The following is a 69,986-nucleotide window of genomic DNA, read 5'->3' on the forward strand; positions in this document are numbered from 1 at the left end:
CCCTACCATTCATCCAGAGCATTCCAGTGTACGAAGTGCTGTCACAGCCGATACCGAACCCGGGCCACACAACTGCCAGGAGGTGGGCAGAGCGAGCACCGGGGTCCCCATTATACCGATGACAGCTCTGAGGTTAAGTGTCTGGCCCACGGCTGCACAAGAAGTGGCCAAGCCGGGCCCTGAGCCAGGCGTCCCCACACGGCACCGGAGCTGTATCCTGCCCAGAGTGATCTTTATCAAGTGAAAGTTCTACAGCAGGTGGACATATTTCGACCCTCCGAATAAACTACTGAGTAAAAAAAAAACCCCACAAATCATTTATTCTTTGGTTGTCTACACAGACACTTAAATACCGTAGTGCTGTCATGTGGCTGCCTGTGCAGGCCTCCAGGGGCGGCTCGGGGCCTGCGACCCGAGCCCACAGCCGGGTCCGGAGGAGAGAGGACCGTCCTGCCATGTCCACTTCGGGGAGCAGTAGCACCGTGCGGACGGCCGTGAGCAGGGTCCCGTTGGCCAGGCAGCAGACGGAACCTTCTCACTGCTCCGCAGCCCCCAGGGGCCGGCCGGTCCAGGGTGCAGGACGTTTACTCCAGGTGGGTCTGGCCACCCACCCACAGTGAGCCGGACGCCGTCAGAGCTCATCCCTGCGCCCCGCCTCACCACCAGAGAGAGACTCCTCGACGGGCTGGGGGGGCCCCTCCTGGGGGAGGACCATCTCTTCGGGGTTGAAGAGCATCTTCACCAGGTCATCCGCCTGCACCCTGTCCTACAAGGACAGACCCGCCTATTCAGAGAGGCCTCGGGACCAGGCACTCCCCTCTCTCAGGCGCTACTCGCCCGAGAACAAGAAAGTCTTCCTCCCTGGCTTCTGAGCTCCCCTCCTTCCCAACAGCTCCTCCTCTCTGGGCGGACAGCTGGGGTGCTGCCCAGCCAGGGAGTCAAGCACCACGATCGTCCCCGATCCTGGCATCCCTGACCTACAGCCCCGTTTACAAGTAAGGAAGAAGGGCCGGGGAGGACAAGGAGACATGGCCACGGTGACACATTGCTGGAGGGAGGGGCCTTTGTGGACTCAAGGCCTGGGACTCTTGTCATGTCTAAGCCACTGGCAATGAGACGGGAAGGTGGGAGCAGAACCCGAGCCCTTCCAGGAACAGACCACAGCGGTACCAAGTGCTCTCACCCGCTCGCTGTGCCGGGCGTCCAACGTGAACCACAGGGCGATGGCACAGCGCTGGCCTCTGGTGACAGCCCTCACTCCGTGCGGGTTTTCGGTGCCTGAAGAGAACCCCACAGCCCTTCCACACTGGGGCTGTACTTCTGCCTGAAGGAGACACAAAGTGTGGGGTGGTGGGGTGGTACATGGGATGGAGACTGTAACCTGTCTTCAGAAGGGACACGGGATCTTCAGGGTCCGGGATCAAGGGTGGTTCCTCAGCCTGGTTTCCCAAAGACCAGAGCTGGAGAGGTGGCCATTCAGAGGAGTAGGTGACACATCTCAAAGCCCCCCCCCCCCCCGCGTCCCCCCTCGCCCCCCCCACCCCCCCTCGGCTTGAGGAGGGGAGCCCTGGCCGCTGGGCCCATGGCGCTTTGGGCGTTTCTGTCTCCCAGGGATGGGGACAAGGGCATACTCACTGTCACAGTCTTGGCGTCTAGTTCAGTGAAATAGAAGGTTCCTCCATCGAAGTCTCCATTTAGATAAAGAATAGCACTGGGAACAACAGACAGTGTCTTGCCAAGGGCCTCTTCCTCCTCCCCGCCTCCCTTCCCCTCCCTTCCCTTCACTTCCCCTCCCTCAACAACCCACAGCTCCAGTTCCTTCATCTCCAGGTGCTCTCAACCAGCAGCTGGAGGATGGCTTCATGGAAAGAGAGCCTTCTAGACCCTTCTCTGAAGCCTCAAACATGACCCCAGCCTTGCCACCCCTCTACCCTCACTCCAGAGAATCCGCTGTCCTTCTCATGACACCACACTGGAATGACTCCCTAACTGACCTCCTAGCCAGAGGGCGTGGGGATAGGGACTGCATTCTGGGGACAGCTGGGCCCACAGCTCCGTGTGTGTGTGTTGGGGAGGGGCACAGCTGTCACCTGTAGTCCCGGAAGGTGTAGGCGGGGGGCTCCTTGATGCATACGAGGGCCTCGGCGTTCAGGATGCAGTTGTCCACGTGGACTGGGTGGCTGCTGTCCTTCCTCTCAGCCTGTGCCTCTGGGGCCGGGGTAACGCACATTAACGCGGGGACACCTCAGGAGACACTGCAGCTCTCCTGTTGGCATGGGGGGGGTACTTCCCCAAATGTGTCTGGGTCTATGGAAATGGCCAATGAACTAGGGGGGTCTCTGGCTCAGCCACCAGCCCAGAGGCCAGGACAAATCTGCAGGTTTCCCAGGAAGGTTCTTGGTGGGGCAAACAGGTGCAGCAAGTAGGGTCAGGAGGCTCTAACCAAGGGGCAGGTTCTGGGCTGAGCTGCACGACCCCAGCTTTCTGGCTACAATACAAAACAGGAACCCCCAGGTAAGTAAAAATGAGGAGTCAGGAGGGTGGTAGCATGCAGGCAGGGTACGGTGAGACTCCATATGCAGTGGGAGACAAGGTGAGGACGGCATGGAGGGGGAACAGATAGGAGCAAAGGTAAAGAGTTAGCAGGGTGCCTGGGTGGCTCAGTCAGTTAAGTGTCTGACTTTGGCTCAGGTCATGATCTCACGGTTAGTGGGTTCGAGGCCTGCGTGGGGCTCTGTGTTGACAACTCAGAGCCTGGAGCTTGCTTCAGATTCTATGTCTCCCTCTCCCTCTCTCTCTCAATCAATCAATCAATCAATCAATCAATCAAAAGGTAAAGAGGTAGTCTCAGTAGGGCTTTGCAGGTGGAGGAGCCATGCAGGAGGAAGGTCGTGAAAGAGAGCAGACGGCACGTACTCTAGGACGCCAGGCAAGCACGCACATCACACGGAGCCATTGCCCCCAGCGCAAATGTCTGGCATGCCCTGAGCAGGCTGGTGGCCCTGTCAGGTCACCATAGATTCCTCCTACTTGTCCCCACCTGTGCAGCCAGTCATCAGGCCCTGTCCCTCCACCTCCTACACCCCCCTCGTGTCTTCCCTTCTCTTTACTCCCAACACCACCTGCCAGCTCTAGGCCTTTGTCTTCACCCACCCAGGTCACGGCTGACCGGCTTTCCTCCCTCTGGCTTGATCCATGCCCTCCGAATCTCTCAACACAAAGCAGCAAAACTAACCTTGTAAAAAAGAGGTCTCACTGAGTCCTTCCTGCTTGATGACTCTTCCCAGCTTCCCACTGCCCATGCCCCCAGCTTGGGATGCCGTGACACATATAGTTGTGTATCTGACACATTCCTTTGGGTGTGTCCAGATTTTGATAGAAATCCAAACCTTCCGGGGGAGAGTAAAGCTCTCTAATCCCTACCACCTAGCCACAGTGCATCAGTGCGGAGAGCCTCTGAAGGCTGTGGCACGACAGATCTAGCTGTAGGCCACGTGTGACCCCCGGCCCCCTCCACGGGCACTGGCCATCCCTCACCCCTCCTCAGGACAGCAAAAGGGATAGAAGAGAGGGTGAGTGGGCAAGGAATGACCTTGAATGTGCTCTGACTTGGTTTTTGTTTTGTTTTAAAGATTTTAAGTAATCTCTACACCCACTGTGGGGCTTGAACTTACAATCAAGAGCTGCATGCTTGGGGTTCCTGGGAGGCTCAGTCAGTTAAGCATCTGACTTTGGCTTAGGTCATGATCTCATGGTTTGTGAGTTCAAGCCCCGCATTGGGTGAGCTTGAGTTTTGGGCTCTGCGCTGACAGTGCGGAGTGTGTGTGGGATTTTCTCTCCCTCTGGGATTCTCCTCTCTCCCTCTCTCTGCCCCTCCCTCACTTGTGCACTCTTTCTTTCTCTCAAAAAAAAAAAAGAGTTGTACGCTCTGACTGAGCCAGCTGGGTGCTCCTTAATCTTCCTTGATTTATAAAATTAGATCTCTCACAGATTTGGTATTTAACAGGTGGTGACGGAGAACTTGCAACTTAGCTCATGATTGATCTACACACCTGTACGTCCAACACCACTGCTGAGAACCAATGGCCTATAGGATGAAAACCAAGTCCTGAATGTAGTTCTCCATAATCTGGCTTCTGAAGGCCTCCCCAGTCTTATCTGACTACCCCAACTTCACCCCCACTCCCCGGAAACGGCCACTTTCTTAGCCCCATCACCAGGTTGTCCAATGCCTGCCCTCGTTTGCACATGCTGTTCTCTCTGGCTTAAACAACCTCTCATCACCTGCGCACTCCACAGCTCCTATTCATCCTGCACAACTGTCATCACCTCCTCTGGGAAGCCCTCCTGTCCTCCCAGTTGACTGTAACTTCCTGGGCTGCACTGATCGCACTGGGCTGCCACTTTCTGGTTCCCCAACTAGGATGAAAAGGACCTTGTCCTGTTCCTCCCCACGTCCTCGGCACCAATGCCAGGGCACAGAGCGTGTGCAGTGAGAGCAGCAGGGATGGAGAAGGCCCACCTTCGATGGCGGTGCGGCACACCAGGTGGGAGTAGGAGAAGTAGAGGGGGGTGTCCAGGCGGAAGTAGGACTCCATGACGCGCCGCACCTTCTCGGTCACGTTGTAGTACAGGTGGGCGCTCTGCAGGGGAACCTTCCCTTCCTGTCCCAGCTGCCAAGGAGACCAGTGGTCGGCTGCCCTGAACGCCCGTCTGTGGGCTGACGGGACCCACCGAGGCAACAGGCCCCCCTCCCTGTCCCTCGCCCAAAGTGCCAACGCTGCACCCATGCACAACGGCCCCCCAGTGTTACACCCGCCCCTCCTCCACCCTTCTCTTTATGAACAGTTTGTGCAGCCCTTCAGAAAGCACTCTCCCGGCTCTGGACACCGGTCAGTCTTGCTGCCTCGCTCTGATCACACTGAGTTTACTAGCCAGGACTCAACAGTCCACCTCCCTCAACTTAATTCATCCTGTGACAGGCAGACACCTTCACCTTTCCTGCCTCCACCCCCAACTCTCCCCTCTCCCAAAGCCTGAGCGTCCCCTCTCCCCATCCCCCACACTCTAGAACACTGAGTATTGGTTTTACCTTGAGGGCCTTGAAGACAGTGACTCCATAGAACTTTTCACTGGGGGTGTGTGGGGAGGTCTGACCCCGGTAGCCATCTCCTGAGGTCGCTGCTGCCTACAAGGCCCAAAACACAGGACGTAGACAGGGCAGCTGGGGTGGTTAAGGGTGAGCAGTGAGGGGCACTGGTGCAGGGGAGGCTGGGCCTTGGGGTGAAGGCGCGGTCACCGGGTTTCCCTTACGTTGGTAAGTCTCTGCAGCTCTCGGCACTCATCATCGGAGATGACACCGTCCATCACCACCCTCTGGGAACCATTCAAGACTTTGGAGTTCATGGTGAGACTGATGCCTTCGTAGAGCAGGGGGCCACCTGCAAAGCAGTCATGAGACTGGGCTGAGACCTGCAGCAGTTCTGTCCAGACACTCTCCATTGGATGGGGATAGAAATTCCAGGTGTTTCCAGGTCACCAGAGAAACCTCCTACTCGGTCACTTCCAAAGGTGGGGTGGCCAGGAGGACAGAACTTGGAGCTGACAAGACAGAAGAGCCGAGCGCTAGTCCTGGCTCCCCTCCCAAACAGTTGTTGGTTCTTGGGCCTTTGCCAATAAGGAAACATCACCAACACATTCCTAAGACCATGAGCCCCAGAATCAGAAAGAACATGCTTATTAGCTGTGTGACCTTAGCAAGTTACTTAACCTCCCTGAGCTCTAATTTCCTCATCTAGAAAATAGCATCTACCTAAGTCTGATGCTTGTTTGATGTAAGAGAACAACAAGGCAAATTAAAAACCTAGCACAGGGGCGCCTGGGTGGTTCAGTCAGTTAAGCGTCTGACTTCAGCTCAGGTCATGATCTCACAGTTTGTGAGTTCAAGCCCTGCGTTGGGCTCTGTGCTGACAGCTCAGGGCCTGGAGCCAGCTTCTGCATCTCCCTCTCTCTCTCTCTCTCTCTCTCTGCCCCTCCACCACTCACACTCTCTCCCTCTCTCAAACATAAACATAAATTTTTTTTTAAAGGGGAGCGGCTAAATTAGCTGCCCCGTTTCAAAAAACAAAAACAAAAACAAAAAAACGAGCACAATCCCTGGCACATAGTTAATGCTCAAAACTTTAGTTCCTATCATATCATTGTCACCAGCAGCAGCGGTATTTATTTACAATGGGGACTTCCATCTGCCCAACCCCCCCCCCCCCAGGCAGTTATGAGGATCCAAAGAAACAATAGAGTGAAAACGAAGGAATGCTGGGCCAATTCTTTTCATATGCTAATCTTGTTAAATTAACCACTGTCAACTTAAGCCACAGCGGAGCAAAGGCCAACCTTCTCTTCTATTCCTCGTGGCCTCCCTCCATGCTGGGGACCCACTGGAGATGCAATTCAATTCCATCTATTTACTGAACTGAGGCTGCACTGTGTGCCCGGCCCCCGCGAGGGTCTCACACCTGAAGGTGGCACCTCTTCCAACAATTATGCACATGGGCAGACCTCGTGCAAGCACAGAGAAGGCTGCCAAGGAAGCTCAAAAGGAAGACGGAGGGGATCCTCAGGGCTGGGAGTTTAAGAAAGGCTTTGTGGACAGAGATGATGGGCGGGCCCTGGGAGGAGGGACAGGCTGGCAGATGAACAGAAGGTATAAGCAGGGGAAGAGCTCAACATGAGGTGACGGGCAGGCAGGGTGGGTAGGGGCAAGGTCCTTGTATTTGGAAGACTGGTCTAGCCACGTGGCGGGGGAGGGGAAGGACAGACCAAGGAGGGACAGGAGTGCTCTGACAGCACCGGGAGAGGAGAGGCCTAGGGAGACAGGTGAGGAAAAGCAGTTTCAGTGCAGGTTGGAGGGGGCAGACACGGGGGCAGAGCCCTCGGATCTGGAGGCTTGGTAACAGGGTACATGATGGAAGCGGTGGGGGGGGGGGGGGGGACAGGATGAGGTCTGTGCTGTAAACACTGACTGCAGTGAGCTGAACCAGCATTGCAGTGACAACAGGAATCCTATCTCTTAACCAAAGACCAATCGTCAGTGCCCCTTCTGGGTGGAAGTCCTGGTGAGTTAAAAAGGGCACCAGGCGAGGCTAAGCCTGGCACAGGTCCTGGGGCTGGTCAGCTTGCGCAAGGACACCAGCTTGCTGTGTACATGATAGCCGCAGACCCCCAGGCTCTGACCTCTCACCTTCCCGGGTCAGCCTGCTCACATCCAGCGACTCCTTGGTCTTCTCCTCCACCAGGGTCTCGATCTCCTTCATGAGGTTTCCGATCTCCTGGGAGATGCGGACGGCTGTTTCCCTTTCGGACCTGTGAGCACGGCCACCCTGAGCACTGTGTTCTGGGGCCACCCTGGCTCCCACCCCAGCCTCCCAGCCTGGACCAGCCCACCCCCCTGCCAGGAGTTCACATCTGCCTGGGCTCAGGAAGCCTCGAGTGCCTCATCAGGCCGGTCCAGCCATGCAGTTTCTTCAGGGGCCTCACTTTTGTTTCTCTTGCAATCTTTTGGGAATCACCTCTTCTGGAGTCCATGAATCCTAAAAGCAGATCAGGAGAAAGATCAACACTGTAGAGCGACCTGCATCATCCTCCAAGGTCTCCGTGCGTAGATCAGGGCCTACGGGAGGACCCGCCTCATCGCCTGCCTCCTCTCAGGAGGTAAAGTGAGGTGTGGGAGCCGGAGTCACCCCTGGCTGCCCAGAACTCCCCTTTGTCTTCCTCTGCCTCTCGTCCACAGGTTGCACAGATCCCATATCTGGCTCAGGCCCCTGATGGTTTTTGCCCAGAGTCACACAGCTAGCCCCCTCACCCCCAGCTCCTGCATCCTGGCTCACCGGGTCAACAAAGGGAATTCCGAAAACATCGTAAGCGAAGAAGAGCAGTTCTTTCTCCAGCAGGCTGCGCTGTCGGTACTCCCGGGCACTCTGAGGAAAAGGAGTGGAAGGAAGGCCCTGGAACTCAGTCCTGTTAGCTCTGCAGCAGGGGTGCGGAGGGGGGAGTGCAACCCCACATTCTGCGCTGTTGCTCCCTGCGTGACCCGAGACTCCTCTCCCACTCCCACTAGTACTAGTGTGTCTGTTCTCCAGCACCTCTGTGCTCCGGGTTCCTCTGGCCTGGCACAGGCAACGCCTCTGAGGGTGGCATAAGGCCCCCTGCCTCCCCCCATTAATCTCCGAGACAGGAAATCTGATGATTCTCAGGAGATGGGGAAATATTCCTCAAAGAAGGAGAGTTCTTTCTGGACTTCCATAGGGGTTCAATGCTGAGGCAGGAGACCTCGGTGCTCCGTGACCCATGTGTTATCACTTAACCTTTACAGCCACCTTTGAAGTTGACAGTATTCATTTTAGAGACAAAGACGCTGAGGAGCAGAGCGGATATGTGACTTGTTTAAGGTGACACTATAGGAAATGGAGCAGGGACCGACATTCAGACCCAGGTCTTCCCAATCCTGAAGCCCATGTGATTTTGGTTAGGCCCCTGCCTCCTCTCAGACTCTGAGCAGACCGGATCCCTCCCGGAGTCCCACGGCTGCAGCTACAACAGCAGGGTCTGGCCTTCCAGCCCTACCCACACATGCTCACAGAGAGGGCTTACCCAGGGCAGAGAAACTAAGTACCTTCCAGGGTCACATCTCTCCCTAGGTGCCCTGCTAGCCTCCAAGCAGCAGAAGGAGGAAAAAAAAAAAGAAAAAGAAGACACCATCAATTGAAAGAAAAGATGAGGGGAGTAAGGAAAGTGTTAACAAGACATCAATGAGTTCTACATCATCTATCATATTTACCCAATGGGGAGATGGAAATTTTCTCCTAAGGAGTTTAAGTGGTTCACCAAGTTCTAGACACCCAGCTAGGTGCGTTCTCCCATTTAACCCTCTCCCACAGCTCTATGAGGCTCCTAGGAAGCAAATCCCACTCCTATGTTTATTCACTCGGCAATGATTTGTGGAATATCAGCTATGAGACAGGAACTGTGCCAGCCCTGGGGTAACGCTGGGCCAGAACCGGGTCACCACCACCAGCCACAGGCCACTGTGCGAGTCAGCCCATCTCCTGGAGCCAGAATGTTCTCATCTGTAATGTGGGAGAATAGCGCCCCCTACCAGGGCTGCTGCGGTGATTAAATGAGATGATGGGTGTAAACCACACAGCACAGTGCGTGGCCTGGGACAGGGCTCAGCAAATGCTAGTTACCTTCTTTCCAGAAAGGAAAGTTCTAGTTAAAAGTGGTTTATTTTCTCCCTCTGCTCCAAACTCACTAATACGACTATAAGTGGAGGGAAAAGGGTCTTAACTGAACAAGACAAAGGCACCTGAAGCAGCACCCTCTCAAATGAGACGGTCCCCACCTAGTGGCCAAAGAGGACAACTACAAGGTCGGGTCTCCACAGGAGAGGGGATCGCAAGAGAAGGGTTATTTCTTTTTTTTTTTTTAATTTTTTAACGTTTTATTTATTTTTGAGAAAGGGAGAGACAGAGCACGAACAGGGGAGGGTCAGAGAGAGGGAGACACAGAATCTGAAACAGGCTCCAGGCTCTGAGCTGTCAGCACAGAGCCTGACGCGGGGCTCGAACTCATGGACCGTGAGATCATGACCTGAGCTGAAGTCGGCCGCTTAACCGACTGAGCCACCCAGGCGCCCCGAGAAGGGTTATTTCTATTAGAGACTTGGGATTCCAGAGCCAGGAAGGAAGAACCTTGCTTTTTTTCCTTCAGGGCAAGCTGGTGGCCCTACCTCACCATATGAGAATCAAATGAAACAAAAGCTGTGGAAGAATTTTTCAGACTAAATGCCATACACATCGGAAGAGTGGTTATTTTCAACAGTAAGCTCCGCAACAGCCACAATGGGAAGTTGGCTACTGCCTCATTCTCTGCCTCCTTCTCCTGGTGAACAGGGGAGAATTTAGCTACCTGGGGCTGGAGTACAGACAGGGCAGACCTGTGAGGAAAGCGCCCTGCTCCACCTGTATGTACCTGAGTTAGGTAGGCAGCACCACTCATGTGTCTCCAAAGCTGGAAGTTTGGTTCTAATTAGATGGGAAGATGGAGCAATGAACCATTCTGCCATTGCCGCCTCCTATTCCACCTAGCGAGTTCCTTCCTCCAGCCACTGCCTCCCTCGGCCCAGCAGCCCCCCTCTGCCTTGCCACCGTAACCCTGTACTGGTCTGCTTCTAGCTCCTTCCTGTTCTGAGCCTTGCACCGTTTCAGCTGGTCGGGCTACTGTTTAAATCCCTTCGCGCACCCACCACTGTCTGCCTTATGGAATAGAGGCCAAGGTCCTGGGAAGGCACTCAAGACCCTTCAAAAATCTGACCCTCCCAGGCCTCGTTGTCTGTAACTCCCCAGTATCATCTTCCATTTATGTGGGACAATCGTCCAGGTTGTTTGCACATGCTGTTCTTCATCTAAAAGGCCCTTCCTTGCCTCATTCACCTGCTGAAGGCTTTTAAAACCAAATGTCAACGGCACTTCCTCTTGTGAAGCCTTCTATGACTTGTCAGTCAATTATTTCTTTTTTTTTCAATTTGAGAGAGCGAGAGAGGGCACATCATCAGGGGAGAAGGGGAGAGGGAGAGAGAGAGAGAGAGGGAAAATTCGAAGCAGGGTCCACACTCTGCATGAAGCCCAATGTAGGTCTCGATGCCATGACCCTGGGATCATGACCTGAGCCAAAATCAAGAATCGGATGCTCAACGGACTGAGCCACCCAGGCGGCCCAGTCGATTATTTCTCTTCCATGATTCCACTACAGCTTGCATACGTATCCACTATTAGATTTACTACGGTAGTCTGTAAATTTTGGATTAAATGCCTTTCTGTATCATCAGTGCCCTAAGGTTGTGCTTTAGATGGCATTCAAGGGGCACTTGGGTGGCTCAGTCGGTTAAGTGTCTGACTTCAGCTCAGGTCATGATCTCACGGCTTGTGGGTTCGAGCCCCGCGTCAGGCTTTGTGCTGACAGCTCAGAGCCTGGACCCTGCTTCAGATTCTGTGTCCCTCTCTCTCTGCCCCTCCCCTGCTCGTGCTGTCTCTCTCTCTCAAAAATAAACATTAAAAAAATTTAGATGGCATTCAAAAAGACACGAAAGTAATACATTATAGTGACTCCAGCTCAGGTTATGATCTCACGGTTCATGGGACTGAGCCCCATGTTGGGCTCTGTGCTGACAGTGTGGAGACTGCTTGGGATTCTCTCTCCCTGCCTTTCCTCTCTCTCTCTGTCTCAAAATAAATACATATTAAAAAAATTTTTTTTAATGTGTATTTATTTTGAGAGAGAGATACAGTGTGAGCAGGGGAGGGGCAGAGAGAGAGGGAAGCACAGAATCCGAAGCAGTCTCCGAGCTGTCAGCACAGAGCCCGACGTGGGGCTCAAACCCACGAACTGTGAGAGCATGACCTGAGCCAAAGTCGGACACTCAACCAACTGAGCCACCCAGGTGCCCCGTCAAAATAAATAAATATTAAAAAAATCCCACATGTGTAGCTATAAGAAATCCACAAAGTGCCAACAGCCATAAATACAAACATTTTGGTCTCTCTCCCTACCCAGGACCTGTAGGCCCATTCCTTGGGGGTAATTTGATGAACAATTTCTCATCAATCTGTCTAAAAAGTGTACAGTTTAAAAAATACCTATGTGTTTTAAAAAACACAAATAGGATAGAATATAACTACAGATCTCTTTTGTTTTCCTTACCTAAAACAGTCTCATGGAGACAATTTCACAGTGGTGCATAGTAATCTGCTCATGCAATAAAACAGGTGTCTTGTATACCACTGAACAGATGTACTGCCATTTACGTAGACAGTTCCCAAACTGACGGCACTTAGCGCGGTTCGGTTGGTTGCTTTCAGTGGCAAGGTTCTGATGCGTATCTGTGCCCGTTTACCTCTGCATACCGGGGCAACTCTGCTGCGGGCCAAATCTCTGGCGGTAGAATCACCAGTTAAACGAACAGTCCCACCGACAGTCCTGCCAGCGGCGCGGGAGTGTGCTTGCTTTTGCACCCCCTACATTTGTCCCAGAGATTTGGTGCATAAGCCAATGGGTTGCCTCTAGAGTAACAGTAGCTTTTGGCATCTGTTTGAAAAACTGGTCCAAAGTTACTTTTACACAGTATGTAGACAGGGTTTGTTTGAGAGGAGCCAGCAGGACACAGGCGACAGGCTCGCCGTCCTAAGTCTCACTCATTCTCCTGTTCTGAAACCAGGGATCGCTCCTGCAGTGATAGGCCACCCCGTTTCAAGAGATGGCTGAGGTAAGAGGTGAGGAAACCGGCCACTGGCTGCTTGTGTCATATACCATCAGTAAGGCCCTCGTGATGCTACCTGTCCACAAAACATCTGGGAGATATTTGTGCCTGTTGGCTTACAAAGTGCATTTATACTCAGTATGTCATTTGACCCTCACGCCCATCTTGTGTTAAAGAAAGAGTAAGAACCACAATCCCATTCTATGGAAGGAAAACCCGAGACTCAGAGGGGCCATGCCATGTGCCTGAGATCATGGCAGAACACGACATGCAGAAGTTTATACAGCTAGTAACTAGAGGAGCATGTGCTTGAGCCCAGACTAGTGACTTCAAATCCAACTCACCGTTCTGGGCTCAAGAAGAGGGTCCAGGGCATGTACAAGGCGTATGTGAAAATATCAAGGATCATAGTATCACATTTCACTAAGTTTAAAAACAGAACTTTCGGGGCGCCTGGGTGGCTCAGTCGGTTAAGCGGCCGACTTTGGCTCAGGTCATGATCTCACGGTCCGTGAGTTCGAGCCCCGCGTCGGGCTCTGTGCTGACAGCTCAGAGCCTGGAGCCTGTTTCAGATTCTGTGTCTCCCTCTCTCTCTGCCCCCCCCCTCCCCCGTTCATGCTCTGTCTCTCTCTGTCTCAAAAATAAATAAATGTTTAAAAAAAAAAAAACAGAGAACTTTCTATGTTTCTAAGTGCAAAAATAATACCATTCGCTGAAGGGAATTTAGAAAATATAAATGGGCAAGATACAAACATCACCCATATTCCACCACCTAGAAATAATCCACCACCTAGAAATGACCACTGAACATGTCAGAGAGTTTCACTTTGGTCACTGGGTCTGCTTGGGAGGGAGTTGGGCATAGTGCTGAGAGAGGGAGAGCTCAGCTCACACAATGGCAGAAAGAAGGGACAGGGAGGAAACGGAGGCAAGAAAATAGGTGAGTGAAAAAAGAGTTTAGCTTGAAGTAAAAAAACGATAGATGTTGGCCAAACAGTATCAAGTCTCAAAGCAGAGGTGCCAAGAAAGGGGAAAAGGGGTGCCCGCATTGCAATTCTGTTTTTCTTTTACGACTCAGACAACAGACTTCGGGGCCCCGATCGCACCGAGAGAGGCTGTTCCCTTGTTCCTGAGTGACAAGTGCGTTAGTGCCCTCACACCTCCCTGTCCAAGCAGTGCCAGACCGCAACCCCCCACCCCCTTCTGCCCTCTGATCTGGGTTCGGCTCGCAGCTGCCAGAACTAAGGCAATCTCTCACCTCACGGGGGCCAATGGATCTGGCTGGTTCTTCTCCAAGCATGGCTGTGTAGTAGGCCAGATTCTGGTTCATCACCTCATCGTTGGGGAAGAAGAGGAGGTAGGTCTTGGCACATTCAATAGCCTGTGTATAATTCCCAACTGCAGAGCAAAAAAAGAGACAGCTGGGAAGAAAGGGCCTAATCCTGGGTGCCAGGAACCACTGATGCCGAGTCTCAGTGCAGCTCGAGGCGGTGATGACACACAAGATGGCCCTGCTACCTAACAGCTGCTTGATCTGAGGGGGAAATTCTAGAATAAGAACAGAAGTTACATAAATACAGAATATAGAATTGATTTAAGATGCTCAACATCCTCAGGCCTGCCTAATGTTTAAAAAAATTTTTTTAAATGTTTTATTTATTTTTGAGAGAGAGAGAGAGAGAGAGAGAGAGAGAGAATGAATGAGGGTGGGGGGCAGAAAGAGAGGGAGACACAGAATTTGAAGCAGGCTCCAGGCCCTGAGCTTCAGCACAGAGCCTGACACGGGGCTTGAACTCATGAGCTGTGAGATCATGACCTGAGCCGCCCCTCAGGCCTGCCTAATGTTGAATGCCCACATCTTTAACATTTCATAGGTAATTTAAACACTACCCTCACATGAGACCAATTTCACGAACATTCCCATCTTCCTACCTTCTTTTCCCTACAGATTTTCAGAAGATGGGGACAGACCAATAGCAGATTGCCTCTCTGACAGTTCTCATGCACATGTGTTGGTCTCCCCAACTCAACTAATAAACATTTTATACTCGGGCCGCCTGGCTGGCTCAGTCAGAAGAGCATGCGACTCTTGATCTCAGGGTCGTGCGTTCAAGCCCGTAGAGATTTCTTAAAATAAATAAAATTAAAAAACAAAACAAAACAAAACACTAGATGCCTATCTTCTAAAAAAAAAGAAAAATAAATAAACACTTTATACTCTTGAGTGTGTGGTGATGCTTAGCACACAGAAGGAACTCAGGAAGGATCTGCTCATTGCTGCTTGTTTGGATACTGGCAGTCCCCTGCCCGGAGCATCAGCACTCTCCTAGGGAGAAGGGCTGGAAAATGTCCTGTGAACTGTTTTAAATGGCAGTAATGGTAGTATATACCCTTGCCTTTGCTCTACCTTAATTCAGATGGGAAATCAGGTTATAAATGTTATAGAAGGGAGGAGAGAGGTCCTAGGTCCTCTCCCAGCTTTGCTGGTTGCTGGCCTCGGCTCCTGGGGCCAGTCCCTTGTCACAAAGCACCCAGGGGTCACCTGGCTGGGTGCCTCCCAGAGTCACAGTGAAAAGCCAAACATGTTGAAGCAGCACAGGGGCCATCGTCCCTGCCTACCTTGCTTTGGGCATTCTACTGAAAAGCAGCAGAGAAGGAAGAAAGTCGGTCTTACTGTTATAGTAGGCAAACTGCAGATAATTATAATGTGATGGGAGGAAGTCTTCAAAGGGCTTCTCTCGGCTTGGGTGGGAAGCCAGCTCCGTGACGCAGTTCTGCTTACAGCTGAGGACCTGGATGTAATGATCTGAAAGGAATCAGAGGGGTAGTAACCATCAGGTCGACCTTCAGGATTCAAATTCTGGTGAAGATGAACACGTTCAAGCGAAGGAAACTTTCAGGCCCATCCTCAGACGGCGGGGATTGAGGCGGAAGACGCCGTGTGCGCATCGTCAACCCGTGGCCCCGGGAGCCCCCGGGCGGCAGGCGAGGGCAGGCCCGCGGCCGCGCACCTGCGATGGCCTGGAAGAGGTCCGCGTTGTACTCCAGGTAGTTGTAGCCGTCATAGTCGTACGGCCCCTCGCAGAGCGCGCGGCACTCCGCGTCCGCCACCGAGTACTCTCGCAGCGCCGCCTCCAGGTGGGCCACGGCTTCGTGCGGCTGCTCCTCCGAGTAGAGCCGCACTCCCAGCCGGAACTCGTGCTACTGGGAGGAAGGGGGGACTCAACTGCGGGCCGCACCCAGCCCCCGGCCCTCGTGCCCCCACCCCCACCCCTGGCCACCTGCACCTGCGTCCTCATGGCCTGCCTCGGGTTAGGGACGCAAAACGGTGGCTGCTACCCAGTGGAGGCCTTTCGTAAACGGCCTTCACAGGTTTCTCTGGACACTCCAAAGCATTTAACTCAATCTCGATAAAAGATACACGGGAGTTCGTTGCAATTTTCTTGTACTTTTCTATAGGGATAATAGTGTTCAAAATAAAGATTTAATGAAAAAGAACTCTTAGATGCTAGAATGAGGTCGGTGCCGATGGTAGCAACCTTTCTAGCATAAGGGGTGATGTGGGCTGCAGATGACTGTAGAATGGGTTTTGCTATCTGTGACACATAGCTCCCATTCTCGTGTACAGCAATTTTCATTTGCCACAGAGTCACTAAGACACACACACACACACACACACAAACTGTGTGTAGTTTTATAACATATTTGATGTACACAATTTACTTTTAAAGTCATTTTGGTATTGTTTGTTTCTAATATCTATTTCTAAACTATTAAAACTTAAGAGAACATAAGCTCTTTACAAAATGCTATTAGCATCACAGATAATATCTCTTGTGGGACATGGATTTCTGCTAAACAAATAGAATAAGATCATCAAGGAACACTGAACCACTTACTGTAGTGAAAGCAAAAACCTACACAGTAGATTAATACAATTATGCAAAAAATGGACTGTCATGCAACCATTAAAAATTGTATTTTCAAAGAAAATCTGAAGCCATGAGAGAAGCCTCATGATATAGTGTTAGTTCAAAAAGGATTTTGAAAAATACAACATGATACCAAATTAGGTTTAAAAATTAAGATATAGTGGAGGCGCCTGGGGGCCGAGTTGGTTAAGCATCCAACTCTTGGTTTTGGCTCAGGTCCTGATCTCATGGGTTGTGGGATCAAGTCCTGGATCTCGCTCTGTACTGACAGTGTGAAGCCTGCTTGGGATTCTCTCTCTCCCTCTCTTTCTGTCCTTCTCTGACTTGTGCTCTCTTTCTCTTTCAAAATAAATAAATAAACATTAAAAAAAATTAAGATATAGAAGACTTTAAAAATAGGCTAAAATATGAACTACTGGTTTTCTTTTTTTTTTTTTAATTTTTTAATGTTTATTTATTTTTGAGACAGAGAGAGAGAGAGAGAGAGAGAGAGAGAAAGAGTGTGAGCAAGGACGGGCAGAGAGAAATGGAGACACGGAATCCAAAGCAGGCTCCAGGCTCCAAGCTGTCAGCACAGAGCCAGACACGGGTATCAAACCCATGAGCTGTGAGATCATGACCTGAGCCAAAGTCGGACGCTTAGTCGACTGAGCCACCCAGGTGCCCTGAACTACTGGTTTTGTTAAGATGGCAGTATTATAGATGATTACTTTCTCCTTTGTACTTATCTGCATTTTTCTGGTGTTGTACAATGAACATTTACTACTTCTGTAATCAGAAAACAAGCCTAGTAAAAGTCACTTTAATAAAAAAAGAGAGAGGGGGGTGCCTCGGTGGCTCTCCGTCAGGTAAGCATCCGACTTCGGCTCAGGTCACGATCTCACGGTTCATGGGTTCGAGCCCCGCGTCGGGCTCTGTGCTCACAGCTTGGAGCCTGGAGCCTGCTTCGGATTCTGTGTCTCCCCCCCGCCCCTCTGCCCCTCCCCCGTTCATGCTCTGTCTCTCAAAAGTAAACAAACATTAAAAAAAAATTAAAAATAATAAAAATAGAGAGAGAGAAAGGGACAAAGTTTTTTTCACCATATGGGGTTTGGCCTCAAGATCCTTGAAGTCAGCCTCCTTCACCCCAGACATGGTTTGGTAATAGTCCAGATTCTGCCGCATCTCCATGTGTTCAGGATTGCCCACGAAGAAGGTATGTGCAGCTGCTACTGCTTTCTCCAGCTTATTTATCTAAGAATAAAGCACAAGAACATAATCCTCACATCCAAGCCCTGAAGGTTTGTGTCCAAATGCACAGTCCACGGTAAACAGGAAATCCCAGCCTTCCTGAGCCATCCACTCAAACAGTATGCTCTAGACCTTGCCAGCCGCAGAAAACACACCTATTACAGGAACTACATACCAGAAATTAGGAGCACAGAGCCCTGGGCAGAATTAGCCTTTCTCAAATCAGGCGTAGCAGTTCCCCAAATCATTGGAGGTGAAACCTTCAACAGTGTAAACATTCTATTTTTATTTTTTTTTTAATTTTTTAAATTTCTATATATTGTTTAATGTTTACTTATTTTTGAGAGATAGAGACAGAGAACAAGCAGGGGAGAGGCAGAGAGAGAGGGAGACACAGAATCTAAAGCAGGCTCCAGGCTCTGAGCTGTCAGCACAGAGCCCAACACAGGGCCTGAACCCATGAACTGCGAGATCATGACCTGGGCTGAAGTCAGACACTTAACCCACTGAGCCACCCAGGCACCGCTAAACATTCTATTTTTAAACAAAGGTCATATTGTGGGGGGAATGCTATGGAAGATTGACTGCCCAAATAATATATTCTCAAGATTCAGATGTGGCAACTGAGCTGAAAAATGTGTAACGCTTCAAGAATTTAGTAGTAGAGGAGAAAGAACAGTTAACAACGACGCCGTGTCTAAGGATTTCCCTAGAAGATACTTTTCTTTTTTTTGCATAAAATATAATCAAGTGTTTTTGACACGTTCAAGGAAAAGATGAGTGACTGAAAAATCCTAAGGTCTTATACAAAATCCAGACATGGCATCTTCTGACTCAAAGCCTGGGACTCATGAGGTTAAAACAAGTGGTTATATTGAAACCTGAGGAGAAAAAATTGTGCTACATGCCACAATAATGCCCATAGCAATGGACTCAAGCATATCAGTGTTACACAGTTTCCTATGTAGAAGCTAAAATAAATCACTGATGATCTAATGATTAACATGGGCTTAAGTGTCAGACAGATCTGTGACAAAGCTAGGTTTAATTAGTCACTTGCTGGGGCTTTAGATAAGTCACTTAAAGTTTACTCTCTAAATTCAGTTCCCTAATCTGTCATCTGCAGATAGCACTAACTCACAGGGTTGTTGAGAATGTTACACAAGGTGATATACATGCAGCTTCTAATACATGGAGCTGGGCACATACGAAGCGCTCAATAAATGTTAGCTGGTATAATCAATATCCTAAAAATTTTTTCCTTTTCCTCTTACCATCAGAACTAGTAAATGCACATTAGATAAGGAGTTGGCCCTGGCTCTGACCCTAAAATAGCTAGGTAACCTAGGGTCAATAATCGCCATCTCTGTACCTGTTTTGTTAATTGTACAATTAGAAATTCTCCCATGCCTGTCCCCTTTATGGATTTATTCTCCCACTGTTATCTTTCTACATTGCTCGTGCATTTTCTCGTTCTCTCTTATCTTCTCTCTCCACCCCCAGTCCTACTTTACTAAGCACCAAGGCACCTAATTTCCTTCTCTCGTGTGGACAACCCACACTCATCTCCTAATGGTTAGCCCCGCCACCTCTTTCTCCTTCTCCCAAGGCTTATTCCACTTTCCAGAAATAGCATTCTAAAACCTGACACTGGCTCCTGAAGCCTGCAGAATTCTCTTCTGAGTCTGGCCTCACTTTACCTGGAATGGCCATTCTTCCTCTCCTCTAGTGAGATTTAGGACTGACTTCAATTGTCAACTCTTCTTTCAGTCTCCCCGGTTTCTCTGAGACAAAGCTAGGTTCTCCCTCCTTTGTGCTCCCACAGCCCTATGTACATACCTTTTTTAGCCTCTTCTATAGTGATTCTTAATAGGGAAGCGATAGGAAACAAAACAATGTAAAGTTAAGCATTTTAATGACCTGTACAACTACTGGAATGTAGTAGGTATTCAGGAAACATTTGTCAAAGAATTTTAGAAAGTGCTGTTAAGCGACACGACCAAAGACATGACCCACTTATTTTGGCTTCAAATACAGTACTTTCCCAAGTAACAAGGAGGAAGGGAACAGAATTGTGTAAGCAAAATGCTTGTGGAGAGGTGGAAGTCTGGTCTCCACAGTTCTCTTAAGTCTCTCTTTGGTGGAATTGAAGGTCTGTGAAACTATGGATATAATAAATATGCCCCAGGGCTCCTCCTTCTTTGTTTCCCCCCAATAAAATGGGTCTAATAATAGCACCTACCTTACAGGATATTGACAAGATCTGGGCAAATAAATCAATAAACACAAAGTTCTTAAAATAGTGTCTGGAACAATGTGCTGGCTATCATCACCACCACCACCACCACGCAAGCCAGGGACGCTCCAAATCCATGTATACGCTTGGTCTTAAGCCACTCTGGAATTCCTAAAAATACTCATTTTCTTTGAAAACCTGACAATAGCCAGAGGGTCCCCGCACAGCCTTAGTGGCTAGACAGCCCCTACTGGCGACGTGGCAAACTCACGTCCTGAAAGAGAGCTACAGTAATCGTGTGGCAGGAAAAGCATCACTGAACAACGAACCGGAAGGAAGATATTGTAGAAAGGTCCCAGCTTCTCACTCGGACACTTACAATGAAATCCGGATGAGAGACCCAAGCTGCCGCTTTAGTTCCCTCTAGGAGGCCTCCCGGGGAATACAAGGCCAAGGTTTGCTTGGTCGTGCCTTAACCCCACGCTGGACCTTTGGGGTTACCATCTGCCTATGCGAACCTGGCGTAGCAGGTCTTCCGGCAGAGTCCCTCTTCTCCCTGGGTCCGAGAAGAGCTCCCCGGCCAGGAGGCCACCTTCCCTCTCCGCGGATACTTCCCCGGCCCCCCAGGTTCGCCCGGGTCATCTGCAACCACGCCCAGAAGGATCCCTGCCGCCCAGGGCCGGACAGGTCTGCACCTTGAAGTAGGCGACCTGCAGGTAGTTGTAAGGGCTCCGCTTGCGGAACTCCAACTCCAGCTCCTCGCTGAGTGAGTGGGCGGCCGGCGGCCCGAGGCAGCGGCGCAGGCAGGCGGCACGACGCAGCAGGCCCCCAAAGAAGCGCAGGTCGTGCAGGGCGGCGGCGCCCGAGGCCTGCGCCAGGCTCGGGGACGAGTCGGGGTCCAGCTCCCACGGGAGGTCGGCGGCACACCGGGTGCGGCAGCGCAGGCGAAGGGCGCGCAGGGCGGCCCTCGAGCGAAGCGCCCGCTCCATGCTCAGGACCACCCCAGCCCAGTCCCCGCGCGCGTAGGCCGCGGTCCCCTCCGCGAAGAGCAGATCAGGCGCAGGCATGTCCCATCCCGTCTCGGACTCGACCTCGGCCCGGGAGGCAGCGGCGGCAATCGCCAGCAGTGCGGCCAGCAGCCTCAGAGCGCGTGCAGCCATTGCCGCCTCAGACCTAACGGGACAGCCTGCCACCCGCCACGGAGGCCGGAGTCCCACCCCCGAGGAGCCCCGCCCACCACGTCCCTCCCCTCCCCGCCCCTTCCCTGAGTGGAGCCCCGCCTCCCAAGCCCGGCGGCGCATGCCCACGAACGTTGCACTGCCCTTTTTGGCTTTCCCTAAGCCAGCACCCCGCCCCTCAGCAGGGCCTAGGGCGTCAGCTGGAGCCCCGCCTCCGGGCTCAGGCGGTGCCCCTCAGCCCTGATGGCCAATGGCCAGGGAACACAGAAGCTCCGCCCACAGGCCTCTATGCGCATGCTCTTCCGCCTCGCGCCGCGGCTGGGGACGCAGGGAGGTTTGGCTGTTGTCATGGGGGACACCGAGACGCCGGGGCAGTCGGGGGGAGTCCCCGCAGACCAAAGAGTTCAGCCGGCTACAGGTCGGGGAGGTACGCAGGGCGGGAGTCCGAGCGGGAAAAGAAGCCCTCACGGAGCAGCTAGTCTCCCGGGCTGCGCGGGAGGCCGAGGGCGGGCGCTCACGGGCTGTGTTCCTGGGTATGTGTCGCAGGAGCCCTGGTGGAGCTCACCCCGACCCCCGGAGGCCTGGCCCTAGTGAGCCCCTACCACACCCACCGGGCCGGGGACCCCTTAGACCTCGTGGCGCTCGCAGAGCAGGTGCAGAAGGTGAGGAGGCGCGGCTGGGGAAGTAAAGAACCGTTTTGGTTCACGTTTGGCCCTGCATCTTGAGACTGGGACCTCACAGCCAAAGCCAAAGCGAAAGCCATTTGCTTTTTGTCTCCATTTTACAACTCGGGAAGACTGATTGTCATTGAGGGTCGGTAGTCTGACTCGCACTCTGAGCTTCTGAGACCAAAGGCTCCATCTGCAATATGAGTGCCCATAATCTCATTTCGTGGGAAGTTTTGCACAGCACTTTGAATATTCAGTATTTCATTTGGGCCCTCAGGACAGTCCTGTAAGGTAGGCAGTACAGAAGTTATTCTTCCCATTTGACTCGTGAAGAGAAGTTTCCATGCAAGTGTCAGATTACCCTAACGGATTCTGCAGGGATGCATAGTCCACTTACTTTAAACCGCTTCCCATTAGATCGTTATCTGTGCCCTGAACGCTTTTAGAACGTAACATCTTTTAGAAGGACAGGGACTTTTTGAAATTTATTTTCATTTAATTTATTTTTAAAATTTATATCCAAGTTAGTTAGCATATAGTGCAACAATGATTTCAGGAGTAGATTCCTTAATGCCCTTTACTCATTTAGTCCCATCCCCCCTCCCACAAACCCTCCAGTAAACTTCTGTTTGTTCTCCATATTTAAGAGTCTCTTATGTTTTGTGCCCCTCCCTGTTTTTATGTTATTTTTGCTTCCCTTATGTTCATCTGTTTTGTATCTTAAATTCCTCATATGAGTGAAGTCATATGATATTTGTCTTTCTCTGACTGGCTAATTTCACTTAGCATAATACCCTCCAGTTCCATCCACGTAGTTGCAAATGGCAAGATTTCATTCTTTTTGATTGCCGAGTAATACTCTGTTGTGTGTGTGTGTGTGTGTGTGTGTATATATATATATATATATATATATATACCACATTTCCTTTATCCATTCATCAATAGATGGATCGATGGACATTTGGGCTCTTTCCATACTTTGGTTATTGTTGATAGTGCTGCTATAAACATTGGGGTGCATGTGTCCCTTCGAAACAGCATACCTGTATACTAGAAGGACAGGGACTCTTAAATTTTGTCTTGTGTTCTCATTCACTGGGCACAACATTCCTAAGCCCAGTGCTTACACATTCATTGCCAAGAGAATAAGGAGGAAATGTGAAATAACAAAAAGCATCAGAAATTTTGACACGTGCGTCTTAATCCCACTGTTGATAATAACTTGCACTGTAACTTAAGGGAAATTACTTTTCTCTGGACTTCAGCTTCTTCATCTGTAAAATGCAGGGTCTCAACTAGGAAAGTTCCTAGATCTAAAGCTGTGAAAAACCAAATTTCATCTAATTTTTTTTTATAAATTTTTTTTAATGTTTATTTATTTTTGAGACAGAGAGAGACAGAACATGAACGGGGGAGGGTCGGAGAGAGAGGGAGACACAGAACCTGAAACAGGCTCCAGGCTCTGAGCTGTCAGCACAGAGCCCGACCCAGGACTCGAACTCACGGACTGCGAGATCATGACCTGAGCAGAAGTTGGTCGCTTAACCCACTGAGCCACCCAGGTACCCCTCCATCTAATTTTTACCAAGACTTCCAGTTGTAGAACCCTCTTCAATATGTACAGATAAAGGGCCCTGCTGCTTTAAAGCTTCTGATATTCCTCTCACCCTTGTGTGCACTATCACATTTTGCTTTGGTTATATTCAAAGGTCTTTATTTTGTTCAAAATATTTAATAATTAATGTGCTCAAATTCCCTCACATAAACATCTCTGTACTTCAGGTTTTTTTTTTTTTTTATTTAAGAAGTATTCAAATGCTTAGGAAAGTGCTTTTGATTCAAACTTAGTGACTTGTCTTTTCTAGAGAGGTGGGAAGCAAAGCATAACTTTTATAGATTAGGAGAATACCATGTGTCTGTTTAACTGGATCACTTGTTGGGAGGGAGGCAACTAGGCCCAAAGCTTGGGCAAACATTTTCATGGCTTACTGAGTGACCATCATATTTATTACAATGGCCTGAAACAAACAAAAAAAAAGAAGATGGAACACAGTTTTTGCCCTTCAGCGTATGATCTAGTAAAATACAGAGGATGCATTATGGTGCTGCCTCCTTTTTTCCAATATTATCAATATTGAGCAGCTGGAATAAAAACACTAGAAACAAACAGATTGAATCAAGCAAATTTACTGTTTGTGTCCTGAAATGTACTTTGTAGCAGGACTGACTGCTGCCATGCCATTTTGGTATTGATGTGTGTTTAGAATGCTCTAGAGGTGTGGTATTAAGGCAGAAATTTGGAATCAGACTGATCTGTGTTCAAATCTTCAACTGCCATTTATTAGCTGTTATTAACCCTTGGACAGGTTGCTTTACCTCTCTGGGTATAATTCCTAAAATGAGACTGAAGTTATCATCTCCAACTTCATAAGGTATTATAAAAATTAAGTTAGATAATATATGTGAAGGGCCTCAGAATGATTGGGGCCAGTAATTAGAAGTACTCTTTAGTAATTAGAAGTGTTTAGTAATTAGAAGTACTCTTCTCATTTCTGTTATGAATTAGACTGTTTTGTTTACAGGGAACAGATTTGCTGCCACCACCTTAAGAAGAAGATTAATAATGAGGCCACTCCTAACCTAGAGCTCTCTTAGCTCTAGAAACCACCTGCTTTCTCTTTGGCCATCAGGTGCCTCACTGTCCTTGGAACAAAATGCAGTACTTTCACCACGGGCTATAAGGCCTTGCATGATCTGGTCCCTGCCCCCTTACTGACTACTCATTAACTACTGCCCCTCGCTAACTGCCTTTCAGACATAACTTCTCCAGTTTTTGTTGCATGGCTGGCCCTTTCTTTTCTTCAGACCCAAGTCAAATGTCACATCTTCAGTGAGGCCTTCTTGTCTACTGAAGGTTATACTCCACTCCATCCAGATGATGGTATTATTAAATTGAATATGGGTACCTGGTGGCTCAGTCAGTTAAGCATCTGACCTTGGCTCAGGTCATGATCTCATGGTTTGTGAGTTCGAGCCCCACATCCGGCTCTCTGTGTCAGCAAAGAACCCACTTCAGATCCTCTGTTCCCCTCTCTCTCTGCTCCTTCCCAGCTTATGCTCTCTCTCTCTAAAAAAAAAAAAAAAAAAAAAAGAAAGGTAAACAGGGGCACCTGGGTGGCTCAATTGGTAAGTGTCTGACTTCAGCTCAGGTCATGATCTCCTGGTTCATGAGTTCGAGCCCCCACATCGGGCTCTGTGCTGACAGCTCAGTGCCTGGAGCCTGCTTTGGATTCTGTGTCTCCCTCTCTCTCCCTGTTCCGCCCCCACTCATGCTCTGTCTCTGTCTCTTAAAAATAAATAAACATTAAAAAAAAAACCACATTAAAATAAATAAATAAATTGAATTTGCATCTAGCCTGCTCATGCATGCCAATCCCTGCGGTGCTTACCACTACCTATTAAACCAGTTACTCCACTCACTTGTTACCTCTGATCTGCTTCTACCACATAATTCTGGTTATTTTCTTCATAATAGCACATCATTATTCTGAGTCCACATAATACTAGCTCTAATTGTCTTTCTTGTTGGTGTCTGTTATCTCTCACCAGAGCTGTGTTCTGCATTATGGTAGCCTCTAACCACATATGGTTGTTGAGCATTTGGGCTATATGGTTAATGCAGCCGAGAAACTGGATTTTAAATTTTATGTAATTTTAACAATTTACATTTTAAAATGCGATAATTGATTCAATTATTGGACACTTTTGAAGTATATTTGGAACAAGCTGAGTATGTGAACTGACCCTTTTAAATGCAAATTTTATGAAGTTTAAGTACTGATTGAGTATTTCTTTTAATTTTTTTTAATGTTTGTTTATTTTTGAGAGAGAGAGCATGCACGAGCAGGAGAGGGGCACAGAGAGAGGGAGACACAGATTCTGAGGCAGGCTCCAAGCTCTGAGCTGTCAGCACAGTGCCTGATAGGGGGCTCAAACCCACAAACTGTGAGATCATGACCTGAGCCGAAGTCAAATGCTTAACTGACTGAGCCACCCAGGTGCCTCAGATTGAGTATTTCTCACGATAATTTGGTATCTCAATTGATAGTATGAGTGTAAAATATAAGTATATACTTAGTATGAAATGTAAAGTATCTCATTAAAATTTTTTATACTGATTACATGTTGGAATAATGTTTTTTAATGTATTGGGTTAAATAAAATATTATAATTAATTTTACTTATTTATTATTTTTTTTATACTTTTTTTTTTTCAACGTTTGTTTATTTTTGGGACAGAGAGAGACAGAGCATGAACGGGGGAGGGGCAGAGAGAGAGGGAGACACAGAATCCGAAACAGGCTCCAGGCTCTGAGCCAACAGACCAGAGCCTGACGCCGGGGCTCGAACTCCCGGACCGCGAGATCGTGACCTGGCTGAAGTCGGACACTTAACCGACTGCGCCACCCAGGCGCCCCAATTTATTTTTATTTTTAACACAGCTGCTAGAAAATTAAAAATTTACTACTTTGGGGTACTTGGGTGGCTCAGTTGATTAAGCAACTGACTCTTGGTTTCAGCTCAGGTCATGATCCCACAGTTTGTGGGATTGAGCCCCTCATTGAGTTTTGTGCTGACAGTGGAGCCTGCTTGGGATTCTCTTTCTCTCTTGCTTTCTCTGCCTCTCTCCCACTCGTGCTTTCTTTCAAAATAAATAAACATTAAAAAAATTACATATTTTACTTCATATTCTGAAGGACAGTGCATTAGGCTGCAATCTTGATGGAGGCAGGGACTTCTTTCTCCTGTTTCTAGTATGTCCAGGGCCTGGCATGATATCTCATACACAGTGGCTGCTCAGTCTCTATTTGTGGAGCAGATAAATGATTGACTCTGTTGACTCCATTGTTTTCTTCTCATGTGATGCTGGCTTGTACCTGACTTTTATCTTGAGCTTCCTCAACTCACCAGCAAATTCTCTTAATATTTCTTTTTTGTATTTTTATTAAAATAAAATTTAAATATATATAATATACATATATAATTATATATTAATTATGATAATATATAATTACATATATTATATAATATTATGTTATATTATTATAATGTATCTTTAAATATATTACAACATATTTGTAATAAATTTAAATTAAAAAAACTTTTTTAATGTCTATTTTTGAGAGACTGAGACAGAGCATGAGGGGGGAGGGGCAGAGAGGGAGACATGGAATTGGGATCAGGCTCTAGGCTCTGAGCTTTCAGCACAGAGCCCGACATGGGGCTTGAAACCACGAAGCCTCAGTTGGAGGCTTAACTGACTGAGCCATCCAGATGCCCCTAAAGAAATTTTTTTTAATGTTTATGTATTTTTGAGAGACAGAGACAAGAGTGTGAGCGGGGGAGGGGCAGAGAGGGAGGGAGGCACAGAATCCTAAGCAGGCTCCAGGCTCTGACTTGTCAGCACAGAACCTGACGTGGGGCTCGGACTCATGAACTGTGAGATCATGACCTGAGCCAAAGTCAGACGCTTAACCGCCTGAGCCACCCAGGCACCCTCTTGATATTTCTTAGTTTGAGTTTAATCTCATAATTTCTTCTTCTTAACTTGCCATATACCCCTAGACATTAATCATGTTTTCTTGATAGTAAGCTGGAAGTCTTTGACAGATTTCTGATGCCTGAGTGATAATCCTTCCCATTGGTCACACCAGTCTCTCTGGTTTTGAAAAGTGTTTGATTTATTTTAAACAATTTCCATTGCCTTCATTTGCACTTCCTAGCACAAGACAGAAGTCTTATGTGCACAATATAACATTGTTTCAGATCTACATCCTAGTATAGTCTTTACAGGCTCAGTGGGTAGTTAGAGCATGTGACTCTGGATTTCACAGTCGTGAGTTCGAGCCCCACATTGGGTCTGGAGCCTACTTAAAAAAAAACAAGAAAGCATTTGAAGTAACAATTAGGAAGGCAAATAGAAGTTAAAATATAACTAGGTATGATGTAAATAATTCAGCTGAGGCAATGGTCAGATTAATAGGTCCTTCCTATATATAGCTAGATTCCTACATAACAGGTGATAAGAACTTTATCACAAGTGTCTTTTTATTTTAAGACCCATCCCAGATCTCAGAAGTATTTAAACATGAGAAAAATAAATGGAGACCTGAGAAATAAGTGTGTTTATTTGGGCAAAGAGTAAGAGGGGAAGTATTTTCTGTTGAGGAGAGGGCATATTCCGTACATGTGTTAGCCTGTGAGAGTAGACCATGTTACAGGACTGAAGAAGTGCAGAGTGACTGGAATACAGAGGGTAGAAAGCTCTGGGACGTAGAAAAGAAGGAGGACTTAGTCCTGCTGTGTGGGGTCCTGGCAGGGTGAGCTTCTTATAAACAGTGCTATTTGAGTTGGGCGGGAACTGGGTGAGATGAGTGCAAGTTCCCAGGACTGTGTTGAGGCTAGGAAGGGTATTTAAGGCATCAGCGAGGATGTTGAGGTAACTCTTCACTCTGAGCTCTAAATACGAACATTGTCGAAGTCTTATCCTTTTTCCACCCACAGTTTGGTTTTGTCTCACCTGTAGGCTGACGAATTCATCCGAGCAAATGCCACCAACAAACTAACAGTCATAGCTGAGCAAATCCAGCATTTACAAGAACAAGCCAGGAAGGTGAGTAACACGTAACAGCTTTTAGGTAGGGACTCCTTTTCCTCATTTAATTCACAGGTCTGCCTGGTCTTGCTTATAATCGTTAAACTATTTTGTCTTGCTTATAATCGTTAAACTATTTTGTCTTCAGGACCTCCTAGAAATATAGAAGTGTTGAGCAAAATAGAGTAAGCCCAAGAAGTTAGGTACGAGGTAAGCTTTTTCACTGGGAGACAGTTTCAGTGAAGTAAAGCATTTTGAGGGGAAAAACATGTTCTCAGTTTTAAAAGAAATGTACATACTGCAGAAAAATAGGAAAGAAATTTAAAAGGCACTCAAAGCCAGTGACGTTCACCAATGCAATTCTTCTAAAGGCATTTTTACAGTCTAGTAGCATAGTCAAATTTTTGTCTCCTCAGAATCATCTGGGTCCTAGTAGTGACTGTGTGCTATGGGGGAGCAATTCCTAAGCATTGATTGGGATAATCACTGAGTGTGCCTGTTATGTCCAATACTTAATTTGTTACATCTCTGTGGTTCTTAGGTACTGGAAGATGCTCGCAGAGATGCCGACTTGCACCATGTAGCTTGTAATATAGTAAAGAAACCTGGCAACATTTATTACCTTTATAAACGGGAGAGTGGTCAGCAGTATTTTTCTATTATTTCTCCAAAGGTAAGAACATGTATTTTTGCGCAGAAATCTACTCTGGTCTTTGAGAAACTCTTGGCATATGTGCGTGAAGATGTAGGCATAAGGGTTTGTAAATGGCCTTCTAGAGAATTGGAGGTTTTCGTGAGCCCTGGCATGACTCTTAAAAAATATACATGAAAAATACAAATTATCTCACAGTCATTATCTCTGTTAAGGGAGGTATCTGATGTGTAATGCAGTGAGGATGATTCTGACTGGTCTGAAGTGAAAACCCAAAAAAGAAATTTGTGGCATACAATGAGGAAATGAGGGGAGCCTGGGTGGCTCAGTGGGATAATGATTCTTGGTTTTGGCTCAGGTTATGATCTCACTGTTTGTGGGTTCAAGCCCTGCATCAGGCTCTGCACTGACGGCTCCGGAGCCTGCTTGGGATTATCTGTCTCCCTCTCTCTGTGCCCTTTCCCCGCTTGCTCTCTGTCTCTCTCTCTCAAAATAAGTAAATAGACATTTTAGAAAATGAGGAAATAAGCTCAATTTCTTTACCTTCTACCCTGATGAGAACTGACTCCTTTGCCTTCTTTAGGAATGGGGGACAAGTTGTCCACATGACTTCCTTGGCGCCTACAAGCTCCAGCATGACTTATCCTGGACTCCGTATGAGGATATTGAGAAGCATGATGCTAAAATCAGCATAGTGGACAGGTTGCTAAGCCAGCCAGTGGCCCTGCCTCCAAGCACTGAACCCGCCTTCCAGGGACTGACTGACTGAGAGAGGTCTCTGACAAACAGCTCTCACAGCAAGGACTTACCACTATCACCTCCTTGTTGCCCTCATTTTCTGCGTTGATGGGAGGGGGCATGAGAATTGAAGTCTTGTGGGGGAATCATGCACTTCTTGAAACGAGACCTTGTGTGCATATAAATGCTGTCGTAATTACTTTCAGTTCCGATGGTAATGAATCATACCAGACCCAACCAGTCACTTTCAGAGTACTGGCCAGTGTACTTTCCTTCTCCTTTATCCCCATCTGTTCTCCCGTAAGTCAGAGCATTGGAGAAAGAGGGGTGTCTTCTACCCACATAAAGGTTGGCGAGGCATTTTCCAGAGAGGACTGTTTTTAGTCTTTTTGTAACTGGAAGTGTTTGAGATTGGGTTGAGGTTGAACATAGGGGGGAAAGAGACAGAGAGAGAGGCAAACCATAAAACAAACTTTAACAATAGGGAACAAACTGAGGGTTCATGGAGGTGGGTTGGGGATGGGCTAGATGGATAATGGGGATTAAGGAGGGCACTTGTGATGAGCACTGGGTGTTCTATGTAAGTGATGAATCACTAAATTCTACTTCTGAAACCAATATTACATGATATGTTAACTAGAATTTAAATAAAAACTTGAAACTTAAAACAGATTGGGTTGAGGCTGTTGAGCAGTTAGTGTAGCTCCAACTTCAGATGCGTCTGGGAACAGGAATGTTGCGTAATGGAGGATGATGAACAGCTCGGCTTGCCTGGACTAGACAGTGTGTGATTCTGGTATTTTTGCACTCTTGCGGAAGTGTGGCTTGCCTGTTTTGCTCTTTCTGCCTACTTTGAGTGACTGGAGATTCTGGGGCAGCAACAATGGACAGTTTTGGGGAAGGTCTACCTGTAACCTCACAGAATTCTAGACTTGGAAGAGATGTGGGAGGCTGCCGCAGACCACTGTATGGATCTGTGCTGTAGCCTTGCTGAAGAGGAGCTCCAGAGTTTAGCCATCTGCAGCAGGCCAACTCCATTTAAATGGCAACCTCAAACTTTTGTGGAAGAGGGGCAGTGGGTGAGAAACAAGAAAAAGAGCCAACCTGTTGATCATGAGTTAATTCAGATTGAAACTGATTTTGACCTGAATTACCCAATAATTTAGCAGAGGCTTTTTAGCTGAGTTCCTCTAGTTCTCATTCTGACTAGACTCTTGTGGGACTCTACCTCACCTCGTGTGTTCAGTGGAATTAACTGAATTTACAGCATATCCAGTGTGGCTGTACTTCAGTGCCATATATCTTATCACAGTCTGCTGTAACCACAGTTGCCCAAGTTCCTTTCTGGGTATGGATGTCTCTTGTGCTGATCTGCTTGGTAATATCCTAACCCCATCCTAGTTTTCATGGGCTTTCCTCATAAAGTGTATTTCTTGTTAGCTGTAAAATGGTCCATGAAGGCCTCACACAGAATGGGGCTAGAACCTGACAGGGCCACCCAGGTGATACTTGGTCATTCGTTTCATGGGGGGATGCTCTGTGGGGTCAGCTGCAAAAGCCTCTGATGGAGATGGTGTAGGGGACACACACACACACACACACACACACACACACACACACACACACTTTAGTGGTATAATAGTTGGTTATGTAAGTTTCCCAGGTTTTCAAAAGGTCCTGACCTGCATGGTAATGACACATTCTGAGTAGGTGTTTATTAGTTATCTGTTGCTGCATAAATTACCAGAAACTTAGTGGCTTAAAACAACACACATTTATGATTTCATAGTTTCTATGGGTCAGGAGTTCAGGCACACTTAACCTGGGCCCTCTGCTTCAAGGTTTTTCACAGGCTGCGTTCTGATTATTGGCCAGGACTGGGTTCTCATCTGAAGGCTGGAGAAGGGTCTGTTTCCAAGCTAACTTAAAATTTGGCCCACTTTTAATTCCTCCTGTTGGACTAACATTGTTAATTCTGTTTACCAATAGACTATTAACCAGAAACTGACTTCAGTTCCTTGCCACATGGGTCTCCCCAACATGGCAACTTTCCTTATCAAAGCCAACAAGGATGAGTCTGCCATACAGCTTTGTGTATTCTAATCACGGGAGTGACATCTCATGCTTTTGCTGTATTCTGTCCATTGGAAGCAAGTCCTAGGCAAGCCCACACTCAAAGGAGGGAATTAAACGAAGGCGTGAATACCAGAAGGCAGAAATCATCAAGCAGATCTTAGAATCTCTGCCACAGTGCTTAGCTGAGAGGGAGAAAAGGTTCTTGGGTAAAAGAGGCAGTATTACAAAGTGGTTAAGCATGGTAGTGGTAAAGTCACGATGGGAACTGGACTCTGCTCTGACAAAATAACTTCCCCAGCTAGCATCCCTGCTTCCTCCTGTATCCCTTCTCCAATCCATTCTTCAAAAAATCATCAGCTTGATCTTTTTAAAATCCAAATCTCCCTCACTCTTTACATTTCCTAACTACTCTAGAGCAAAAAAGAGAGCAGTGGTTAAAAAAAGTTCTTCTGTTCAATAAGGTGCGTTCCCTGCACTGACCACCAGGTAGTGCCATTGCTCTTTGGTACTTCTGCCAATTACCAAACTTCGGGAAAGTCAGTGGCAATGTGAAATGACTTTGGAGGTAGCACCTCTGAGTGGGGATCTAGGACCCCTTGGTTATATACAGTAACCACTTTTCATTCACCCAACCATCTACCCATTCAACGATTTTAGAAGTATTAAGTGCCTTCTAGGTTCCATGTTCTGGAGAATAACACAGCTGAATAAAACAGGCACCTATTCCCAAGAAGCTTACAGTCTAGTAGGGGAGGAACCAAATCAACAATTACAGTGTGGTATAAAAAAGACTATGATAGTGGCATGTAGGATATGGAGCACCACGGAAGGATACCTAACGGCTTGGAGAATTTAGGAAGACTTTGTGGAAGAGCAGACACCAGCTTGTGTGTTGAAAAACAAGAGTTAGAGCTTGTTTGGACACTCTCACCTGTCCTCTAGAGAAAGATGTCTTTGGAATTTGGAGTAGGGTTCATTTTTGGATGTTTGTTTGTGAGTGAAGAAAGGGATATCCATTTTAACAAGCCATGTCCACCAAACTAGTCCTGGCAGTCAGGAGGGCTAGAGTGAGGTACGACCTGGCTAGAAAACTCTTTCTCCTCCTCCTCCTCCTCCTTCTTCAGAGAGAGGGGGAGAGAGAGAGGAGAGAGAGAGAGCACAGGGGGTGGAGGAGGAAGAAGAGAGAGAATCTTAAGCAGGCTCCATGCTGAGCCCCCGACGTGGGCTTGATCCTACAACCTTGAGATCATGACCTGAGCTGAAATCAAGAGTCGGAAGCTCAACTGACTGAGCCACCCAGGTGCCCCTAGAAAACTCTTACTTCTAGTAGCTAAGAGATAAGTAGATGAAGAAGGGGAGGAAAAGCAATTCCAGACTAGAAGCAATATGACATTTGGAAAATTTCAGCCAGTTTAAAGTGAAGAATGTGGGCCAGGGGCTATGGGAGAAGGGTTAATTGAAAGATTTGGGGGTACGTAGCTGGCAATATTGGCCTTTTAGAAATCTGTTTTGGTGTTAGAAGATGAGGGAAGACCATTAGGAGCTTCCATCCCTAGTCCAGGCAAGAGAGGACGGAGGCTTGAACTAAGGTAGCAGTGATGGAATGAGATATATAATTTCATCAGTTGTAAGGTGTACTTTTCTTCCCCCATGTTTTAATATCTCTGAAACTCGGATGCTTCTAAAAGTCAGTGGCACGTCATAGTTTAAGTGGCAGCACTTTGTCCTTTCTCAGAGCTGCATAACATAATGCCGTGTCTTACAATGGTTGGGGTCTTGGATTTGATAAAGCTTGGCATTTTGAAGGTACAATAGATTGCAGCTTGTTAAATAATAAGATGTCGGGGGATGAGTGAGAAGAAAGTCTTAGGTAATGCTTGAATTTCTGGCTTGAATGCTGATACGGACGTTGGGGATCCACGCAACAAAATACGGAAGTGGAAGACATCCTGATATTTCCCAGAATAATGAGCAATCTGTGTTTGCTTTATTAATCCACCATGCTGGTCCTGTCCAGGTTCACTAGGTGTGAATAGCAGCTGACTGTACTTGTCTCTCTCCACCCTAACTGTCTGGAAGGAGGTTTGCTGGGTCTTAACCTTCTCAAGTTATCAGTCAGTCCACCAGTATTGGGAGTATTGGTATCGTAGATGCAAAGATGACAACTACTGCTTAGTGAGCTTTTATTCTGCCAAGCATATCCATTACCTGATTGAATTTTCATATAACCAACTATCTATGAGGTATATTGTATTCCTGTTTTAGAACAGGCCCATGTTTATAGTGATAGAGAGTGGTATGGCTCAGACTCAAACCGTCCTGTTGGATTCAAGTCTGAGCATAACCAGCCCTAGAGGATCCTGACATAGAGGTGTAAGAAAGTTAAATACCAAAGCGACAGAGGAAGATGTGCATATGCGATACCATAGGAGTAGTTCACTGGGATGTGTAGTGATGAGCACACAGGGCATGTATATCACGGCCCGGAGAAGTTAAGTAACTTACCTAAGGACATAACTCATAAGCAGTGGAGCCCATGTTCCTGGCACTAAAAGCCTGTGCAAACCCCCCAGGCACAAGATAGGGTTCATCCCCTTAAAGAGCTGGAGATTGGGAGGAAGGAGCTGCTAAGTACCTGGAGTGATTATTTCTAAAGTACCTTTGATTCAGTGGACCAGCCTCTAGTTGAAAGCTTTTGTCTTCATTTTGATTTGGAATATTACCATCTCCTGCTTTTTTCCAACCTCACTGACTACACCTTTTCTGTCTCCTGACATCTAGCTTTTGTATTGCTCTGGGGCCTATTCCTTAGCCCCCTTTTCTATTAGGTGATCTAACCCATTCCCACGGATTACATATCCCCCATATGCTGTTGATGCACTTACATGTCTCCAACCCTGCTCTCTCCTGAGCTTCATGCAGACTTACTTACCCAACAGCCTCACTTGACGTCACGATAAACCTAACATGTCCAAAATGAGTCTGGAATTCTGCCCCAAGCGTGTTTCATTGCCAGTCCTCTCCACTGCCATCAACACCTAGCTCACTGTTTTGGAGGCCAGAAATCTAAATCATCCTCGATTCTGTTTGTTCTTTCTGTGCCAGTCAGCAGGTCTTCTCAGCTGTCTTCAGAATATATCCCACATCTGACTGCTTCTCACCACTTCCACCCATACCCCTAGGGCCAGACCACCGCGGTGTCTCTGGCCTGGACTGATGCAGTGACTTCCCAGCAAACCTCCCTGCCCCGGTTCTCATGGTGCTTCAGGCTAGCTCCACAGAGACTGGTAGCATTGTCCTTTATTATTGTTATTTTTAAATGTTTATTTATTTATTTTGAGAGAGAAAGAGCCTGAGTGGGGAGGGGTAGAGAGAGGTGGAGAGAGAGATCCCAAGCAGGCTCCATGCTGTCAGCACAGAGCCCAATGTGGGGCTTGATCTCACCAACCGTGAGATCATGACTGGAGCCCAGATCAAGAGTTGGACGCTTAACCGGCTGAACCACCCAGGTGCCCCAGTAGCGTTGTCCTTTAAAAATATAAATTGGGTCCCAACACTTCTCTATAAAGATGATTCAAGAATTTCTCATTACACTTAGACTAGAGCCCAAGCTTTTTTCCAGGATTCCGTGTGGTCTTGCCACGTTCCTGCTGACCTTGTCCCTTTAACAAATCAAGCTCATTTCTGCTTCAAAGGCTATACATTTGCTGTTCCACCTGCCTGGAACATTTCCCCCAAGGTCTTTGCATGGTTTGTGGCTTCTCACCATTTAGGTCCCTGCTCAAGTAGCACTGCACTGATTCCCCTGTCAGAGATACCAACTTGTCTCACGTCAAAATAACTTCTGGCCCTGCCTCGTTTTCCATAGCACTTATCACGAGCAGACATTATTTGTGCCCACACTCGAATCTAAGTTCTGTGAGGACAGAAACTGTCTGCCTTGTTCGCTGCTATATCCCTTGCACCTGACATAGTGCCTGGCATGTAATAAATACTCTAATAATGTACGAATGGATGGACATCTATAGCTGCGTACTTACTTAGATCCTGTAAAGGATCTAAGTCAACATCACTAATAGAAATGTAACGTGAGTCACATGTATGGTTTTAAATTTTTTAGTAGCTACATTAAAAAATAGAAGCAGGTGATATTAACTTTAATAATACATTTTATCTCACCCAGTATATCCTAAATATTAACACTTCAAATAATACTAAAAAATTATTAGTGTGTTATATATGAAATAACACGCTAATAATTTTTTAGTATTATTTGAATATATATTCCATATATATATTCCACATATATGTATTCCAACTCATAACTCATATATATATATATATATATATATATATTTGAATATTTGAACTGTGGTGTGTATTTTACACATATAGCACATCTCAATTCAGACTAGCCACATTTTAGGCACTTAAGAGCCATATGTGGCTAGTGGCTACCATATTAATACAAGTGTAGACAGTCTACTGTTCTTGTTCTCTACTTTCTTGTGAGATTCCAGAACAGAAGGACGCTAGAAACTTCTGACAGACGGGACAAGTGTCTTTTGTGACTATCCCTCCTTCCTCTCCCTCTTCAGAAGGAAGCCTTGGGGATGTCCAGGCTGACAGATGCATGATCGTGTGCTTAGAATAATACTGATAATGATTGAACTTCTACTCTGCGCTAAGCACTTCATATAATCTCATTTAATCCACACAAGAATCCCATTTTACAGATTAGGGAATAGGTTCCGGAAACAAAGTAAGATTTACACATCTGGTAGTGTTAGTGCTGCAACATAAACTTGGTTAAGAGGTAAAGCCAGCATTGCCATTAGTATGCTGTAGTGGTTTTTGTTGTTGTTTGGCTTTTTTTTAGAGAGAGAGAGAGAGAGAGCAATCACAAGTGGGGGAGAGGAGCAGAAGGAGGGAGAGAAAGAATCGCAAGCAGGCTCCACACCTAGCACAGAGTCCGATGTGGGGCTCAATCCCCCCACCCTGGGATCATGACCTGAGCTGAAATCAAGAGTCAGCCGCTCAACCGACTGAGCCACCCAGGCACCCCAGTAGGCTGTAGTTTGTAATTTGCCACTAATGGTCCATGTGGCATGGACAAATTAAGGTAAATACAAAGGATAGGAGGAAGCTGCCCTGACTCTTGGACTTGTTGCCTCCATTCTGGTTTTCTCTTTTAGTTTCTCAGACACCTGAGGTCCGACTTTAGTGTTAGATTGTGTTCAGGTCTCATTTCCACTAATTATTAAAATCAACGAATCCCCCATTTCCTCTTCTGGAGAGTAGAAACGCTAATGCTAACGTCAAGAGCATTTGAGAAAATCCAGTAAGATGATAATGTGTGTAAAGCACCGTGAACAGGGCCAAAGGCTAGTCGCCACTCAGGACACGCTCCTCTTTCCCCCTCCAGGTTGCTGGGAGAGACAACAGTGTCACAGGACTGTGCAGCTCCGCCCTTTCCCTTGCATCTTCTCCCGTGGGGTCCTGGAAGCCAGTGCTGCTCTGACTCAGCGTTAGGGCAGGTGGGAGGATGTGGGGCAGGTGTTAGAACCTGTGCCTGGGAACCTACCCAGTACTAACAAGCTTCTTTCTGTAGCGCACTATTCATCCAGTTGCCAAATCCAGACACCTCTGAGAGGCTCTTACCTTCTCCCTCTCACACCTCTCCCACACCCTGGGGATTCTTTTCACAATGGCTCCTAGTCCGGCTACTTCCATTCCCTTCCGTTGCTGTCCAGCGAATGCGTCCTTGCTCCAGCCTGCCTCATCTGTCCTGTGGTATTACAGACCCTTCTTCCACGCTGGCTGCCAGAATCATATTTCTAAACCAAAGTGACCATGTCATCCATACTTAAACCAACATTCAGGACAGTGTAAATTACTCAGCTTGCCATTCATCTGACAAATACTGGGGTGGGATGGGGTGACTTACCATATGCCAAAGCAGTTCTTACAGGTACAGAAATACAGCAGTGAACCAAACAGCAAGAGCCCTGCTCTAGGGACCCGTCACAGTCTGGACCCCAGCAACCCTTTACAGCCCTGTCTTCCCCAAAGTCCTTCCAGCCCACCTCCCCTGCACCATGCACTCTGGTCTCTGCCTCTCAAGGCTTCCTTTGCTGGCCACGTTTGGAGAGACCAGTCCCCTCCTCCTAGATCCCTCCATTCCCCAAGTTGCCCACAGGGTGGCCTAGGGCTCCTCTGCAGATTGAGGCCCCTCTTCCAGCCAACTAGAGCCCCGCTGCCCCTCCCTTGCCCCTCCTGGATTGTGAGCTAAGAGCCAGGGGTGAGAGGCTTGGGACGTGCGTGGCTCCCCCAGGCCTGTGGTGGCCGCCACCCACCACACAGGAAGCAGGGAAGGAGTGCGGCCCTCACCCCACCCAGGAATGTCTGGTCCCCAGGTAAGCATCCTGACAAAGCGAGTGACCCTCCCAAGATTACTGTCAGCGACCAGGACCCTGTGGGTAAGCGCTGCCCTAGAGCCCAGCCTGCCTCCATCTCTTCCATCTTCTCAGAGGGGGTGTCTTCCTGGGACCCCGGCAGGGCCTGGACAGGACCGAGAACTGGGAGAGGGGGCGTGGCTATCTGTTGGGGGTGTGGTCTGTAGGGCTGAGGGGTGGGGAGCATGTCTAACTAGAGTGGCTGCACCCGGAGTCCCTGCGCCTGATGGAGTGCCCTACCTGAGCATGCTCACTGCAGTTTGTGTCCTGGATGCCAGACACAGAAGCTGTGCAGCCTCGGGCCAGGCCGTACCCTTCTGCCCTCTCCTGCCCACAGTCCCCGCGTCGGCAGTTCCCGCTTGCTCACTTCTCTGCCCTCTCTCACCAGCCTCAGGGCTGCCTTCCTTTTCTTCACTTTCTCCCCTCCACTCCCAACCATATCTGACCCAGACACATCACTGCTACTCAAGGTCATTCAGGCATACCCCCAACTGTGACCTCCCTGCCCACTACACCTCCGGTCATCCCCGCTTCCTCCCGGGGATCCAGCCTCATCGTGCTATTGCACCTTTTACCCCTTTGCCCCTTCATCCTTGGAGCCCCTCCCTAAATGTCGCCACATCAGAGAAACCTTTCCCCACTGCCACCGCAGACTCAGTCTTGTGTTCCCTTGTGCGCCCAGAGGAATGGGACAGCGCCTTGCCCGCCGTAACACTTGCCACACTGCCCCTACTCGAATCTACCTCCCCTGCCAGACCCCTTCCTTCTTGGCGATGCAGCCTGGCTTTTGTTCTTTCTGCCCCAGAACGTAGTCCTGGGGGTAGCAGGCATCAACAAATGTATCTTAAAATGAGTAAATGGAAGATTGTAGGCATTAGGTAGATGCTGGGTGTGTGGAGGGTCTGGATTGTTGAGAGTTCATTTGAGAGGGCTTCTTGGAGGACAGACTGAACGGGCTTTGGTGCGGGGGAGAGATGTGATTTGGTGCAGTGAGAGGATCCTGGGGAAGCACCAGAGTGACACATTCTACCGATTTAACGATCCTTGAACAACTTCTATTGTCAGGCTTCATGCTGGGCACAGGGGACCTCAGTCTGCACTCAAGTTGCTTGCCCTGCAGTCGACAAGGAAGACAAGAGAGGCGGTGCCAGTGTAGAGTGCCGAGTGTCACACGGTGAGCACACGGACATGTGGCAGTGCGGAGGAGGAGTACTCACTCCAGGGGAGAGTCAGCCTTCCCAAAGAGGACCACCGGCCAACCCGAGAGCAGAGGGAGGGCCGGAGCCAGGGGCAGTGGAGAGAGGAGGCTGGGGGCTGAGCCAGCCTCATCATAAGGGCTTGTACGTCAAAGAAAGGAGGTGGACTCCATCCCGGGGGAATGGGGAGCCACTGACGGGCTTCCACAAAGTTCGGGAGTGACACGATCTAGTCCTGCAGGCCAATGCTGCGCAACGCCTCAGCTCTGAACCCCTCCTCAGAGAAATCTTGTCTGAGCCCTCTGTCAGGCTGGACCCTCTTCCATGCTCCTCTGGCAGCCTGGTCAACTCCCCTTTTGGTTGAACACCTCTGCTGGCCTGAGCTCCTTGAGACACGAGGATGTGTCCCATCTTAATCTTCTCCATGTCCCAAGTACCAGGTGCTCATTCTTGCTCATGACCAAATGTTTGTTGAATGAATGGATTGCTCCTTTCTTGTCTGGATTTCTAGAGCCCTTACTCTCAGGTCCACATCCTTTTACACCCGGAACCTGTGCATTATGTTGAAAATAGCATTTAATTGCGAAAGAGGAGGCCCAATTCAAGTCCTGGCTCTATTTCACGGGGCCAAGTCACTTGACTATCTTGAAACCTCAGATTCTTCATCTGTAAGATGGGGTACCATCGTGAACAGAGTCTGGGAGTCCCCACATGCATGCGTGAGTCTTGTGTCCCTGGGTAGACTGTATGCTCCGTGAAGGTGTTCCCCAGCACCTAGTGCAGTCTGAGCTTACAGGGAGCACAGTGTTCAGTCCTGTTGGTTGGTAGACAGCAGAGTGCAGAGTGGAGGGGAAGGAACACCTAGGGTGAAGTTGTAAGCCCTGTCCTGCCACTTCTGTGTGACTTTGAGCAAGGTTCTTCCCCTGTCTAAGTCTTCCTTGCCTCATCTGGCAACTATGGATATTAACCGTCACTTGGCAGACCTTATGGGCCAATGGAAACCATAGACATGAAAATGCTTCATGAATGAAAGAGATGATAGAGTAGATAACCAATCATTAATTAAAAACAAAAAGACAAACAACTCAAGGAGTACAGATGAGGTGTGCGTGGCAATTGGTAGAAATGCCCACAGGCATCTGCTGACTACCCCTGACAGGCAGAGATGCTGGGTTGCTGCCCTGGCAGCAGCTGGGCTGGGGACAGAGGTGTTTGGTCTTGCTGGGGTCGGCCCTGGGGCGCAGGAGAGACCGGGGGGGAGGGGTTCCTGAGGAGGGACTGAGCAGCCGGCCTTGGCTCTCCTTCCCTCCCGGATTTCTTAGGCAGCGTTCTTCTGTCTTAGGTTTTGAGGAGTCTCAGGAGTCCTGATGGCCTTGGTGAATGGGACCTGCCTGGGGGAGCAGTGAACCCCTTAGTGCTGCCTGATCCACTCCCAGTTCCAAACTCCCAGGCTAGCCCCTTCCTCCCGGCCTCTGACATCTTGGTGGCAGGGCTTATGGGCCCTAATTTGTCTTAAGTCCAGCCTGGGGCAGAGACAGGGGCTGGGCAGAGGGAGTCTCAGCTTCCTCACCTCTAAAATGAGTGAGGATGAAACGAGAAAGCGGCTGCGACAACACCTCGGAACTTGCGTATTTTATTCAGGTGCAGGATTGCTGTTTGTGGGCAGCGTGTTTATGGTGACCAGTGGGGCGTCCCTGTTTCAGGGAGCACTGGGGCTCTTTCTCCCCAAGAAACTTGGTGCCACAGGCCATTTATGTGTATGGAGTGCAGGTTTGGTGTTGGAAGCAAAATAGAGCCGGCCAGGCTATGGAAACAGGCAGGGCCAGCTGATTCCCTGGGCTCTGAGGGGCCCGGGGCAGGGCCGCTTCCTCTTGGGCAGGATGAAACCACCCTGTGGGGCTGGCCCCCTGAGCTCCTCCTTGGCCTCCTACCCCACAGACTGCCTCCTTCCGGACCTGTGCCCCTGGCAGAGGAAACACCAGACTTAGAATCCAGCAGGCAGGATTACCTTTCACTCACTGACGATGTGATTTGAGCCAATATATCTCCATTTCTCTGAGGCTCAGATTTTGCATTCATCAAATAATGACAGCACCGTCTCCTGAGGTCGTCAGGATCAGGAGAGAGAACAGAGTGAAAGGTGCCTTGTGTGCCGTTTTGTGCTGGACGCATTCATCTCTTGTCTCTCATCTCTTCCCCTGTCGGAGCTGGGCCTGATGTTCTGGTTGGGGCTTGTCAGAACTAGGACTTCGGGGCACCCCCGCTGCAGCCCCGTCCTTCCGAGGGAAAGAGCAAGGCCTGCAGGACAAGGGAGGCTGACTCTGCAGTGGGTCCCTTTCGTGCTTTCTACCCCTCGGGTAGCCTCTCGCCCCCTGGAACATTCCTGGGGGTGAGGGGCTTGCCCTTTCCCAGTGTTATTTTTTATTCCTGTGGGGCTCCCCTCACAGGAATAAAAAATATGAAAAGTAGCTTTGTAATTTTTTTTTTTTAAAGGGCTCACCTATGACAAAAGGCTCATCTCCCAGATAGGGGAAGGGCCCATATCCCTTATACCCTGGGCCATGGGGGTACCAGGAGGACCAACCGTGGGCTGGAGGGAGGTCTGCACTGTAGGCAAGGGGGCAGATGGAGGGGTTGGAGACTGGCTGTACTGGCGTGGGGGCTTTGCTGTTGTGCCTTCCCAAGACACCCATTTTTAGCACCTTGGTCTTTACCTCCTGGTGTCCTCCAGCTATTTCCTGTCTCATTCTAGTCAGTGAAACAGTGTTGGGAGGGTACAGTTCTGGGATGAGGTCCAGGGAACAGGAGCTGCCTGGTCCTGGGAGCCTCTTTTGGGACACTTTGACCTTGGGAACCCCTGACCCCTCTCCCTGGAGCCCCAGATCCGTGCACCAGGTTCTTCCTGACCAACGACCAGATCCATCTCTATATGAATGAGTTCTCCTGGAAGGACATTACCAATGCCTTGTCCCTGGCCAACATGATCCTGGGGCTCTTCTCCATCTTCTGCAGCGTCTGCAAGTAGGTCTGGGGCCCAGGAGGATCTTAGCCAAGAGCTGGAGCCAATGGCATGCAGGGAGGAGTGGGGAGCCTAGATAGCCAGGCACTGAGGCCCAGGATCAACCGGGGGCAGGAGAAAGGGTAGTGACTGGGAGTCAAGAGGCCAAGATCCTGGCCTCAGCTCTACTACCAGCCTGATATGTGACTTTAGGTCGCATCCCTGAGCCTTGGTTTCTCCATCGTTAAAACAAGGAGCTTGTACTGTGATCTCTAGGTTCCTTCCAGCTGTGGCAGTCCGGAATGGTCTTTATGAGAAAACCAAGAGATTCTATTCTGGTGGCCTTTACATAATTCTTGGGGTAGGCAGGCTATCATGAGAAATTTTTGATTCTTAAATTAGAACTTATGATCTGGGGAATATTTATAGTCAGCACTATTATGGAAAATCTGGGACATGTTTATGGGCCCCTAAAAAGTTGTAAGTAAGTTATATTTCTACAAATTGAATCATATTTCAATGCCTTGGCAAATCAGTTCTTTTTTTTTTTTTTTAATTTTTTTTTTAACGTTTGTTTATTTTTGAGACAGAGACAGAGCATGAACGGGGGAGGGGCAGAGAGAGAGGGAGACACAGAATCGGAAGCAGGCTCCAGGCTCCGAGCCATCAGCCCAGAGCCCAACGCTGGGCTCAAACTCATAGACCGCGAGATCGTGACCTGAGTCGAAGTCGGATACTTAACCGACTGAGCCACCCAGGCGCCCCTCAAATCAGTTCTTTAAAGATAAATCCTTTATAATGCAGCCTCCTAACCTGTTTGATTCTCTATAACCATCAGCAAGTGACTTCTCTGGATCTGTTTCTCATCCATTAAATCATTTTATCTGATGATGTTTGAGTTCCCTTCCAGTTAAATTTTATGATTCTCTAAGTCTGGATTTTTAGGGGTCTTATAAAGTAGAGGATATCTACAGCAGAAAATCTCTAACTTCTTAGTTCAGTGCAATCTTCTGGGAGTGTAGCTAAAAAAATTTTTCTTAATGTTTATTTACTTTTGAGAGAAAGGGAGAGACAGAGGCATGAGTGGGGGAGGGGCAGAGAGAGAGATACACAGAATCCAAAGCAGGCTCCAGGCTTTGAGCTGTTAGCAGAGAGCCCAACGTGGGGCTCAAACTCACAGACCATGAGATCATGACCTGAGCTGAAGTCAGACACTTAACAGACTGAGCCACCAGGTGCCTCAGTTTTGGGAGTGTCATTTTTATGGCACGGTGGTGGGCCCATTTCCCTTTAGACACATAGGTATGGCTCTAAAGAAAGGTAGTGCTGAGCTTGTTTGGAGACAGCTGAAGCCTGGGGTGAGGTTCTCTGCTTCTGCTTAGTCATCCAAGCATTGCAATCAGGGTGTAGACTTAGGAACGGCATTCTAGGGCAGCCTTGCCTGAGACTATGGTGGCTGCTTTTAGAGGGGTCTGGGAGCATGTGCTGGACCAAAGCACAGAATCCTTGAATGTAAGATCTGAAAGAGATCTTGGAAATCATATAGAGCATCAAAATATGTGAGATAAAAAAACAACTGCAAGGAGAAATGGGCAAATCCGTTATCGTAGTTGGATATTTCAGCACCCCTCCATCAGAAACTGACAGATCCATTTGGCAGAAAATCAGTAAGGAGATAGTTGAACTGAACAGCACCATCAGTCGACTGGATCTAATTGATATTTATAGAATACTTTACCCAATAACAGCAGAATACACATTCTTCTCCTCACACTTTTGGGCTATAAGACATACCTCAACAAATGTAAAAGAATAGAAATCATATGAAGTATGCCCTCAGATCCCATGGAATTAAAGTAGAAATCAATACCAGAAAGATAACTAGAAAATCCCAAAATATGTGAAGGTTAAGCAACACGATTCTAAATAATACATTAAAGAAGAAAAGTATTTTGAGCTAAAAGAAAATGAAAATATAACTTATCAAAATTTGTTGGGGTGCCTGGGTGGCTCAGTCAGTTAAGCGTCCAACTTCGGCTCAGGTCATGATCTTGTGGTCCGTGAGCTTCGGGCTCTGTGCTGACATGTCGGAGCCTGGAGCCTGCTTCAGTTCTGTGTCTCCCTCTCTGCCCCTCCCTTGCTTGTGCTCTCTGTCTCTCATAAATGAATAAATGTTAAAAAAAAAAATAAAAAAAACCCAACTTATCAAAATTTGTGAGATGCGGTGAAAGTGGTAGTTATAGTGAAATTTGTAACATTGAATGCGTGTGTTAGAAAAGAAACCTTTGTGAAAGACAACATCAGGAGAATTAGAAGACAAGCTATAGGCTGGGAGAAAATATTTGCAAAAGGTACATCTGAGAAAGGACTGTAAAATAGACAAAGCTTAAAATTCTTCAATAAGAAAACAAAGAATTAAAAAATGGGCCAAAGACCTTAACAGAGACCTCATCGAAGGAGATACACAGATGTCAGTAAACATGTGAAGATACTCCACATTGTATGTTATCAGGGAGATGTAGTGAGATATTACTACACACCTACCGGCCAAAGGAGTTGCCCAGAACACTGACGACATCAAATGCGGGCGAGGACGTGGAGCAACAGGAACTCTCATTCACCGCTGGCGGGAACACAAGATGGTTCAGCCGCATTGGGAGACAGTTTGGCAATTTCACAAAGCTACACCTAGTCTTACCATATGATCCAGCAATCACACTGTTTGGTATTTATCCAAATGAACTGAAAACTATGTCCACACAAAACCCTGCACTTGGATGTTTATGATGTTTAATTTACAATTGCCAAAACTCACAAGCAACCAAGATATAGTCTAATAAGTGAATAGATGAATAAACTGAGGTACTTCCAAATTTTCCAAACAATGGAGGATTGCTCAGTGCTAAAAAGAAATGACCTATCAGACCATGAGAAGACAGAGGAATCATAAGTGCATATTACTAAGTGAAAGAAGCCAATCTGCAAAGGCTACATACTATATGATTGCAGTGATATGATATTCTGGAAAGGCAAAAATATCAAGATAATAAAAAATCAGTGATTGCTATGGGAGGGTGGGGGGAATGAATAGGTGGAGCACAGAGGATATTTAGGACATTGGAAATAATCTTCATGATACTATAATAACGGATACTCATCATACATTTGTCCAAAACCATAGAATGTACAACACCAAAAGTGAACCCTAAGGTAAACTACGGACTTTGGGTGACTATGTGTCAACATAGGTTCATCCTTGGTATGTGTCAAGAATTAGAATGTACTGTTCTGGTGAGTGATATTGATCATGTGGGAAGCTATGCATAGGTGGGAGATGGGGGGGGGTAGATAGGAAATTTCTGTAGCTTCCTTTCAATTTTGTTGTAAACCTAAAACCTCCCCCAAAAAATAAAGCCTTAGAAAAATTGGGAAAAAAAGGGAGATAGAAATCAATAGTATAAGGCTTCCACCTTAGCAAACTAGGGAAAAAAAAAAAAGCATGTTAAATCCAAAGTAAGCAGAAGAAAATAATAAAAATGAGAGGGACACCTGGGTGGTTCAATCGGTTCAGCATCTGATTCTTGACCTCAAGTCAGGTCTTGATTTCAAGGTCGTGGGTTCAAGGTCCGCATTTGGGCTCCACGCTCTGGGTGCAAAGCCTACTTAAAAAAGGGGGGGTGGGGGGCCACCTGGGTGGCTCAGTCAGTTGAGCATCCAACTTTGGCTCACGTCACGATCTCGCAGTTCGTGAGTTCAAGCCCCACATTGGGCTCACAGTGCCAGCCTGTCCACACAGAGCCCGCTTCTGATCTTCTGTCTCCCCTCTCTGCCCCTCCCCTGCTTGTGCTCTCCCCAAACTAAATAAATATTAAAAAAAAAAAAAAGAGCAGCCATCAATGAAATTAAAAATAAGAAATCAGTAGAGACAATCAACGAAACCAAAAGCAGATTGATTCTTTGGAAAAATCAATAAAATTGATAAGCCTCTAGGCAGGCCAACCAAGAAAATAAAGAAAAAAAGAGAAGACACAAACTACCAGTATCGGAAATGCAAGAGAGCCATCACTACTGATCTCGTGGACTTTAAAAGGATAATAAAGGAATATTATGAACAACTCTGTAAGTGACGTAGCCTAAATGAAAGGGACCAATTCCTTAAAAGTCATGAGTTACCTAAACTTGCACTAGGAGAAATAGCATATCTGAATAGGCCTCTATTAAATCATTTGGCACAACCCCCTCACTTTCCAGATGGAGGAAGAGAGGCCTAGAGGGGTAGGGAGTGGTTTATCTGAGAAACCACAGTGAGATGGTTGCAGAGGCTGGGAACATAGGACCCCTGTGCCCTCAAATATGCCTGGGACTTAGAGTTGGAAGGGACCTTAGTGATTATCTAAGGGGCTCGAGGCACCCCCTTTAAGACTGTGGGTTGAGAGTATGGCAGGGGTGTGTGTGTGTGTGTGTGTGTGTGTGTGTGTGTGTGTGTAAAGCAGTGTATTTCAGAAAGAACACGAGTGTGGGGAACATGCAGGGCAGGGTGTGTGTGTGTGTGGAGGGGTTGCCCAGTGCAGCCCATGACACAGCTGTCCTGTCGGCGCCTGCTGCCCTACACTTCAGGAAATGCTACAGTGCCTCCTGGATGCTTCTGATCAGCTTCCTATTAGACATGGCAGTTGGGACGATAACCAGACACCTCAGCCTCTGCTCCAGATCGGGTGAGTCCAGGCCTCAGACCCCTGATCCCTGACCCCAGGAGCCCATCTCGGGTCTCCCTCCATCTTCTCACATCCAGCAAGCTTTCAGGAGTCAGCACTCCTGCTCACCTCCCTCCGAGGACAGCAGAAACAGCCGGAGAACCATCCCGGAGCCCCATAGTTCAGATCTAGGCCCCCCGCGGGCTCACCTGTTGATCCTTAGCCATCCTTGCCCAGGCCGCAGTTTCCTTGGCAGTGCTGCCTCCCCGCTAGGGGTGCCCCAGGAATTGGGAGTGGGTGGTGGCTGCGGTGCTTGGGAGGGGGGAAATGAAAAATCACCCCAGCAGAGCGGCTGGTTTAAAATACAAGAAAATATTTCCATGTAAGAGTTTGCTTGAAAAAAAAAGGGTTCTGTGGCTTGTGAATTTGTATCCAGTTGTGGTCCAACCCTGGATGTTAAAGGGCGGGAAAACTAAGACCTGAGAAGGAAAGATTTGCCTCAGGCCGCATGGTCCATGTGAGGCAGAGCCAGGAGGCCCCCCCCCCCCCGCCCCGCCCCCATCCTTGATCCCTAGGGGAGCAGCTGTTGCTCTCTGGGACCTCAGTCCCGGCTTGGCACCCCTGCAGCTCCCCCACCACAGGGGACTAAAGTGCAAGACAAATGAGCATAAGTTCTGACCTTGACCTCCTGGAGCAGGGGTGGAGCTGAATGACTTTGCTGTCTTCACCACCTTTGGCCTGGCCTCAGCCCTGCTCCTAGGCGTGGATGGGCCTCTGAATGCGTTCCTGGCCGTCATCTATGTGTTAGCTGCTACCTTCCGCCTGTGTTTTTATTCAACCGGTGAGTGGACCCCAGCCTTGTAGCTAAGGGTGGGGAGCCACGGAGGGGCGCTGTTGGATGCCAGAAGCCTGGGGGGGGGGGGGCGGTAACTGACTCCTCCCCTCCTCTTTGGTTCCTTTCCCTTCCTTGTCCTGTGCCCCAGGCCCACTGGAGGCTGCAGGCTGCACTGGCAGAGACCTGGAGAGGGGCAGGGGCCCATGGTTCTCGGAGCAGCTGTGCCTTTTTCTCGTTGTATGACCTTTGGGTGGTGCACAGAGACTCACAGAATCCAGAACTAGAGGTCATCCTCCACAGTTTTCTACAACAGATGGAGAAACTGAGCAAGGCAACCAAGGGCAGTTGCCTTGCCCAAGGTCACAATGCAAGGGGGCGTAGAGGTGGACTAGAAGACCTCAGAGAACCCTCCTGCAGAGCCTTCCTTGGTGCTGGGGCCCATGCCTTGTCCCAGCCGCCTGCTTCCCCGTGGGGATTCGGCACAGAACCCACACACCATCTCTGTGAACGGCTGACCGCTTTACAGCCTGCCATTGCCTGGCGAGGAGGGGGATCTGGAGTGGGTGGCAGGGAAGACCCAACGGGCTGGCTTTGCTCAGCAGGAGGCAGCTAATCTCCACCTCTTCCTTCCCTGGCAGGTGTTCCCTTCACATACAAGGGTCTACCCTGCCGCTATGCTTCCTGTGTTTTGGCCTCCACCTGCCTTCTGACCAAAGGCAACACGTTCATTCTGTCTTGCATGGCCTCACTTATGATTCTGTTCATGATGGACCAGAGCTACTATCCACGTGATGAGATCCTGGGGTCTGAGAACTGGAAAAAATTGATTTATCTGGGGGGTGAGTGAAAATACTGCTTTCAAATGGCACCAGTGTTGGTCTATTATCACTGCTGCTCATGGCCACCCTGTACCTCGCCCCCGCACTCCCGATCTCCCTTACCCTGTTTTATTTGTGTCCATGGAGTTTATCACCATCTGAAATGTATCTACTTTTTTATTGTCTATACACACTAAAACTGCCCCCAGATAGAGGACTCTCTTTCATTCGTGCAGTAATCCCTGGGCCTAGCATTGTGCCAACCACGTGGTAGATGCTCAGTAAGTATTTGTTGAATGCTGTTAAGTTCAATCAGGAACACCTACCATATGCTGGATACTGGGAACCAAATTGATAAACTAGACAAACCCTTCCTGCCTCAGGATTCACAGTCTAATAGGGGAGACAGACCCCAACCAAATAGTGGCAGAAATAACTAGAAATGCATAGTTGTTTTTTTTTTAAGTTTATTTATTTATAATGACAGAGAGGGAGAGAGGCAGAGAGAGAATCCAGCAGGTTCCATGCTAACAGAGCGGAGCCCGACGCGGGGCTCAAGCCCATGAACTGTGAGATCATGACCTGAGCTGAAACCAAGAGTTGGACACTAGAAAGGCATAGTTTTGATGTGTTGTGGAGCACAGGGTGCTCTGAGAAGGGGACTTAATGAGACTGAGATTGTCTGAAGGGTGGAAAGGATGCTTCAGAAGGTAACATTTAAATGGAACCTGGGGGAAGGTGGTCAAAGGTACAGACTTCCAATTATAAGTTCTGGGGGCGTAATGGACAACACGGTGACTACAGTTAACAATACCATGTTGTGGGGAGCCTGGGTGGCTCATTCGGTTAAGTGTCTGACTTTGGCTCAGGTCGCGATCTCACAGTTTGTGGTTCAAGCCCTGCCTCGGATGAGCATGAACCCTGCTTTGGGTGAGTCCCACTTCGCTCTCTCTTTCTCTCTGCCCCTTGTGGGATTCTCTCTGTCTCTACCCCTCGCTCACTTGTGCCCTCTCTAAAAAAAAAGAGGGGCACCTGGGTGGCTCAGTCGGTCGAGCTTCAAACTTCAGCTCAGGTCATGATCTCACGGTCCGTGGGTTCAAGCCCCGCATCGGGCTCTGTGCTGACAGCTCGGAGACTGGAGCCTGCTTTGGATTCTGTGTCTCCCTCTCTCTCTGCCCCTCCCCCACTTGTGCTGTCTGTCTGTCTGTCTCTCTCTCTCTCAAAAATAAATAAACATTAAAAAAAAGAATATTGTATTTGGAAGTAGATAGGAGAGCAGATCTTAAAAGTTCTCGTCGCAAGAAAGGGAAATGGGTAACTGTGCAGTGGCAGACACTAACGAGACTGCTGGTCGTGTCACAGGACACACAAATATCGAATAATTACGCTGTACACCTTGGACTAATACAGTTTTGTGTTATATGTCCATAATATCTCAATAAAACTGGAAAAAATAAAAATGGTGACCTTCAAGATGACTGGCTAGGTGGGTAAGAGAGGTAGTTCAGAAGAGAAAACAGCATTTTCTAGGCTCTAGGCTAGAAGGTGCTGGGTGCGGTCGTGCAGCCGTGTGGCTGGAACTTGCTGAGAGATCCTAGTGATACATACCGAGTCCGTGAAGGGGGTGGGTTTGGGGGAACTGATCCTAGCGGCAAAGGGGAAGCCTCTGAAGGGACTTCTGAGCAGCGGTTTTAAGTGGCCACTTGGACTACAATGTGGGGACCAGATGGCGGGAGACTGAGAACAAAGAGGAAAAGTGACTTGCTGTCGTATGAGAGGTGGTGGCAACAGAGCAGATGAAGGGACTTCAGATGCATGTTGGGAACAGAACCGATATTGAGGAAGCCCTGAGGTCCTGGCCACACTGGGGACCTGGTGGATATCTCCCTAGAGTTCTCCCTGACTTAGGGCTTCCTTCAAGGAATACCCGTGTTTCTTCTTTTGGGATGTGCTCATGGGGACAAGACAAACATCTACAGGGATACTTGGTTTCTTTCTTTATTCCCTGTGGGTCCAGTCTGGTTCATAGGGTCCCTGCTTTCATCCTGACTGTCCTTTTTTCTTTTAATTTTTAATGTTTATTATTTGTTAAAAAAAATTTTTTTTCAATGTTTATTTATTTTTGGGACAGAGAGAGACAGAGCATGAACGGGGGAGGGGCAGAGAGAGAGGGAGACACAGAATCGGAAACAGACTCCAGGCTCTGAGCCATCAGCCCAGAGCCTGACGCGGGGCTCGAACTCACGGACCGCGAGATCGTAACCTGGCTGAAGTCGGACGCTTAACCGACTGCGCCACCCAGGCGCCCCTAATGTTTATTATTTATTATTGAGAAAGAGAGAGAGAGACAGAGTGCAAGCAGGGGAGGGTTAGAGAGAGAGGGAGACACCAGGATCTGAAGCAGGATCCAGGCTCTGAGCTGTCAGCACAGACAGGGGCTCAAACTCATGAACCGTGAGATCATGACCTGGGCTGAAGTCAGATGCTTAACCGACTGAGCCACACAGGTGCCCCCTGACCTTCCCCTTTAGGCTCATACCCTTTCTCTGTACCACCAGCACCGACGCCCCTGCTCAAGTTCTAGGCAGTGGCTCCTCTGTGGCCCAGCTAGCAGAGGCAGAACAGTGTTGAGAAGCATCTGGGTTTGCTGCTAAACAGACCTGAGTTCAAGTTCCAATGCCAGGACGTGTTAATTGCATCAACTTGGGCTGACGACCTCATTATTTTGAGTTTAGTTTTCTTCATCTATAAAATGAAGCCAATAATTCCTACCTCAGGATTCTTGAGATTAAATGGGATAATGCAGATCAATCCTCTGGCACAGATGTATCCTGTAGGGAAATTTCTAGTCCCTTCTTCCCTCCACCTGCCCTCCTATCTCTCAGCAACAGTGTTTCCCACAATGCTCTTTGCTCCTGTAGATACCACAGCTCCCCTTTTCTCCCAATAAACCATATGCTTGGCCTCAGCCTTCCTTGGATTGTCTTGGCTGTGAGAGTAAAGGAGGAAACTGTACCTCACAGATTTCGATACCACTTAATACCAGAGCCCAACTGGACAGATTCCAAAATGGCCACTCTTGATATTCCTCTTACCTGGAGTGCAGCCAATCACCTTTTTAGACGGAGGTTCCGTCTCCCCCACAGAGCTTCTGAAAAGCCGGCCTGTGGCTGTGAGACCTCATGTCACGCATTTTCCAGGACAACTCTGGTTTAAAATATTGTCCCATTGCCTCAACAGATCAATGACTGTTCTGAAATATTAAGCATTCCAAAGCTCCAATACATCTCTGTAACTGAAAGTGGTCTTCTGTCAGATCATATGTTCTGATTTCTCTTGAGGAATGTATGGTAGTTATCCCCACGGAAACGATGTTGCCTCGTACTCTCCAACCCTCTTTGAGCTTTCCGAGGCTGTCTAGTTTTTACAAGTCAGGCAGACACGGCTTTGAATCAAGACCTTGTACAGGTTCTATCCCCTCTGTCTCTTCATCTGAAAAACAGACTGGATTCTGAGTCACAGAATTATTGTGAAACGTAAATGGAGCGATCTTTGTAACATACCTAGCAGATTGTCTGGTGCAAAGTAGATATTCCACAAGTGTTGGGGCCCTTTTGCCTGTCGGTGGTGTATCTCAGATTCAAATGTGTTGGGGGTCCCCCAAGACCACCCCAGGTTCAGTGGTTCTCTTGGGGATTCACAGGATGCATATAGTCATACTCATGGTTAAGACTTATTACAGCAAAAGACACAAAGCAAAGGCAGCAAAGGGCAGATGAAAGGGGCAAAATCTGGAGGAAATGAGGCACAGCCCCTCAAGTGTCCTCCCTGTGGGGCCACCCTGCACAAAACTATGACAACACCCATGAAAGTCTTGTGTACCTGGAAGCTCTTTAGAGACTCAGGGTCCAAGGTTTTTATAAGGGCTGGCCACATTAGCACCCTAGACCTAGTGGTACCAAAATTCTAGACTTACACAGAAGGAAATCAACACTCAGCACAGTCTAAGGACAGGGAACCATTCTTGCCCATTAGGGAAAGTTCTATATTAGAAATAGACTCTTTTTTTAATGTTTATTTATTTTTGAGACAGAGAGAGACAGAGCATGAAGGGGGAGGGGCAGAGAGAGAGGGAGACACAGAATCCAAAACAGGCTCTGGGCTCTGAGCTGTCAGCACAGAGCCTGACGTGGGGCTCGAACTCACGGACCGTGAGATCATGACCTGAGCCGAAGTTGGATGCTTAACCGACTGAGCCACCCAGGCGCCCCAAGAAAGTTCTATATTGATATAGGGAACTGTTTACTAGCCATGTTCCTGGACTCCAGTTAAAGGCCAACCTGGCAAGCAGGCCAGCCTTCGTTCATTTGTTCGGTCGTTCGTTCCTTCCTTCCTTTCTTTTTTATTTATATTGAGAGACAGAGTGACCAGGGGAGGGGCAGAGAGAGACGGAGAAAGAGAATCGCAAGAAGGCTCCATACTGTCTGCATGGAGCCCAATGCAGGGCTTGAACTCACAAACCCAGGCACCTTGCAAGCAGGCCTTTCTAAAGAGAGCTGTCCCAGGTCTGCTGTGCTCTTCTGCATATGTGTAACATTGTATTGGCCACTATCACATATTAAACTTGACACAATTGGGAATATATATGTCATTCGTATATATATATATTTTTTTCTTTTTAATGTTTATTTATTTATTTTTGGAAGGGGGGAGGAGAGAGTACAAGTAGGGAAGAGGCAGAGAGAGAGGGAGAGAGAGTCTCAAGCAGGCTCCATGCTGTCATCACAGAGCCTCACACAGGACTCGATCCCACGAACCCTGAGATCATGACCTGAGCCAAAATCAAGAGTCGGACGCTTAACTGACTGAGCCACCCAGGCGCCCCTGGGATGGATGGAGATATATACATATATTTCTAACAAGGGGTCTGGACAACTCAAATTTATTCTCGGCTAAGACTGATTTCTGATCTGAATTCAACCAAATGGAACCTGAGTTTGCATTACATTATAATTATCTAGTTACAAAGAGACAAAACCTCTTAAAGGCAGGGCTCGGGTCTCGTTGGTTCTTGTTTCTTAGGCCGATGAGTAAAAACTGAAGGATGGGAGGATGGGGATGGGAGAGAAGAGGGCGGGAAATACACGAAGACAGCTTCATAGACATGGAATGTTTGCCTTTTTTCTCCCTCCAGGTGTCATCATGCTGCTTGTGTCTCCATTCTCCCTAACTGCTTTTTACTGCCTGATGTGGTCGCTGTCCTACATCTTCTTTCCAGATGCTCTGTGGGGCAAGGCAGCATGCTTCAGGCTACAGCACCAAAGAAAGTGAACAGCTTCACCCACTCCCACTGGCCTCTGTGGGGTTTGTGCCAGCATATCGGGCCAAGCCTTGCCTTATCCTCACTAAATCTTTCTTTGTCCCTATGTCTCCTGTGTGCTAGATACGTGTGCCTTGAACCAGAGCAACCCACGATAGGGCCAGTGGCCTTCACTTCTTCCTCTTTACTCAGGGTTCCGAATCCCTTGGGGACAATAGCTGTGTCATATAGAACAGAATTCTTTCCAAGATAAAGTTGGGTTGGGTTTGAGTTCCAGCCCTGTTACAGGCTGGGTGATGTTGTGTACTAAGGTCAATCCCTTGGAGTGGTGTGAAACCCTTTAGCATTGGTATAGTCTCCACCTTGGCCTGATCCTTATCACTCCAGGGCGCGGGGGTGAGGGGGCGTGGAGGGTGCTTATTAAAGCATTTCTTAAACTTGCAGATTGGTTCAGTAGAGCAGAGCTAATCACAGGACAATCATGGTGCCCAGTGTGAATGTATACAGGATTTTGTAACTTAAAATTCTATATTTCAACAGTCAAAGCTTCTGCCTTTTGCTTCAGTTAGAGATTAGACACATTGGCAGCTTGAAGGCGTCACCTGGTTCCCATCTGGTTTTTTCCTCAACTATAAAATACTAACCTCTAGATATTCAGATGCCACTTCATATATTTTTTTAAGTTTATATATTTACTGAGAGAGAGAGAGTGAGTACCAGAAGGGGAGGGGCAGAGAGAGGGAGAGACAGAATCCCAAGCAGGCTCCGGGCTGTTAGTGCAAAGCCCAACCTGGGGCTCAAACTCCAGAATCGTGAGATCATGACCTGAGCTGAAGTCAAGGGTTGGACACTTAACTGACCGAACCACCCAGGCACCCCACACTTCATATTCTAAAATCCAAATTGAATAAAAATAAAGAATATTGTATGGAAACTTAAAGTTGCCCCTCACAAAGAATTTAGGCCCGAAGGCAGTGACTCCCAGCACGGCCTCTGGGCCCTCTACCTCCAAGCAGTATTCCAAAGGATTGTTGGCTGGCTTGGCCCCTTCCCCAACTCTGGCGCCAGAGAACCTTTTACCTCAGATCTAATTTCTTGGTTTGCAGAACAATGTATTTGGTAAATAGGTAGGAAGTCTAAAATTAGATTTTAAAAATAACCATCTGGTGAATCACACTGCCAGGATCTGGCTTTGAAGGAGCAGGTCGCGCCCTCCTCGTCCCTCCTGCTCTCCATTCGTATCTGTTAGATCATTTATATTTTTTCACGGGTAGATGAATATGTCTGTGTGCCACCAGATTTTAGGCTCCTTCAGTTCGCATGTTTTTATTTCTGCTGTTTGCCACAGTGCCCGGCACTCAGAAACGTTTGCTTTGCAGGTGAATTGATTTTGTTGTGCATTCTAGCAAATTAGATACAAGATTACTATAATGTAGTAAGAACCTTACAAATATGCATCTATATACCCGTACAAATGCATGATGTCCTTGGTCCTACACCCTTATTTCAGAGATGCTACGCTTCATCAGAATATTTTAGGAAATCCAGTTTGAGAACTGTCTTCACATATGCTCTTAGAGGCCAGCACGTAGCACAGTGCCTAGGCATAGCAGGTGCTCAAAAAATACTTTTATTCTGAACCAACCAAATCTAGTCCCAAAAATCTACTATTGAAGATTAGCCAATGATGGTTTTTTCCTGGAGCCACGTTATTTATCAGAGTTGGCCTCTAATGACTTCTGGCTTTTTCTGAAATTTTCAACTACATTCAAAACAAGATGCAGTCTGAAAGAGGATTTCTGTGTCCATTTTGAGCCATAGCAGCAGAGTTAAAATAAATAGGCAGACCCCCCACCTGTCCAAAAGGGGCTGTTTGGAGGAGGAAAGTACCCATTTGAATATGTAAATTGTGCTTCGCTTAGGACAATAATAATTCATACTTCATTGTCTCAAACTCAAGTTCAGGTTAGTGACACAAGGATAGTTATAGGTCAACGGGAAGCCTCTAGATTTCACAGAGGTGATGTGTGCTTCCTTCCAACCACGTGGAGGGATGGCTGCCCTTCTACACTGGTTCCGGGGACTCAGGCTGCTAATGCTAATCATGCAGGCCTTCCTCAGTTAGGAATACAAATTTTAAAGTAGAATAGCTAAAATAGGACATTGTTCTAAAGTAAAATAAAATTAATAAAAAAAAAATAAAATGTTTTAACATAGAACAGCTCTCAGGAACAAGTGGAAAGTCCAAGACTTTAAAAACATGGTTCTTAGGGCGCCTGGGTGGCTCAGCTGGTTAAGCACCCGACTTCGGCTCAGGTCATGATCTCGGAATTTGTGAGTTCGAGCCCCGCGTCAGGCTCTGTGCTGACAGGTCGGAGCCTGGAGCCTGCTTCGGATTCAGTGTCTCCCTCTCTCTCTCTCTCTCTCTGCCCCTCCCCTGCTTGTGCTCTGTCCATCTCTGTCTCAAAAATAAATAAACATTAAAAAAGTAGTAAATGAAAATACGCTTCTCAGGTGAGCACCTGAAGTCAGAGGGGTTGGTTCTTGATTCCAGGCAACTGTACTTCTCCCCTCGGGATAGAGTATAGATTTCCCTTCTAGCCCCCCCTGAGCTATCCTGTGCCCAAGGAGCAGGATCAAGTGACTGCGAATTCTGGGACTATTTATTTATTTAAGCTTTGTGACCTTGAGTGACCCATTTCCGTAACTGTAAGATGGAGTATTTACTTCCTCTCTGGGTTGCTTTGTGAATTAAATGCAACACATAAGATAACTAGAATAGGGAATGGTACGTAAAAAGTGTTAAATAAAAGTTAGATCTCTCCTCTCTCTCTCTCTAGGCTTTCTCCCTTCCCGTTATACACCTTTCCATTCAAAATAAGAGTAATAATAACAATTAACATTTATTTAGTCCTTTCTATGTGTCAGGAACTGTTCCTTGCACTTTACTCTTTCACTTAATTCCCCATACAACCCAATGGCATGGTGACTGTAGGCTTAAGGTCAGCAGCTCTCAAAGTCTGGTCCACGGACCCCTGGAGTTCCTGAGACCCTTTCAGGCTTAAAACGATTTCCTTTTTCTTTTTCTTTCTTCTTTCTTTTTTTCTTTCTTTCTTTCTTTTTTCTTTCTTTCTTCTTTCTTTTTATTTATTTTTGAGAGACAGAGAGAGATAGAGCATGAGCAGGGGAGGGGCAGAGAGAGAGGGAGACACAGAAGCTGAAGCAGCTACAGGCTCTGAGCTGTCAGCACAGGACCCAATGCAGGGCTCGAACTCACAAGCCTCGAGATCATGACCTGAGCCGAAGTCAGACGCCCAACCGACTGAGCCACTCAGGCGCCCCAAAACGATTTTCTTAATAATCCTGAAACAGGAACGAAAATCACTTTTGACATTTTGCAAAGCAATGGTGGATAAAGCTCCTGGCGCCTTGGTGTGAATCTAGGTTGTGGCACTAAATGGTATTGGTAGTTAATGTACTTCTCCCTGCCGTATGCTCACGGTGAACAAAACAAAACAAAAAATCTCACTTGAGAATGTCCTTGATAAAGCGGTAACAATTATTCTTTTTATTAGACCTTGACCCTTGAATATACATCTTTTTTTTTTTTTTAACGTTTTTTACTTATTTTTGAGACAGGGAGAGACAGAGCATGAACAGGGGAGGGTCAGAGAGAGGGAGACACAGAATCTGAAACAGGCTCCAGGCTCTGAGCCGTCAGCACAGAGCCCGACACGGGGCTCGAACTCACGGACCGCAAGATCATGACCTGAGCCGAAGTCGGCCACTTAACCGACTGAACCATCCAGGCGCGCCTACATCTTTTCAATACTCTGTGCAACAGTGGAAGGCACGGGTAAAGAACTCCATACTGATATTATGATGGTTGTCTCCAGCAAAAGCACTGCTTTTAGTTTGAGCTGAGCTAGCTGCATTTCTTGTAAAATACCAAAGGGTGACTGACAAACTAGGGTTGTTCAGACTTGGTTTTCTTGAAATACGAGCTGAGACTGTCACTTCATGAAACAAGTTTTTGTTACCAAGGGTAAAATTTGAGCTTTTCAATGACTTTTCGAACACTTGTATCTAGTACCGTGGGCTTGACAGCTTTCCAGTACTCAAAGACTCTTCTGATGAGATCAGTGGGGATATTGATGAAAATGTTATTTTTAACGGATTATATAACAAAATGTGTAAACATTTGAAAGATCTGCATAAGTCAGTGAAGCGGTATTTTCTAAATGATCCGCGCCAGATGTTACAAGATCACACATGAATAAGTGATCCAAAGGGCAAGAGTCAAAGACCAGTGGATTTTAATGTAACACAGTACAAAAAGTTCATTAATATGGTATCAGATTTCAAGTTGCAACTAGCCTTTAAGAAACTACCACCCGCTGAATTTTGGTATTTGTAACAAAGAAGAACATCTAAAATGATCATTAAAATACCCCTCTCTTGGGGCGCCTGGGTGACAGTCGGTTGAGTGACTGACTTCGGCTCAGGTCATGATCTCACGGGTTGTGAGTTCGAGCCCCGTGTCGGGCTCTGTGCTGACAGCTCAGAGCCTGGAGCCTGCTTCAGATTCTGTGTCTCCCTCTCTCTCTGCCCCAAACCCACTCATGCGCTGTCTCTCTCTGTCTCAAAAATAAATAAAACATTAAAAAAAAAATACCCCTCTCTTTTTCAACTACGTATCAATGTGAGGCCAGATTTTCTTCACATAGTTTAACCAAAACAATATAAGAATGCAGAATGCAGAAGCAGATATGAGAAATCAGCTCCTTTCCTGTAAGCTGGGTGTGAGATTTGCAAAAATGTAAAACAATGCTGCTCTTCTCAATGATTATTTTGAAAAAGTATTTTTTTCACAAAAAAAGTTATTTCAAAAATATTCATTTAAAATGAGAAAAATCAACCACAGGTTAACATAAATAACGAAAACAAAAGCCCTCCATTTTTAGAGTATAAAGAAATCTGAGACTGAAATGTCTGAGATTCACTGACTTAGGGAGACAAAAACTTGTCCAATGTTCATAAAGTTAGTAAGCAGGGGACCCAAGCGTCAAGCAGCCTGACTTCCCAAGTCAGTGTTCTCATGAATTTTTAAAACAAATTTTAACGTTTTATTTTTTGAGAGACAGAGTGCGAGCAGGAGAGGGGCAGAGAGAGAGGGAGACACAGAATCCGAAGCAGCCTCCAGGCTCTGAGCCGTCAGCACAGAGCTCGATGTAGGTCTCAAACCTACGAACGCAAACCAGGAGATCATGACCTGAGCTGAAGTTGGATGCTCAACCGACTGAGACACCCAGGTGCCCCTCATGAATTTTTTGATGCAGAACTTCAAAAACATGTCTTACCTCTGAGAAACAGGGAGTAGATCCCCTCAGGGTTAGGGAATCCCAGGCAGGGAAGCAGACACAAGGTGCTCCCAGTTTCGCTGATCGTGCTCGGAAGAGCCTTAGTGTTCAACGCTACTCCAATTAGAGACTCAGAGGCCTCTGGAACCTTTACCTGAGGCAGATGAAACTTCTTTCCCTTTAAGTTGTGAATAAAAAGATGACTCAGTCTTGCCTCACAAGACTCAAACTTTTTTTTTTTTTTGCCACCACCTACAGTAATAAGGAACTTTTCCCTCCAATGCAGCTGACGCTTTCAGAAGTATACATAAACCTGAAACAAAAGCTTCATGAAACAGTATCTTTACCATATGATATTTTTGAATCTATTATTTCATTAAAAAGACAAGCGGGTCATAATTTATTAAATGGATTTTACAACCACCTGCAGTTTGAAAAATTGCAACACTACAGTATTTCTCTTGGATGGAAGATATCAGGCTGACATATGTTAATACAGGCAATTCCCTACTAAGGATCAGAATCTTTCTGACCAATGCTCATGTATTACTTGGTTATTTGACATTTGAAACATTTCCCGTGAAACAAGATGGTTGGGAGAGGAAGTAACATTCACTAAGGATCTATTACATGCATTATCTCATTTATTACTCCAACAAATGATCCTGACCGGAAGAAAATACTCCATCACACAGATGGGAAAAATTAAGGCTCGGAGATTAGTAACTTTTCTAGTGTAGTAGAATTTGACCCCAAGACACTTGACTCCCCAAAATGTGCTTTGTAGCACACTACAGCATTTTCTTAGGTTTATAATCACTCCAAACCTTGACTTCTCCAAAAAATAAAACCAAATAATCCCTATTCAACCCAAATTGAGCAGGATATTATAGAGCCTAATCACCATTTATGGGGATAATCTTTGTAGAGGTCATCCTTAATTATAACTTGGGCTCTCAAAAACACATTCTCCACAGTGGTAGCAAGATTCTTATACCCCGCAAATTCCCCAGTTGACTCCTAAAACAAGCCACAGCAAATGGGAACAGAATTCTCGGTGATTTCAGAGGCAGCAGGGAGACAAAGAGGAGATGGGGACTGCTTGAGACACCCCCAAGGCCAGTAGGGGAAATCTAGGCATTTCCAGGGTGGAGACTTAAGGAGGTAGAGTCTGGCTCCTTTGCCCTGACTAGGTCTACTGCATTTGCATACATATTCCCACTGTCTTGACATCCCTTTCCCTACTCCCCAGGAGTATCTGGGAAAAAGAAAAACGCTCCTTTTGCTCAGCTTTAAAAGGACTCTGTTGCTAAAGCTGAAGTATGAACCACCATACTTCTTCCATACTGAAGAATGGAACCACCATTCCACCAAGTGCCTGAAGCAGAAACGTTACACTCCGATACTGAAAGATGGCAGGTGGAAGGATGGGTAGGTGAATGGTTCTTGAGGAACCAGTCTGAATATGCCCTTCACAAACCCGTTTCCAGGCCTGATAAAGTGATTCCCGGAATGAAAAGCAAAAAGCACCCGCGCACTCCCCCTGCTGCTAACTGTCCATCACGAGGTCAGAGGAATCCTAGCTTCGGCCCTCCACCCCGAGTATTGGCTCACGTGGGAGTGAAGCATCACGTATTTATGTCCGTGTGGCTGAAAATTCAGGAGCTGTTGGGGGTGCTGGGCTTTCGCCCCAGGAAGAAGGAGAACTGGAAGCACTGACTTTCTCTTCCCTCCTCCCTTCCACTCCCTCCCCAAGGACGAAGGGTGGCCTCTGCTCACCTCAACTTGTCTTACCTATTACATTCTTCCTTTTTATTAATTTTTATTGGTTTAAATTCAAGTTAGTTAACACACAGTGTTATCACATCCTTTGTGACTCCACTGTCTATGGCTAGGCACCCCCCGCCCCCAAGCTAAAGTGAGCAAACGAACATTTTATCAGTCTTTTATTTATATTTTTGGAGAAGATCTACAGTTTCACGAGAAACACTGATTTTTTTCTCAAACAATAGAAAAAAGTTAAAAAAAAAAAAAGAAATCTAGGGTCTAGTGTCTTAGAAGAATAAAACAAGTCTCTTCAGCAAGCATCGGGCCAATTCAGACGGGAGTAACCAGTGAAGCAGGAGTCACACACAGGAAGTTCACATTTATCCAGTTTTAGGAAGAACCCAGATGTCGTCTTGTCTGGTTCTGTAAGGTTCCAAGTGGACCGGCTCAGCCTAAAACTGGCAACAAGCTGACCAGCACAGCCTCTGGGGGCCGTGTCGTTTGGACACGGGTGGCTCACTCTCCGGGAGGCTGCATCTGTTTACAGAACTCATCGAACTGCTGCTGCTCCAGCTCTGTCATGACTCGGTTGAGGGCATAGATCTGAAGGGAGAAGTCGACATGTTAGCAGACGAGGCAGCTGCTTAAGCAGACACCACAGGCTGGGTCAGGGGCAAATGCCGGGCCTGGGGCAAAAATGCAGGGACAGTGATAACGGAGCACAAGAGACGGCTACTGATTCCATCTGGAGCATGAGGAGAGAGGCAGGCAGGTGGCTTGATCTGGCTTTTGAAGCTTCCGTAGGATCTGGCCAAGCAGGGAAGAAAGGACATACTAGGGGGCGGGCAGAGGGTGGTGTGACGGAATAAACAGAATGGAAGAGTACAGGATTAGTTCTGGAACCTTCAACTATGCTAATATGAAGGATATCACAGCGTGTGGGGAGGTGGAGAAAGCACTGAGGATGTTGGAGCCTTAAATGCCCTGCCGAGGCATCTGGACTTTGGCCAGACTCTGGAGAGCCAGCAAGATTAGTGCGCAGGGGGGCAACCCGATTGTATCTCTGCTTTGGGAGAGATAACTAGAGACCATGTGAGGGATCAAGTAGGGGAAAGAGAGATTACAGGCCCCTTAGGAGGCATCATCACAATAGTCCAGGGAGGAGGCGGCAAGAATATGACGACGTAGGGCAGGCAGCGGCGGTGGAATGAAAATCTCAAGAGACATTCTCAGGTGAAAGGTGGGGTATCTACCTCATTCCTCACCTTTATCCTTGTGGTGCTGATCTGTCCACTAAAGAACAGAAACATCATAAAACGCCCCCAGTTGTAAAAGAGAAAAATGAAGGAGTGTGTTTGTGTGTGGGGGCGGGTGGATGTAACTTGGATCAATCTAAGAGAAGACAAGAAAGGGGGAAAAAAGAAACCGAGCAGTGAGACAAATAGAAAATACAAAATAAAGAGCAGAAAAGGCAACCAAATGTGTAAGAGAGGATCACTAACCATGCAAGATGGTTCTTTGAAAGCAGTAGAGAAAATCCTGCAAACCTATGACAGGGTGAACAGAGATAAAAAGGGGGAGACACAAACATGACTGGCAGCGGGGCGCCTGGGTGGCGCAGTCGGTTAAGCATCCGACTTCGGCCAGGTCACGATCTCGCGGTCCGTGAGTTCGAGCCCCGCGTCAGGCTCTGGGCTGATGGCTCAGAGCCTGGACCCTGTTTCCGATTCTGTGTCTCCCTCTCTCTCTGCCCCTCCCCCGTTCATGCTCTGTCTCTCTCTGTCCCAAAAATAAATAAACGTTGAAAAAAAAAATTTAAAACATGACTGGCATCAAAAAGAAAAGATAATCACTGATCTAATGGAGACTAACTCCAAGTATTATGAACTTTGTGTCAGTAAGTTTGAAAACTTAAAATGAAATAAATTCCTACAAAGAGTAAAATGATCAAAACTGACTACATAGAAAGGGTGAATGATCCTACAGTCCCCCCATGTGTCTGCTATGGTGAGACCCTATAATCTCTAAGGAAAATGGGAATCCCACACAGTGATGAGGACAGTTACAAGCAACATAAATGATTATCAAAAAGCAGAATACTGATGGTTAAGGGGCACCTGGGTGGCTCAGTCGGTTAAGCGTCTGACTTCAGCTCAGGTCACGATCTCGCGGTTCACGAGTTCAAGCCCTATATTGTGCTCTGTGCTGACAGCCCAGAGCCTGGAGCCTGCTTCAGATTCTGTGTCTCCCTCTCTCTCTCTGCCCCTCCCCCACTCGTGCTCTGTCTCTCTCTCTCTCTCAAAAATAAAAACTTTAAAAAAGCAGAATACTGATGGTTAAAATGGTTAGCTTTTAGGTTATATACACTTTACCACAATGAAAATAAATGCATAGATCTGAATAGTTTAAAAAAAAAAAAGCGGAGTGAAGAGAGACAGTCACAGAATGTAGTAACATATTTAAAAATTCAGAAACATGCACAAGTAGATAGTATATTGTTAGGCCACAAAGTATTACTTGGGGGTACACAGTGGAAGAGTAAATTAGTACAGAACAGCAAGGGCATGATCGGCATAAAATCAAGAAATTAGGCCATGCTAGTGGGAAGGGTTGGGGACAAGACCAGAGTGGGGCCCAAGAAGCTTCCAAGTTCCTGGTCATGTTCTATTTCTTCAGTTGGGTGGTAGGCACAGGGTTGTTTTATTCATCTCCTTTAAGTTGCACACATTATATATACATATGAATACACATACTTCTTATATATGTAGATTAGATATAGATTTATAGATATAGGTATCATATATTTGAACCTCGGCTTCATCCGTTCATGCTTTACTGAGCATTTTAATCTGCATCTGACTGAGCTGGGGACTAAGAAGGATATGAAGTAGCTTCTTGGAGACCAGAAGGCAGACTGGTAGAAGGGAAAATAAAATAAGCAGAGAAAGAAGGGACTCAAAATAGGTCAGCAGGTCTGAGCCAAGGAATGAAAGACTTTTGAGAAGGAAAGAGTCGCTAACAGTGTCAAATGCTGCTTCACAGCCACATGTGCCCTCTGTTCCCATTTATCCCCCACATCGCTCCATCACATCGAACTTTCTAGAATGTGCCATCTTTGTAGAACTGAATGGAAACTGTGTCTCCTTTTCCCCGCAAGGGTCTTGCCATTTCTATCTTAGGAGACTACATCCCAGGCAGCACAGATAAAGCGAACAGCAAGGTCACTGTGGGGCAAAGCAAAAAGCAGGAGCCGAAGGTCAGATTTAGCTGGCAGTCCTGCCCCCTCAATCCCTCAGTAACTAGGGTTCTGTGCTTTAAAGTGAGGATAATACCTTCTACCTCACAAAGTCACATATCCTCTATCTCTTCCTTATGCCAGGCAGGATTTACAAAGGTCAGAATAATGGGAGGAGTAATAAGCCCTAGTGTGAAGATACACATGGTCATGCACGTGCAGGCTGGCCCCGTGCCTGGGAATGTTACATTTCAATATTCCTTTGCAGCATATCACCATAAACACGATCAGTCCTTCAATTCAGAATCTGCACAAGTAAAAGCAGGCCAAGTGCCTGGAAGCACCCGATCTCTGCTAACAATCTGCTGCCATTTACTGGGTGCTCTCTCGGTGCCAGGCCCTGTGCTAAGTGCCTTACATACATTTCTGTTCCTCATGACAATCTTGGAGGTAGAGGTCATCATCCTCGTACTAAGGGGGGGACTGAGGTTCGGAGAGATGAAGCATCTTGTCCAACGTCCCATGGGAAGAACTGGGGTTCATAGAGGAGCGGGGATTTAGAGTTGGACTAATAAATCTAACCTGTGGAACCTCACCAGAAGGATGTCAATAAGGACAAGAATGTCCCTGACAGCATCTTTCCTTACAGTGTGCACAAAGGACAGTTGCCTCAGGCTGTTTCTTAGAGCAACCCTCCAACTGTTCCCCAAAGCACAATGCAATAAGAACATCTGGGGCCTGGATCCGGGTGGGGATGGGGAGGTGAAGAAGGGGAGAATAATTTGTTAGAATCCAAGTCCACAGCCCTCAGGTGGTCGGTCTTAACCCAAAGGTAGATTTCTGTGTATGGATTAACTTCAAACACTCTATTATACAGTTTACTTAGTATAAAGCGCCTCCCCCAATGAATGCAGCTCCACGAAGGCAGGCATTCTTCTCCGCCTGGTCCAGTCACGGGTCTCAAGCTCCTGCAACGGCGCCTGGCACCTAGTAGCAGCTCAGGACTTAATGAACGGATCAAATCAACAAAAATGTGAAGTCTTTCGCTATCAAGTAGGAAAAGAAGTGAGGAATGAGAACCCTCTTACACTGCTATCACCTCTTTGACAGCAATCTGGCAATGTCTAGTACAACGGAAATATACACAGCCATTCTACTTCTAGTTATAGATGCTCTACGGAAATTCTAGCACAGGTGCCAAAGCATCTATGACATCAAAAAGTTTTTCACGACAGTAATATCTGTAGTAGTAAAAATCTACAAGTAATTTAAATGTTCATTACTGGAAGAACGGGTAAATATACCCAAGTGGATTCATAAAACAGACTACTGTATCTCTTTTTCTCCTATGCTCATTTCTTTTGTTTCTTAAACTAAGAAACAGACTCTTAACTCTAGAGAACAAATTGATGGTAATCAGAGAGGAGGTTGGGGTGGGGGGGATGGGTCAGGTGGATAACGAGCACCGGGTGATGTATGGAAGTGTTCAATCACTACATTGTACACCTGAAACGAATATTACACTGTAAGTTAACTAACTGGAATTTAAATAAAAAGTCAAAAAATAAAATAAAATAGATTACTGTAAGCAGTGATGAGGAATAAACTACATTATTATAATAACATGAATAGTCCTAAAAAACATAATGTAGGCAAAGGGTCAAATAAAACACAGAATTTTATTTTTTACTTATTTATTTTTCTTTTTTTAAAGGAGGATTTTGTCAGTTTTTAATTTTTTTTAATGTTTATTTATTTTTGAGAGAGAGACAGAGAGAGAGCATGAGTGTATGAGTAGGGAGGGGCAGAGAGAGAAGGAGAGAGAATCCTAAGCAGGCTCCACACTGCCAGCACAGAGCCCAATATGGGGCTTGAACTCACGAACTGTGAGATCATGACCTGAGTTGAAGTCAGATGCTTCACCAACTGAGCCACCCAGGTGCCCCTACTTATTTATTTTTTGATAATTTTTTTTTAAGATTTTATTTTTAAGCAATCTCTGTGCCCAACATGGGGCTTAAACTCACACCCCCGAGATCAAGAGTTGTACACTCTACTGACCAAGCCAGCCGGGTGTCCCAAAACACAGAATTTTATTAATATAAAATTTTAAAACACAAAAGAACATTGTATATTGCTCAAGGATATCTATTAATATATTTGAGTGTAAAAGCATAAAACATTATAATGGTTGCCCACAGAAAGGGAAAAAGGGTGTAAGACAGGAATGGACAAAGAGGACTTCAAATTCATATGTAATTTTTATTTATCTGAAAGGCTCCAGGCGAGTATGACAAAGTATTAATCACCACCAATCTGGGGTGCTGAGTATGCAGGTGTCTGTTCTAATACTCTGTTCTTCCGTATTTTTTAATGTCTCAAAAAAGGAACAAATAAAATGACCAGAAAGAGGGAAGACAGTGCAGCAAGCTTTCTTATGATATTAAATACTAAAAAAAAAAAAAAAACCCTACATGTCTGGATGTGCTCCAACAAAGGTAGTGTCAACAGTTTAGCTTTTCATTCTCAAGTTGATTGTGTCGACTGAACAAAGGAACAGGTCTGGTGGCTATAGGACCTGCGCCTCTTCTGGTTATGAGCAGCTAGCTGCTCCCCGGCCAAATCCCGAACATCTGTGCTAGGGGGTATCCAACACTTGTTGTCTCACTCTGACCCCTCCCTCACATGTCCCTTCCGTTTTTCCTTTCTTCCTTGCACAAAGGCTCTGCACCAGGAATCACGTGGGGACGGTCAGGGCTCTGACAGTAACCTGGCATGAGACTCTGGGCTGCCACTCCATCATTCTGGACCTCGATCTCCTCCCAGGAGAGCACCTGCTTTCCTGGAGGCAGAACTGCATCACAGTTCTCTCTCCTGTCTCTATTCCAGCATCATCTCCAGCAGACCACAGGTATACTCGCCCATCTTTATCTCACCTCTGCTCTTTGTCTTTGCTTCAGCTCCTGCTGGGCTGATTTCTGCTTGGCCTTCTCCACTCTGCTGACAGGTTCTTTAACTTTGGATTTTTCTTTGCGGGCAGGTGGATCCATGACTTGGCTTCTGAACGCTTCCTAGCACTGATGATGCAGAAGAGACTGATGAACAACAGAAAGAAAGAAGGAAAGAAAAGAAAAAAGAACTGCGGGTCCCTTCCCTAACAATCCCTGAGCTTAGCCCCTTCCTTTGACAGGGAAGGCAGAGTGGCCAGGTGAAAAGGGTGCTGGATTTGGTGGACTAAGACTGAATCCCACCGCCATGACCTTGCTGGGCGTCCCTGGGCGAACCGTTATAATATTCTATTTTTCTGTATTTTTAAATTTATAAGAAAAAGAAAAAGCAAGAAATGAATAAAACTAATATAAGGAGGGAAGAGAGTGCACCAAACTTTCTCCTGATATTAAATACTTAAAATCCCCTCCCCACTCTGAGCCTGTTTCCTGTCTGCAAAATGGGCCAACAGCCACATTCCCTGCCTCCTTCCGAGGCCTGCGGCGTGAGGATCAAGCCAGAGGACCTCTGAAACGTTCATACACTGCAGCGCGGTTCTGTGAGGACACCGCGGCCCGGCGGGGCCGGCCCACGCGTCGGAGCGGGTCGGCGGGGAGGCCCGGGCCTCGCGCGGTCTCCGGCCTCCGACCCGGCGCCTTCCCACGCCCCGCCGGCCCGACAGTTACGGCCCCCCTCCGCCGAAGGGTCCTCGCCTCCCGCCGCTCCGCCCGGGCCCGCCCGCGGCCCAAGCCTGGCCCCGGGGTACGCCTCCCCGCCCGCCGCCGCTGCCCTCTCCGGGGGCAAGATGGCGGCGAGCAGCGGCCCGGAGTCGCCGCCGGCCCTTCTCGCCTCAGGACTCCGGGGCCCGGCCGCGTCGCCGTGCAAGACCCCACGCGGGACACCCCCGCCTTTCCCTACCTCCCGGCTTGGACTCGCGAGCCCGCCGCGCCTAGGATTGGGCAGGGCCGGGGGCGGGGCCGAGAGGCGGGGCGGTGGGGCTGGCGCGCTCTGAGGCCCCGCCCCCGGGAGAGCCGCGCGTGCGCAGAGAGCACATCTGGCCATTCCCAAGTCATTCCAGAGTGTGAGCTCTGGGGCAGGGGCGGGGGGGGTGACTAGCAAAAGCTTTCCCTGGGATATTTTCTGGGACAGCTACTAGGCTTTGAAGAGTGAGATCTCAAGCCGGGACGAGAATTGTTAACTTCCTGGCCTTCACTATTCTTAATTCGAAAAGTGGGGATGGTGACCGCCGCCTTCTTGGTTTACAAGCTCGTTAAGAAGACCAAGGGAGGGAGGTCCTGCTGGCCACAGTGTTTGGAAAAAGGAAATCAGGACAGAAATGTAAATAACCAATATAAACATAGAGAAACGTTCAAGCTCATCGATAATACATAATTTTACATTTTTTTATAATTACAATTTTACAGTCATTTAAAATAATTTTACAAATCAAAATAGCTGGTCATCCTTTCTCATTTATTAGATTAGAAGGATTGAAGAAAATGGTAGGTAAATGACAACAGAAATCTTGTTCAGTCTAATCGTAATAATAATAGTAATAATAATGATAATGGCTGCCTCACACACTGTTCTTAGAGCTTCACATTTATTAACTCATTTATTCCTGTTGATAAGTATGTATGACAATGTACATGTATAGGACCATGTTGTTATCCCCATTTTACAGGTAAGGGAACAGAGGCACAGAGAAGTTAAATGACTTGTCCATGGTCACACAGCTAGTAAGTACCCCAGCAAGTATTTCAGCCAGGATTTAGGATAGGAAATGGCCTATCCAGAGAAAGACGCAGCCATGTAGACCCCCAACTTTTGTTCCTCTAAGGACTAGGCAAGAATTGAAACAACTGATGGATGCTAAGCAGGGAACTGTTCAATGGATATAGACTTTGAATTTTGCAAGATGAAAAAGTCCTAGAGATCTTTTGCCCAAGAATGTGCATATGTTTAATACCATTGTATTGTACACTTAAAAATAAATAAGATGGGAAATTTTGTGGGGTTTTTTCACCACAACAATAATACAAGCATGATCTTTGACTCAGCAATTCCACTTCTAAGTTATCCTAACTAAATAATCAGAGATAGCACTATTCTTAAGAGTGAAAAACTGGAAACAATAAAAATAATTGTAATAGGGGTTGATTAAATACATCATAGGATAGCTGTCATGGGAGTCAATGCAGTCTTTAAAATGACATAGCAGAATATTTATTGATGTAATAAAATGTTTTTATTAAATGAAACAGTTAAAAAGAGGCACATACAACATGATCACAACATTTGTTTTATTTTTTCAAAAAAGATTATTCTGGACATATGGAAAAAAGATTGGATGAAAACATACCAATAGGTAAATCCAGATTACTTTGAGAGTAGAGGGGATTTTTATCTTCTTTGTGCTTTTCTGTGTTTTCCAAAATTTCTGCAATGAACACTTATACCTTAGCAAGATTTATACTTTCTTCTTTTAATTAGAAGGAAGTCTAATAAATTTCATTTAAAAATGCTATACGAATGGTGATTGGGTTATTGTTAATAATAAAAGTAGCCAAGTTAGACTGGATTATAATACAGCTGGAAACAGGCATGGGCCTTTGGAAAACTTTAGAAAGCCATTCTAAAAC

At 47.2% G+C, this 69,986-nt stretch overlaps 3 protein-coding genes across 14 annotated transcripts; 1 reads left to right on the plus strand and 2 right to left on the minus strand.

Moving 5' to 3' along the window:
• Window positions 1-294: 294 nt before the first annotated feature.
• Window positions 295-20,945, minus strand: P3H1 (prolyl 3-hydroxylase 1). Its single transcript, XM_027059471.2, has 15 exons — window positions 20,407-20,945; window positions 17,326-17,478; window positions 15,325-15,514; window positions 14,988-15,119; window positions 13,572-13,711; window positions 7,887-7,976; window positions 7,537-7,589; window positions 7,241-7,362; window positions 5,314-5,441; window positions 5,093-5,188; window positions 4,523-4,673; window positions 2,091-2,208; window positions 1,636-1,711; window positions 1,184-1,324; window positions 295-766 (listed from the first exon to the last, which is right to left on the minus strand). Exons 1-15 carry the CDS (start codon window positions 20,869-20,871, stop codon window positions 632-634), a joined length of 2,190 nt encoding a protein of 729 aa, XP_026915272.1. The 5' UTR covers window positions 20,872-20,945; the 3' UTR covers window positions 295-631.
• Window positions 20,946-21,117: 172 nt separating this feature from the next.
• CC1H1orf50 (chromosome C1 C1orf50 homolog) lies at window positions 21,118-54,100 on the plus strand. Of its 10 annotated transcripts, none has more exons than XM_053212576.1 (11): window positions 21,160-21,316; window positions 21,436-21,551; window positions 28,144-28,230; window positions 28,754-28,885; window positions 38,095-38,442; window positions 39,199-39,307; window positions 42,206-42,350; window positions 46,945-47,042; window positions 47,719-47,862; window positions 48,495-48,695; window positions 53,869-54,100. In XM_053212576.1, exons 1-11 carry the CDS (start codon window positions 21,178-21,180, stop codon window positions 54,003-54,005), a joined length of 1,656 nt encoding a protein of 551 aa, XP_053068551.1. In that variant the 5' UTR covers window positions 21,160-21,177; the 3' UTR covers window positions 54,006-54,100. The 10 variants fall into 10 exon arrangements, with proteins under 10 accessions (XP_014922226.3, XP_053068551.1, XP_053068561.1 ...); XM_053212586.1 differs by having other exon boundaries at window positions 42,212-42,350; XM_053212598.1 differs by having other exon boundaries at window positions 38,095-38,157.
• A 7,183-nt stretch (window positions 54,101-61,283) lies between these two features.
• On the minus strand, window positions 61,284-68,363 carry SVBP (small vasohibin binding protein). 3 transcript variants are annotated; one of them, XM_027059469.2, is made up of 3 exons: window positions 68,263-68,363; window positions 67,293-67,433; window positions 61,284-61,724 (listed from the first exon to the last, which is right to left on the minus strand). In XM_027059469.2, exons 2-3 carry the CDS (start codon window positions 67,404-67,406, stop codon window positions 61,638-61,640), a joined length of 201 nt encoding a protein of 66 aa, XP_026915270.1. In that variant the 5' UTR covers window positions 67,407-67,433; window positions 68,263-68,363; the 3' UTR covers window positions 61,284-61,637. The 3 variants fall into 3 exon arrangements, with proteins under 3 accessions (XP_026915270.1, XP_026915271.1, XP_053068621.1); XM_027059470.2 differs by having other exon boundaries at window positions 67,293-67,451; XM_053212646.1 differs by lacking the exon at window positions 68,263-68,363 and adding an exon at window positions 67,871-68,060.
• Window positions 68,364-69,986: the final 1,623 nt, after the last annotated feature.

This window comes from Acinonyx jubatus, chromosome C1 (genome assembly GCF_027475565.1).
Source record: "Acinonyx jubatus isolate Ajub_Pintada_27869175 chromosome C1, VMU_Ajub_asm_v1.0, whole genome shotgun sequence".
Classification (NCBI taxonomy): domain Eukaryota; kingdom Metazoa; phylum Chordata; class Mammalia; order Carnivora; family Felidae; genus Acinonyx; species Acinonyx jubatus.

Excerpts from the sequence above, each read along its gene's own strand:
- P3H1 (XM_027059471.2), bottom strand. The coding sequence starts at position 20,871 with ATGGCTGCACGCGCTCTGAGGCTGCTGGCCGCACTGCTGGCGATTGCC. Across the intron at positions 15,515-17,325 it reads TTGAGGCCAAACCCCATATG|CACGAGTTCCGGCTGGGAGT; the intron begins GTGAAAAAAACT and ends TCCTCCCAGTAG. Across the intron at positions 2,209-4,522 it reads GTGCCGCACCGCCATCGAAG|AGGCACAGGCTGAGAGGAAG; the intron begins GTGGGCCTTCTC and ends CCCCGGCCCCAG.
- CC1H1orf50 (XM_053212576.1), top strand. The coding sequence starts at position 21,178 with ATGCGCATGCTCTTCCGCCTCGCGCCGCGGCTGGGGACGCAGGGAGGT. Across the intron at positions 47,043-47,718 it reads CAGCCTCTGCTCCAGATCGG|GGGTGGAGCTGAATGACTTT; the intron begins GTGAGTCCAGGC and ends CTCCTGGAGCAG. Across the intron at positions 48,696-53,868 it reads AAAATTGATTTATCTGGGGG|GTGTCATCATGCTGCTTGTG; the intron begins GTGAGTGAAAAT and ends TTCTCCCTCCAG.
- SVBP (XM_027059469.2), bottom strand. The coding sequence starts at position 67,406 with ATGGATCCACCTGCCCGCAAAGAAAAATCCAAAGTTAAAGAACCTGTC. Across the intron at positions 61,725-67,292 it reads AGCAAAGACAAAGAGCAGAG|ATCTATGCCCTCAACCGAGT; the intron begins GTGAGATAAAGA and ends TTCTCCCTTCAG.